Here is a 72089-nt window from a genome sequence, read left to right as displayed (position 1 = left end):
CTAATCTGGTGGTCATTCCGAAACCAAAACCGGGAAAATTTCCCTTGCCCGAAAAACGGGGACGATTTCACCTTTTTGATTTTCTTAATAGAGTCAAGAGACTAAACTATCCTTGAACCAAATAGAAGGAAAACTATCACTGACTTAGTTTGAAGAAATCAACGCTTTTTTCCTAACCAAAATTAGGCACAGCCGTTGATCTAATCATTTGAGAAAATCAACACTTTTTTCAAAACCGAAGTCAGGCACAGCCATTGATCTACTCATTTGAGAAATTCTTCAGGTTTTTATTTAACTACTCGAATTCTAAGCGTATTCTTATTATTTCAATTTAATTATTAAAACTCCACTGATTCCAGCCTAACCCCATCCGGCCCATGGGTTAGCCACCACCCAACCACTGGAATCAGTAGAACCAGACAATTACTCACCCACCTATAATTGAATGCCTTTCTTAACTTTTGCTTTCAAATACAGATACGCACACACTCCTCTTTAAAACTTTAACATATAAAATAATCCATTGACAAACAGTTATTGGTTACAGATGTCATAACTCAAAAATTCCTTCTAGTCCCTTGTTTCTCAAAAAATAGTATCACTTTGGACTCTCCGACCAACTGGTCAGAACGAGATCCAGTAAACAGATTACAATAATCATTTCGTCCATCATACATATCTTCCACGACATACGCCGCGAGCCCGTGCATCTCCTGGTCAGAACCCTCCAGAATCCTTCTTAGGCGTCTTGGCACTTCACTCAGGGGGACCGCTTCGTCAGCCCTCGCCCCATCGTACCGGAAGCACACCATTTTTCAACCATACCGAGGCTGGTCAAGACCTGGGGCAGGCTTTGCTGCATGAGCCGTCCTTTGAACAGTCCTCGCCAGCTATTGCAACCAAACTTTCCCTAGAAAAACATATACCAAATGCTCCCTCCAGCATTCTGGCATAAGACAGTCCTTTAAGAAAACAGGGTTTCTATGTAAGTTTTTAGTTTGATTTTCTTTTGAATACAAGGAGTATTTCTTGAATCAGTATCCCCAAAACTTCTTGATCGGAATTCTAAATTTCATACCAGAATTCCTCGAATTCTATAACCTTGATCCACATATCAATTCGAAGGGTCTCAAACTTAGTTTCAGATTTGGCGAGAGTTTTGAGTGTATTTTTCTAAACTGGTCACACCTTCTTTCCTCGAAACTGACGAAGGAGTTTGGTCTTGGTCATAGTCTGATTCAAGGTTCGAGTTGTACTATCTTTCTCGAAAAGGTTTGATAATTCAGTTACTATTTTACTGAATTTCTTTCTTTGAATATTCACTTAATTGATTTCTAAAATTAGTTACGAATTCCAATGAGGAATAAATTAATCAGTTATCTGAATATTTCGATCTCGATAGATTTCCTTAATTTTCTTTTTACAATCCGTGTGAATATAAAACGATAGAAATTTCTCTCTTAGAGTATTTAATTATTCATTTATCAAATACTCATAGAATTTAAACATAGAATTTAAGATAATTCTAATTTTGATATAAAAATTCTTTATGCATCTATCTATGCATAAAAATCAACTTCAATGGGAATAACACTTTTATTTAAAAAACTCCTTTTATGTATCTATTTATGCATAAAATCAAATTTAATAGGAATAACACTTTTAAAATAAAAAGAATTTCTTTATGCATCTATTTATGCATAAAAAATAAATTTTATAAGAATAACGCTTTTATAATTAAAAAAATTCATTTATGCATCTTTCTATGCATAAAAATCAAATTTAATAAGAATAACACTTTTGTAATTTAAAAAAATCCTTTATGCATCTTTCTATGCATAGAAATCAAATTTAATAAGAATAACACTTTTATAATAAAAAATTTTTCTTTATGCATCTTTCTATGCATAGAAATCAAATTTAATAAGAATAACACTTTTATAATAACAAAACTTCTTTATGCATCTTTCTATGCATAGAAATCAAATTTAATAAGAATAACACTTTTGTAATTAAAAAATTTTCCTTTATGCATCTTTCTATGCATAGAAATCAAATTTAATAATTAATATCAGTGATATCCATGCATATTCATAGGTGAATATATACATGGAGTAATTAGAATATTTCTTTTAGATACAAAAATGGTGGGAATTACTCTTTTGGAATAACATAAAAATAAACTTTCTTTTTCACTAAATTCTGGAAAATTTTACCATAACCTCCTTTTTGTATGGCTGACCATTTCTCATTTTTATCTATTTTCACTTAACTTAATTAACCCAATTTAGAATTATAGAACTCTAATCTACATAATTTTCTAAATTCAAGAGAGTAAACAATAAGAAGAGTTTAATTAATGCCTTAGTTAATCTTTCTAAGATTAAGAAAGGCTAGAATGTAAAGAAGAAAAGGGGATGGCCTTTTCATCAAAGGCATAGCATTTGAATTTAATTCAATCAATTGCAAAACGTAAAAATCAAGAAAACCATAGATTTTTCATTAAAATTTGTAATCAAAGTAAGAAAATTAGCTTACATGGAGCTTGTAAGCTCTCCTTTGGCTTGAGGGATTGAGGGTTCTACTCTTGTTTGAAGCAAGAGTGGCCACCAATTCACTTTGGAGAGGATTAGGCCAAAAACAATTGAATTATTAAAAAATTCAATGTAGATGGCTCAGGACAGGAGTAGAGTAACAGTGCATAAACACCATTAAGCTTTTACAAAGGGAGAGGCTTCTATTTATAGGAAAAAGTGAGCCTCTAACCGAGCAAACCGATTCTAGAATTTTCCAGATCAGTTTGGTCAATTTTTTACCATTTTCGAGTTAGTTCAGCTTACTTTTTGGATCTAGTTTTGAAATAGGAGACAGGAGAGATGAAAATATCTCATTTTATTGATTAAAATTTGGGAGTAATGATGAGAAAAAGGCGCCTACTTCATGAGGGGAGATCCCCACTCTAAGGTGTCAAAATTTAGTTTTTTAATTCTTTTCTTTGGTCCTTAGTCCACTCTTCATCTTATGTGAGCATTTACTCATTTTTGGGGGGTTTTTCTTTTATTCTTTAATTTATCTCCTCCCTACATTTGGATTAATCTTATTGGTCCATAGGAACCTTAATTGAACAATATTCTAAAATTTTGAGAAAATCTTGACCCTTAGGCTAAGGTCTTTTGTGCACATTATAATTTATTTCTAATGCACCTTAGGAATTTCTTTTTAAACTTCTATTTTGGGGGAATTTATTTTAATAAGAAGGGATATTTTTCCATCCAAAGATATCTAAAAACTGAATTATCTCTCTCTAGAATATTTTCTCTCTCTAGAAACAAGATCTTTTATTATTCTCAAAAGGGGATTGATTACAGGGGAAGAAACTGGACATCTTGTGGGGCTGGGGAGAAATCTTACAGTTTGAGAGAAGAATAGAGCACTATCTTCACTTGAGAGCACACAAGAGTGCATACAAAAATGAGGATTTAGAGTTACAGTTTGACCCTTAAAATTGGCTCATAGTGTTCACACTTGGCCGGCCAATGTTAAAAATGAGGTCCTAGTACATCCAAGACTAGTGCAAACACCTTGTCCTAGCTAGTAACTCTAGCCTTATTATCCCATGGCACGCCTTTCATATACAAGCAGCCGATCGCACATGTAAAATAATCCAGTACATGAATTCTCTAGTGCCTAGGCTAGTTAAAATATGTGGTGGGCTGACCGCGGTACCATAGAAGTCTTCGACGGCACTTAACATTATTAATCCCATTTTGGATTAACAAGTATGCTCCTCCATTTGAGGACATTAATAAGTGTCATGCAAAGGTACTATAAAAGTTGTACATTATGAGATATTAGCCACCCAAGGCCTTAGTTAAGTAGGTTTTGGGCACCCAAGTGTGAATAAGGGACAATTGTATATAAGGCATTTTCTCATAATGAATGGACACAATCCCCCTTTGTGCTATTGAGAGCTCTTGTTTATGTCACTCTTGTTTATGTCTTGCGAGAGAGATTGAGAGAGAGCATTCTAGCACTTGTGCCTCTTCTATGCTTGTATGTTGCATGCTTATGTCTTGCGAGAGAGATTGAGAGAGAGCATTCTAGCACTTGTGCCTCTTCTATGCTTGTGTTGAAGAGTGAGAGAGAGTGATTGCCTTGTGTGATGGTGCGAGTGACTCTTCGGTGAAAGTGTGGAGGTGGAGCTTGGAGGATTGGAACTTCTCAAGTGAGCTTAGAGGCCTCAAGGGACAATTGTGTTCTATTGCTCTTCCCTTGGGTGAATGCATTGAGTTCCCTCTTGGAGGTGTGGTAGCCCATAACATATTTGGATATTTGACGCCGCTACACCGGGGGAACGCATTTGTTTCTTCCATCCTCTTTGAGTTTCAGCTCTCCCATTACATAAGATTCATGATTGCCTTTGCATTTTGGTAGTGCATTGTGTAGGAAATGAATGGATAAGATTTGAGTGGAAGTGAAAAATCGTGAGAAATTGGTTGTGTTTGTTGTATATTTGTGTGGTGGAGTAGTCTTGGAAGAGAGCTTCACTATTTTTTCTAGTTAATTTTAATGTTTGCTTCACTATTTTTTCTAGTTAATTTTAATGTTTGCATCACTAGAATCGACAACGTGAACGAGCAGGGTGGTGTTCTATTTTTCTTTCTTTTCAAAAAATTACAAAAATCATAAAAACAAGGAGCCATTGATTGTGCCTTGAGCTTGTATTACATTCTTTAGGCGTGGCACAATCATCATGGAAGCAGTTAAATAAGGAATTTGCACCCGAAATCACCTTAGTCGACATGGGAAGTTTCCACATGAAACTGCAGGAAAATCGTTCACGACGTGAACCGTTTTCTGCAACTTCACGCTGTGAAACGCTCCTAGCATCAACGCCACAATTAACGTCGCAATTCACGAGATTACCTTGCCAAAAATAGGTAGCCTTATCCTGACAGCTCTGACACCAGGGGGTCTGACAAAATTAAGAATCATGAACATATAGAAAATCATTCACGACGTGAACTATTTTAGAGCACTTCACGGCATGAACCATTTTAGAACCTGTCAAAGCGTGAACCATTTTCACTTCACGCCGTGAACCCTTTTCTCTTCACGGCGTGAACTTTTTCTACAAATTCACACCTTAATCAGATCCAACTCACGGACCTGGTATTTTCAAATTAAGGCTACGAAAGTCTTAAGAACATTGAAATCATAACAAGGTAACATGGAATTCTAAGTCCCAAGTAAAAATTTTAAACACGTGAAAGTGCAAAAAATCGTTCACGACGTGAACTTTTTTCTAACACTTCACACCGTGAACTGTTCTCTGTAATCTCACGGCCTCAAAAAAAATTGACAGAATCTGACTAAAATTTAATTAGGGCAGCAAAATAGCTTATCAAATCATATTCACATGCACTTGAGGTCTAGAAAACTCATCGGAGATGACATCATTCCTGACGATAGTGCATCAAATCACCCAGGATCTTCCTATCAAAAGAGTTTGGGTTCAAGCCACTCAGTAAGCACTCAATTGAGTGTCTTAAGGAATCTGACCACCGTCAAAACTAGTAGTGAAGAATCCATGGAATAAGGGCTACGATATTCTGGGTTTGGGAAAGAGGAGAAACCACCCTCCCCTACCAAATCCAGCGGTATCATTGTATAACCCAGGGATTTTTTGGTCTCCAAACTAGCAATGATGAAGAAGCGCAATCTGCAAGCATGGGTCTGTCAACCAACACTGGACTTGGTCCAAGGCAAGAAGCATCTATTCAAACTTCAAATTCAAGGCTATCAAACACTGGCACTTCCCGAATGAGAAGAGACATGGAAAGTGCAGCCTAGGACTAGTCAAGTATTCTTCCCAACCTCAGAGGAAGTATACCCAGCTTTACCCCCCCTAGGGACTTGGTGTGGTGCTCTATGTGCAGATTGAATCATACTACCATGGAATGTCCACACTTAAGAGCAAGGCCACTACTCTATTATGCAGACTGTGTAAAATTAGGGAATCATGACACCTCCATGTGTAGATATCCAAGGTTCCAAACAATTATACAGCTGCTGTCGGTACTACCTAGAGCTCCATTAGCCTTACTAGCACCACCTGTGCAAATCACTGCAGCTGTGCAGGACAACTAAACCCTTCTTATTTACCTAGGGGGATGTTTTGGTTACAGGACACTTCACCTCTTCCGCCACTTGTTTTACCACCACAGGCTAAAATCAACTAAGTATTGATTAAAGAGCCACACAAGATATGGATATAGTGCATGAAGTAGAACTCAGTGGAGAGTACTATGAGGAAGCTGCGGAGATTGCACCAGAATTCTATTTCCTACAAAATAATACGCTAGTATCTGTGTTTCAAACCACGGTACAGTGGAAGGGTAAGGACATAAACTCAAACATGAGGAGAGGACTTCTATAATGTTTTGGTTACGGTGGACTGCATCGAATCACTAAGTGTCCAAACAAGAATGTGGTTCATACATACCAACCCCAACAATTGATTACTCCACCCAATGATATGCCAATACTTGTACTAAATGTGACATTGATCATTTGGTCAAGGATTGTCCATACCGTGCAAGTGGTTCGACTTCCAGTTCTAGCCAAGCCACCATCCGGACCATTAGTGTGCAGCCTAGAAATATCATGCCACTCAATGTCCTAACACGAGCCCAGGCCCAATTGGGGGACAAGGGGAAGAACCAAGCAGATGCAACCACTTCTAGAACTGGTTGGAGAAGGAGAGTGAAAAAAGTGGGTTAGGGTGACACCAGGTCACAATCCAAGATGGATCCGAAGAAGATACGATCGACACCGGATCCTCCCAATCAAGAGAAGAAGGGGATCAAGCAGTCATTGGTGGGGGACAAGGGGAAGAACCGAGCAGATGCAACCACTTCTAGAACTGGCCAGAGAAGAAGAGTGAAAAAAGTGGATTAGGGTGACACCAGGTCACAATCCAAGATGGATTTGAAGAAGATACGATCGACACCGGATCCTCCCAATCAAGAGAAGAAGGGGATCAAGCGGTCAACCAAAGAGAGCCTGACCTAGAGATGCAAGGGAAAAAACCATCCACCCCTAAAGGAGTTGGTGAATACCCAAATGCCGAAGAGGAGATAAGGAAGCTCAAAGAAGCCAAGGCCTTAGTAGAAGAGTGTAACTACTGCATGAAGCCAAGTTAAGGGCTAACCGGGTCAGGGATACAATGTATCCAAGAAACAAACCAACAAGGGAAAGAGAATTGGACGTACCTTCTTCAATTCTAGAAGCGATCAAAGAGGGATCTCAAGGAAACACAATGTCAAGAATGTTTGAGGAAGATGTGCAGGATGAGTCTATCTATTCATTCCCTAGGGAGGGATACGAGACACACACATGGAAGGAACCCTCAATTTCCAAAGAACCCAAACACATAGGCAGCCTCACGACTGTACTATCCACTTCTGTGTGCAAATTCCATTGGGACAACTGCTATGCAGTTCACCAATATTATGGGAAAATATAAAGAAATGGGTAGAAGGTGGACTAAGGCTAGCTTACACTACAGAGGATGTTATGCGACCTTTGGCAGCAGAAAGAACCTTAAAACACACAAGGGAAAGAACAACCAGAGTCGTCAAGATACCAGTTAATCAATCGGGGCGTTATTACAAAAGTGACTAAACTAATGCTACAATCCCAATTCATCATAACGGGTACTAATAAGCACTGGCTATCCTGAATGGTGAGGTAGGAGTTAGCATCATCACAAAATGGTGTTGGGAAAACTGGGGAAAACCCGATCTAAAAAGAGTAGATCTTATCGTTAAAATGGCAGACGGAACATCTTCCAGGCCCATTGGGCTTTTAGAGAATGTGAGACTTAAACTCTTTATGTTTCGCTACCATCATACATTTGTAGTAATGGACTTTCTGCGACTCAAACTCTTTATGACATAATATTGGGGAGACCCTTCATGAGGGAATCCAAATTGGTGCACGATTGGGCATTAGATCATGTGTATGTGCGTAGGGATTCACAAATTTTAATGATATATCTGAGAACATGGAGAGCACACCCCATGGAAGGGCAACTGTCAGTAATGATTTGGTCACAAACTAAGCAGACCACATCTGTACAAATATGCCAGCCCACAGTGGAAAATTTCAAAGAGGAAGAGGAAACGGAAATGTATGCATCACTTCCTCGTCTGGATTTCAGTGAAACCTGGATGCATGTGCTAGGGTGACCATAGATGTGATGCAACCAAGAGGAACCCAATATGTGGAATCTGGAACTGTTCCCACTACCTATGTCTGTATGGTCAATTGGCAAACGATTGATGAGGAATCAGAAGAGGAGGTCTCTAGCATAGAAGGGACTGGATCACAAGGCCGTACCAACACCCAACGCCTTAAAAGATAGCGAAATCAGAAATGATATATTACTTAACGAAATCCCCTACTACTACGAAGAAAACCCACGGCTAGTGGCTGCGATACCTTGAAGCCACTAAGGTACACGATGAGTTTTCTAAGGATTGGGGTGAGGAATTGAGTAAGATATCACTTAAAGGGAAACATAAGGAGGAAGTCATCCTTCAAGAACTAGAAACGCCTAAGATTACGAAGGCTGGGAGCCGAAAACGAAACAAAACTTTGGCAGAAGTTGAGCGAGAGGCCATGAAAGTTATGGCTAAAATAAAAAGTGAGAATGAGGATAAACCAGACTTGCTTTCAGTACCCAACCATTTCAAAACCTACACAATTGATGAGAGAAAGGTGGTCTGACTGACGGAAAAAAGGGTTAAGAAAGATGGGTTGTCCACATCATATGATGGCCTAGCTGAAGTCAAGGAAGTTGATATTAAAAAATGAGCTCATTACTCTCCTTAAGGAGTTTAAGGATTGTTTCGCTTAGAACTATAAGGAGATGAAGGGTGTACCACCTGAGATGGTGCAACATATGATCCCAATCATGGAAGGATCAAGACCAACCAAGTAGAAACCATACCAGATTAATCCTAAATATGCAGCAATTGTAAAGGAGGAAATCGATTAACTCATTGCTGCGGATTTCATCTATGAGATAGAACATACGGATTGGTTGTCACCAATCATAATAGTGCCAATTATGATTGGTTGTCACCAATCATAATAGTGCCAAAATTGAATGGGAAACTTAGGGTATGTATCGATCTTAAAAAGGTCAACGTAGCTACTAGAAAAGACCATTATCCATTGCCCTCCTATACAGAACACGTTTTGGAGAGAGTGGCTAGTGAAGAAGCTTACAGCTTCTTGGATGGATTTTCAAGCTACAATCAAGTGTCTATAGCACGAGAAGACCAGCATAAGACAACCTTCAATACAATGTGGGGGACATTTTCTTACAAAGTTGTGCCTTTCAGTCTCACCAATGCCCTAGCAACATTCCAACGATTAATGTGCACGGCCTTCAAAGACTACTTTTGCAGAAGTGGTTGGATGTATTCATTGATGATCTGTGTGTACACTCTATCGCATATCCCTAAACCCTTTAAAATGCCAATTTTGGGTCAAACACGGTGTGATATTAGGACACATTATCTCTACGAACGCTATATCCATGGATGTGACAGCAAGGTCAAGTTGATCTTGGAACTGCCACCACCCACTAATTACAAAGGTGTGCAAAGATTTATGAGCCGCGTTGGGTATTACCCCCACTTCATAATCTTCTATGTTGAAATCACCAAGCCATTATAAGAGCTACTCATTGTCTTTGAAGGGACTGAGGAATGCCAGGAAATATATGATCGATTGAAGCAGGCATAGGCTAGCGCACCAATTCTAAGACATATATTTCATGTGCATATCGATGCATCAAACTTTGCTATTGGATGAGTACTAGCATAGCCTGGTGAGTTCAATTTGAACTATCTAGTCTGCTTCGCTAGTCGCGTTAATTGAATGATGTAGAGGCAAAATACACTACCAAAGAGCAAGAAGGGTTGGCCATGGTTTATGCAGTCAAGAAGTATCGACATTACCTATTGGCCAAAAAATTCATGTTCTTCGTGGACCATCAGGCCTTATTATATTTGGTGAACAAGCCTTGCACCACAGGAAGAATCACACGCTGGTTGCTATTACTATTGGAATTTGACTTTACAGTTGCGGTGAGAAAGGGGACACAGCATGTGTTGGCCGATCATATGTCGAGAATTCCAAATGGGAAACCAGCAACTAGTGTTGATGATGACCTCCTTGATGCTTGTTACCACCAGCAACTGGTGTTGATGATGACCTCCTTGTTTGTTCAAACTGTACATGGTGTCCAAATGGAGCAAGGAGATATCCGACTATCTAGCTTATGGTTTTCTGCAAGAAAGACCCTTAAACAAAGATAAAATGTGGTGGTTTATCAAGCTTGCTACACCTTATCAATTAATTGTGGGAGAACTATATAAGCTAGGTAAGGACAATGTCGTAAGAAGATGCATGAGAGAAGATGAGCTCATCATGATATTGGATGAAGCTCATTCAGGGATAGCTAGAGGACATTTTTCTGGAGAGATTATGGCTTGCAAGGTGCTTCAAGCAGGACTATGGTGGCCTAGGTTGTTTGGAGATGCCATAGAGTTTGTCAAAAGGTGTGAGGAATGTCAGCAATTAGCTATCCCTTAACAAAGGGATAGGATGCCGCTCACCCCTGTTATTGTAAGACAACCTTTCGAGAAATGGGTCCATGGGAAGTGATTGACGTCCAATTTTGTCATGCCTGGGCCTATAACCAAGCTAACTGATTCTAGAATTTTCTAGATCAGTTTGGTCAATTTTTAATCATTTTTTGGTTAGTTTAGCTTACTTTTTGAATCTAGTTGAAACAGGAGAGAGGAGAGATGAAAATATCTCATTATTTTTTAGTTTAAAACTCCTCAACACATGTGAAATAGGTGCCTCCTTCATGCCACACCGAGGTGTCAAAAATGTATCATTTCTTCTAAATATCTCTTCTTTTTAAACTAATAAACCTTGTCCTTAGTCAACTCTTCATCTTATGTGAGCATTTACTCATTTTTAGGGGATTTTCTTTTATTCTTAAATTTATCTCCTCCCTACATTTCGGATTAATCTTATTGGTCCATATGGGAACCTTAATTGGAGCATAATTCAAAAATTTTTGAAAATCTGGACCTTTAGGCTAAGGTCCTTTATATCTATTTTTAATTAATTCCAATTGCACATTGGAAAGTTCTTTTTGAATTTCTATTTTAGGAGAAACCATTTTAGACACTAGGAGGATTTTTATATCCAAAAATATCTCAATTTTGAATTACTTTCCTCTAGACATTTTCTCTCTCTGGGCCAAAACAAGGTAAAACAAGATCTTTCTTTTATTTCAGAGAGGGGAATAATTATAAGACCAGAAGGGGAGGTTCTTACACCTACACACCTCAAAAGCTGGAGGGAGGAATCTTACAGTCCTTGTGCTTTAAAAAAGCCATGGGCATTTCTGAGTTTGGTAAGGAACCTGTTCCCGAACATGACCAAGAAAATGAAGAGGGCTCCATCAACCTTTGGGATGCAGCAAAGTTGGAGAAGGATGAGAACCAGAAGGTAAATTATTACTTCTGTTACCTGAATTAATTATTTCTTTAGTTTGTCTGGTTTAATTCTTATTGCTTCAATCTGTTTGAATTATTTCTTCCTTTAGTTTGTTCCCTCCTGGTTCTTTGTCAATGCAAATATAGAGCTTGATGACGCCGATGGATTTCTTTGACGAGGTGGTGCTGGTCGTGCAAGAGTTGGGCAAGATGCCGCTCTTGCATACTACGTCTCTTCTATCGACAAAAATATATTTATTATATATCATAGCAAGTACTCTAGGAATGCAGAGATTCCACTCCTTACACTAAAAGCCCTATCTAGGTATACAGGTTATGCATTTATACCTTATAATATACATAAATTCATGCTTATAAAGAAGTGTGCTACCATCCGTATCTTTGGATACTGCCCTGGTTTTTGGCCTTCTCAAGCAAGTTATTTTCTATGTTATTCAAGCTGTGTCCTAGGTGCAGGAGTGGAGGATGTAAAGTCACTCAAGGGCTATTGTAAGAGATTTTTGCATTATAGAGGGAAAATGCCTACCGAAGAGGGGGAGCAAGAAGAGAAGAGACTCAAGAGCAATTAGCTCTTTTCGTTGTAAATATTTTCACTGTAAATCTTCAGTATAATGGAATGGTGGAATTATTTTTTATTTTCAAGTCAAAAAGCTTTACAACTTTCTTCTAAATGTTTACTTCCTAAGTAAAAAATGTTTACAACTTTATTCCAAATACTTTCAATTTCAAAGTGCTGTTTCTACTTCCAAATTCTTCCTATTCGTCTTCGTGAAGATCTCCATGCTGCATGACGTGCTGGTCCTGTGCTAGCTTTCCACTTTAGTGATCTTCTCTGTTTGGCATTATTTCGTGCTGCTGCCCTTGCTAGATTACTCATACGTGCTCTTTCCACCATGGATAATTTTCGCCAAAAGTGTATCTGTAAAACCAGTTGAACATCTCCTTGAGGTAATTTGTACGAGTCTTCCCTCTCCTACATGCCACATGTTTTTAAAATATACTCCTCTAGCCTAATAGTGAGATTTCTCCATTCCTTGTGTGCTCCACATGTCCAGAGAACCATACTCATTCATGAAGTATACACCATGAGCATAAAGAATGTGCTGCAAAAAAATTAAGAGAGTTAGTAGTTATTCATACTCGTTTCTTAATATCCAGTAGGAAGGAGCAAATGTGTTTACCATGTAGTGCGTAATGTTGGTTTCACCCCATGTATCAACCATGGACTTCTTAAAATTAGAAAGCTCGTCTTTAAATTTTTGTTGCTCCTTTGTGGTCGTCCTGATTTTGGTCGAAAGTTTCACCATCTTATTGAAGTCTCCTTCTCACACAGAATTACAAGGCTTAAATTGGTGCAGTCAAATGTTATACATTTGCATAAATCCTTCCACAAGTTCCAAGGCTTGGTTGAGTCTTTGGCATTTTCTGGCTTCTCCAAAAAACATCTTGCTTTATTTCCACTCATGTGCAACCTCATGATTCATGCAGAGGTTTTTTTGTTAACAGTAATCTGCACATTGCCACCATGGCACCCAATTGAGTTGAGTAGTTGCTCTACTTTATGAAGAGCTTCTTCTTGTCATTCTTTGCCTTGCATTGTAAATGCATAATCTGTGTGACACTTGAGCAAACAGTCAAACACACGCATGAATGCATGCAGTGTATAGAAGTGGACATTCTTCAGGTCAAATGGAATCATAGGATTCCATTCTAGGTCTCTCAAATGCCTGTTTGGCACAGCTAGCATGTTGGCAAACAAGACACCTCCACAACCTAGTTGCCAGCAACATCATCCATGGGGTCATGCTCAATATCTAAATTCTCAAGCATCCTCTTCTTTCTTGACTTTTGTTTGTTTTCCCTCACCATTCTCATGCCGGACAAGGATTTGGGGTGTTGGCACCTTCTGGAAACCCAATCAAGCACTTTATATTGTCTTCAAGTCACCCCCCAATTGTATAAGTGCCCCTGCAATCTACTTCAAGTTTTTTTCCCTGAATCTGTGCTTTGATGACAGTGGTAATCTAAGGTATCCTATCAAACATCCAAGCGAGAACTTCATGCGTCTCTTTTGGTACTTCAAATGCCCCAAGCCACCATATCTCTTTCTCAGATTATTGGACACTATATGAGAGAAGATCTAGCTTGAAAATCCTCTCCCTATCAAGAGTTTGGTTGATCTCAGTATTTCCCTCAAATGTGTCTTCACTGAGAAAAGATGATAACTCTGAACTTTTTGCATATGCCATAGCCTCATTCATGAGTGTGATACACTCATGAATGAGGCTATGAGTGTATCACACTCATGAATGAGGCTATGGCATATGCAAAAAGTTCAGAGCTATCATCTTTTCTCAGTGTGATACTCATTCGCTCTATCCTCTTTCCTTTCACAATGTGACACTCATCCATTTTCAACACAAAGCTAACTTTGTCACCTTGCATGACAAACAAAATTAAATAAGCTTTGATTTTTCATAGAATTTTTCAACTACTTTGCAAGAGATAAAAGTTACTTACAATTATTAGGTAATCCATAGAATAAGATCATAACTTTCTGAACACGTTGTAGATTAACAAATATATTGTTGAACTCGTTTGTAAGGAACCACAATATTACCATTGTTGCCTCACTTTTTTTCCCAAGATCTGATGGTCAGCACATCATTGATGCAGTGGTACTCTCCAATCTTACGTTGCACATCTTCATTGCATGTCCTCTTTGCTAATCTTAATATTCTTGGCGTAGGAAAAATATTTCGTGTGATGCCTTGTTTGCGAAGTGTATCTTGCAGTAATTGATGGAGAGCCTGGTATCCTTTGATGGAGAGCCTGGTATCCTTTTGTGCTTATGCCCACTTCATCGCATGCATTATAAACTTCCTCAATGCCTAAAATGTTAGTTATATCTTTCATTATCTCATTTGTAAGTATCTGTCGTACCTTCTTGTAGCGTCGTGGATCTCGAACTATGGAAAGAATGTCATGTTTTCTCACGCAACTACGTAATATATCTCCAATATCTTGAGGACCATTATCACCACACACATCTTTAAGAAAGGTCCTATAATGAACTATCAAAGATTACTTATAGAAGTAATATTATATAATGAATTAACAGTTAATGAAAAAAATCAAACAATAGATACACTCTAATAAGAATAACTTATAACCAAAAATCAAACAAACCTTGCTGCATGAATTCTTCGCTTGAGAGCACCACCACCAATTGCAAGTGTCAAAATGTTGTTCATTGTCCTCTCTCGCTCTCTGGCTCCCATGGGTGTGCTCTTCATATGCGAGATTGTATCCTATAACTTGAGGATGTGGTCCTCTTTCTCTTTGCCCTCTCTCTCTGTAGAGTTGTAAAATATTATTATGTGTAATTTCGAGAGCTTGTTGCACACTACTCAAAGTGACTTGCAAGCTATGAATTTGTGAGTTTAGAAATTGAACCTTTCATGGATCACATATACTTAAGCGTTTACAATATCCAAGGAACCCTCACCCTCTCCAAAAAAATGAATGAATGAGGATAGGTCTGTGAAAGGTGGAGAGAAATTTGAAGAAGGATCATTAGGATACCAAAGATCCACATTACAATGACCGTGCTATCTTCTTTCTTGCTTCTCCTGTGTGTTTAGACGTTCTTTTCTCATAGGTGCATATTCATTCAAGATGCGAATATGCAAGTCTACCTTCCTCACTCGTGATGAATTTGAGGTGTTTGTTATTTCTGTGAGTGCCATAGTAGACACAATGTAAGATGGTAAATAGCTTGGATCCCAAAGAGAAGCTTGAAAGAGAGACCTACTGCAATGAGAGAAGGGCTTGGGAGGAAGAGAGAGAGAGAGAGAGAGAGAGAGAGAGAGAGAGAGAGAGAGAGAGAGAGAGAGAGAATCTTTTAGTTATTGAGTCGGACAGAGAGGAGATGTGATAGTAATCAATGAAGAAAACGGTTTTTAGGTGGGTTCGCTATAAAATATAAATTTTAAATTTCTAGCATATTTGAAAATTTAAATTTAAATTTTTATTTTTATTTTTTATGCATTTAAAAGTGAAAAAATAAAAAAACGTAAGTTTTCCTAATGACTTGATTTAGAATTTGTGGGAACTTTAAAAACGCAATGAAAGTGTATTAAATGAGATTGTCTTTTAAGACTGTTGATATGAAATTTAGAGGAAACTTCAGAAACGCAATGAAAGTGCATTAAATGTGATTGAAAGTTATTTTGAGACAATTATTTTGAATTGTAATATTTTTGGGGCCCCTATATGGACGAGATTGATGATGTTTCGAGAGTTTTAGTGGCTAGAAAGAGAATCCTAGAGTGAAAATCCTAGAGAGGCAAAACTAGAGAGATCCCCTACTTTTAGGGCCAAAAGTAGGCATCATTATGAGGTTTGTCTCCTCTCAAGAAGAGGCTAAGGCAAGGGAGGCCAAAGCCAAACAATACTCTAGAAGAGAATGTTGCACGTGAACATGGCTTCACTAACTCTCTTAGATGAAGAGAAACTAAACATTGAGCCAGCAGCACGACTCAAGGGGGTGGGACTCTCTACGACTAAATGTCATGCAACGAGCATTGCATTGATAGATACGGGATCAAGTCATAACCTGATCTCATATGAGACATTGGTAGCCTTAGATAAACCGCATCTTGAAACCACCAACGCACAAGTACGCAGTGTGCACTTGACAATTACGAAAGCTGAGGGATTTTTAAGTGTTAATGTTTCCATCAGAAATAATTCCTTGGTTGGGAAGGTACATGCCTACAAGTTCCATGGAAGAGGAAATGATCCTAGGACAATCCTGGATTTGCGCCAGCAAACTGTAATATTCAATGGGAGAAGAGGAAAGCACTGCTGAACGAGGTCAATAATGTCATTTTTGTACCCTTATGGAGCTTGATAAACAGTGGGAAGTAGGACATGATTGAGGAGATAGAAACACCAAGCACGATGGCATCAGCTCATGAAGCAAAAAAGGCAGCAATTTTGCAATCCCTATGCAAAAAGCATCCCAAGTCATAAGGTACACAACATTGGGTGCCTAAGGGTCAACTTGGAAACCAGCTCTACAAGGATGAGAAGGGGGTCAATAAGGAATCAACAAGAAGTGTTCAAAAGGGAAACAAGGGATAGAAATGGTCTTCACGGGTAAGTTGGTGGTACTCAAAAAAACAACACTCCACAAAGCATTCATAAGCAATGGGTCCGAAAGGACTTGCTAATGGCACAAGGTTACTACCAATGCAATACGACAGTATGGGTGCCCAAACTCCACCTAGTGGCCACCGTTTTGCAAACACCTCCAAATATAAAGGAAAGGTAGTAAAGGCATTCAGAACCAACTCCCAACTAAAACCAATGCTAAGAGTGCACAAACACTGGTGTGGAGGAAGAAGCCAACTCAACAATATGGGTTAAATAGAACCAAACCAATACCTGTAGCCACCTCGATCAAAGAGTTGGACAAGGACCTTAAAAGGAGAAAAAAGAAGGTTTAACAAATGGACACTGATACAAGCCCCAATTCGCAGGACTCAGTAGAAACATTGTTCAGCTGGGTGGAGCAAAGAATCGAGCACTTTCACACAGAGTTAAAACGCCTGTAATAACACCTAGCCAAAAGTGCCAAAGTACCACCTTGGTTTCCATGGCAATAAAAAGACAAAGGTATCCATTAGTCACAAAATGGATACAAGGTAAAACTGGGTATCATTCATTCCTTTAAATGCATGTTTGAATGTCTGAGCATGAAGAGAAATATAGGGTATCAATCTTGCACACACATGGTCCAAAAAGGTTCACGCCGTGAACTGATCCAAAAAGGTTCACACCATGAATTGATCCAAAATGCTTCATGCCAACTGATCTTAAAAGGTTCACACCATAAACTAGTCCAAAATTCTTCACGTCGTGAAACGGTTACTTTTTTGAACCAATTGTAGGAAGACACATGGCATTCTTCATTAAGACAGCCGCCCAGTTGGACGGCTACGCCATAAATTCAAAATTCTTTCCTTTTTCTATCATTTTGTAATCGTCAATCATCGTGTGCACAAATGCAATCGAGCCTTCCTTGCATCACTTTCCTCCTCACTTATTCGAGTTCAATCGACACCTGTGTGTTGAGGTGGGACTTGGGCCCTTCTTTGTTTTTTCTTTTCTTTCATGTATTTAAACATTGATCATAATCAACTGAATGACTTGGGCAAACAATGTCTTTGCATTTCGATCAAAGTTCTTGCATTTTGAACAAATGTCTTTGATTGTCAATCAATGACACCATCATTAATTGCCTCATGATCATCCTTACACAAAACTCCACTTTACGGTTTGATCCAATAATACATTAATCGAATTTACAAAAAACAAAACATAAATACTTCACGGCCAAAACCTGCAAACTCACGGCTATGGCCAAAAACCTGCAACCTCACAAAATTCCATCTCCACGGATCTCCATCTCAAGGAAATCCATCTCACGGATTTCCACCTTACGAAACTCACTCTCATAGATTTCTATCTCACAGAAATCCATCTCACGGATTTCCACCTCACAAAACTAACTCTCACGGATTTCCATCTCCCATCTCATGGATTTCCACCTCACAAAACTAACTCTCACGGACATCCATCTCATGGATTTCCATCTTGCAGAAATGCCACGGATTTCCACCTCATGAAACTAACTCTTACGGATTTCCATCTCACGGAAATCCATCTCATGGATTTCCATCTCATGGATTTCCATCTCATGGAAATCCATCTCACAGAACTAACTCTCATGGATTTATCCCATTTCACAGGATTACCCCTCACAACTTGCACTTTCACGGCTTTAACACCTACACTTTCATGGTACTTAATTTGACCTTGTCATATCTCAGAGCTAACATACCTCGTTTATTGCTCACACCACTAACACCCTTCCCATCACAATTAACCTTCTTACCATTTTTTTTAAAGGCAAAAGAGAAAAAAAAAAGAACAACAAGGAGTGGCACATGCCCCACCAGTCTATGGACTGATCTTTTTTCCATGTACAAATGTCGACCACCACAGACCCAAAAGCTGTAAAGACCCCCGTGGTGAACAGGCCAATGCGACGGGATCCCCGATGAGCCAAAAGAAAAGACCAACACGGGGCCCGAAGATGAACTATCTGGGCCCATACTCCTAGGCTTTCCATGGTGCCATCATCAGCAAGAGATCCACACGGCACATGGAATGATGGCGTTGCAGTATCATAGCCTGGAGTGCCTCCGGATTCTGCAAGAGGTAGAAGTTAAAGACAAGCTAGAGAAGGTGGGTTTCAAGAGGATGGCACAACTTCTCCCCCAGAACATAGACACAGAACTTTGTGCAGAATATATAAAGATGTATGACAAAGCCACCAAGAGGGGGACAATAACAAAAGCAAATGACACCACGGAGAAATTACTGATCAAAAGAGTTAATACGTGAGGCTCTGCAGCTCCCACCACCAGTCAAGATATATACACATGCCTTTGACAAGATGCCCCTAGATGCCATGTTAAAGAACAACTCCTACAACTCTAATGGAGCTGAATACGAGAACATCAGGGATGAAGTCACAGAAAAAGCATGCATGGCTATGTCACTAATCATGCAAGTGAAGTCAGTGAATAGGTACAAGAGGGTGCCACTAAACCAAATCACAAAGATGCATGAAGAAAAGGAGGAGGACTGGGCCTATTATATCCACAGGGCGATAGAGAATTACCTTAAGGCCCATCAATCAAATATTTACAACTCGTACCTGATGACATAGGTACTAAACCATGTGGCTTGGAGGCCTCTCCCAGAACCAAAACCCGAAGAGAGAATTCAATTGGCACTCCTAATAGAGCAACTAGCGCTGAGACTGCTACGGAAATGTAAGAAGGGGCAAGCTGTACTCATGGAGACTAAAGAAATAATGAAGAAGATCATGAGAGAGGAAAAATAAGACTAGAAGAAAGATGAGAGGTGTCATACCAGATGTGGCTGACGAAACACAAAGAATTGAGACTGAACTTGCATAGGAAATCAAATCATACCAAGGAAGTACTCGAGCAGCAAGAAGCCAGTGTCAGCGAGGCCACACAAGAAGAGAGGATAGAAGCACAGCAAATGAATCCTCCTCAAATCCCAGCTTAATTAATCTTTAAGAACCTATCTCCCCTGAAGAATTCAACTATGTAAGACACACCTGTGGGGTTGCAGCTAGAGCTTGAAGCAGAAGCAGTGCCAATGGAAGAACCCCAAGAACTTGAAGAAGCTACGTCGCTCCCAGTGCAAGTCACAGTTGTGCCATTGGATACAGGTAAAAGGACAAGGAATGAAGATACACCCAGTCCAAGCACAAGGAGGCGTCTAGAGGACGAGGAGGTGATACCAGAGACTTCATTCTTACACAATCTGGATTATGAAAAAATCTTTTAGGATATTGTGGAAGGACTGGATGAGCTATTGAATCTGCCACATGCAAGACTGGAAGGGGCAGTAGCGGCCACAAGTGCTTCACTGTGGAAGCAAGAACAACGGGTATGGTGGTTCCATCTCCTCATGACACATATGTTTCATGATCGCAATGCCACACTGTAGAAGCAAGTTCAAGAGGCAAACAACCAAGTGCAGACCTTGCAGGAACACCAAACAACGGAGAGGCCCCACCCATAGGGATGTGATCCTGAAGAGTTTAAAGGCAACGGAGGAGCAAGAGGCCAGGTACCAAGCGCTGAAAAATAATAATTTGGTTCTCAGCCAAACTATTGCACAAAGAATTAAAGAGAAGGTGGATTTGAAAGCGCAAGTGGAGCAAGCTAAAGAACAACTTCAGAAGGAACTTGTCGCACCAACAAAGTGACCTTATGTATTGTACCCTCTCCAAGCATCTTGCCTGGAATTAGAAGAACTGCTACCTTTGGCTGGAGAGGGCACCTTATGGTCTAACATGGCACGACACACCAAGTTAGCAAATCCACAATTGGCTAACCTATTGGAAATCAGAATGGTGACATTTATGATCAGTTATTGCTTTCACTCGCAAGGTGGAGGAAGGCTCACCCAGTCCACACAAGAGGGGGGTATACAACAATTATCACAGATGATGCACACCCCAAGCTGGAAGATTTCGGCATACAGCCAGACTAGAGAAAGGAGTTCCTCACAATCCCAGAATACAGCCATGAATATATGTGTGTGCCACCAACTTAACGAGTTGATCCCTTGTACATGCCACTAAAGAGATGCCACTAAAGAGAAGATGGACCCCTTTGGAGTTTCAAGAGGCCAAGCAGCGGGGATTCACATGTCTGTTTGTTATAACTTTCCCATCTTCATGCTAGCCACATTTACAGACATAAGAGAACAAAGAAAGAAGATGCTAAATTGGATACATGCATGGCACCGTATTTTGGACACGGCAATAGTTGCTAGCGTTTAATTCTTAAATGCACACAATCCCCCTTTGTGCTAATGAGAGCTTTTGTTTGTGTCATGAGAGAGATTGAGAGACAGCATTCTAGCACTTGTGCCTCTTCTATGCTTGTATGTTGCATGCCTGTGTTGAAGAGTGAGAGAGAGTGATTTCCTTATGTGATGGTGCGAGCGACTCTACGGTGACAGTGTGGAGGTGGGATTATGTCTCTCACCTTAAGCACTTGAACTTTTGGTGTAAGCTTTGAGAGAGGGTCACTGATGAGATCAGTTATTACTGTGCTTCCGTCGATGGGAGTACAAGACCCTAGAATACATGACTATCTACTCTTATCTAAACCAACCACATTGGATGCTGGCCATAGAATTTGAAGAAATATTAGAATCATTCCACAACTTGAGAACAAGACTCATCTTCAACTGCACCTTCTCGAGTATCCAGTTGTTTTGACTCACACACCAGGGATAGGTAGGTAAAAAAATGACTCTTGATAAAATCACATTGATAATTCTAGCAAAGGTCAAGCTTAAAGATGCAAGGGAACCTCCTAGAAATGCTCACCTTTATCCTAGAAGGGAGTTAGTTTGATGTTCAATATGTAGACAAAAATATACAAGCAGTGAATGCCCACATCTATGACCCAAACCATTGCTACATTGTGCACATTGCAGATAACTTAGAAATCATGAGACATTAATGTGCAAATATGGTGCTCAACTGCTAGCACAAGTGCCGGAAGCTAGACCAACTCTAGCTCTACTAGCACCATCAACCCCCCAACATGGTAATGTGGGGCTTACACCTTTGCAAGGATAAGGGTATACAAAACACGAGGAATTTATAGGGCACCCAATTTACCACCACCACCTGTCATACTGTTGCAACCACCTCCACCAAAGATTACCCTGATCAATCAAGTTTTAATGCAAAAAGTGAGTCTGAACTCAGATTTTGTGCTCGATTTCTATGTTATGCAAGGGGCAATGCTTGTATCCATGTTTCAAAACTCTATCCAATGGAAGGGGAGAGACATGAACACAACAGCTAGGAGGCCTCCAATATAATGCTTTCATTCTTAGGGACCTCATAGGGTGGCAGAGTGCCCACACAAAAAGGGTACTTCTGCTTAGCAGGCAAGCTTCGCAACAATAAGCTATCATAGCTCTAGAGTTTACAAGTACAAAGTGTGGAGTGGACCACCTAATTAAGGACTATCCATACAAGACAATCGGGGAAGCGCTAACTTCCACCAATCATTTAACAAGCCTCCGCTTGGTTAGTGTATGACGAAGATGCATTGTAGCACCATTAAATGTGTTAACATGTACCCAAACTCACCACATGAACAAAGACAAGGTTGATGTTCACTAGCCATCGGTGCCTACCTTTAAAAAAACCAGGAGGAGATGAACAATGGTCCCGATCTAGGATGGTTTGGATGATGGGACAATAGAAATAGGTTCAACTGGGTCAAGTCAAGAAAGTGTCCCCATACAAATGTAACATATCCATTGTAATTATAGCACATTAAGCACAATGTGACATATCCATTGGAATATAGTTTAGGAAATTTATTATTGTTACATTTAGTTGTTATTTTTCCCCTAGGAAGTTGCTATTTTGAGGCGATTACAAAAGCACCTTTTACTTAGGAAATGAGAAAACTAAATTCAGAATTAAAATATTAAGCATAGCTTTAACCTAGTAGGGATTTTTTCAGAATTGAAACAAGTATCTGAAGTGGCCTAAATTGAGTTGCTGGAGAATCTTAGGTTCAGACCAAAATTAGCAACATTTTGGACATCCAAATGACAGACAAAAAGCATCCACAAGACTGCGACATAGCCCCGAACAATTTTGCTACAACAATCACGACAACCAGATGGAGACGCCCCCGAGCGCCCATGTTTGTTATGGGCTACCACACCTCCAAGAGGGAACTCAATGCATTAAGGGAAGAGCAATAGAACACAACTGTCATAGGGCACTTACCAATGCTTATGCTTTTATTAATTGTTGTTTTAGAGCTATGCCATTGGGCTCCACTTGTCACATTGCTTCTAGAAAAGCTTGGCACAAAAACATTAAGCAAAGCTTCAAGCTTAAGCGTCCTATACCATTGGTGTGCCTTCCTAATGTTAGGGAAAAATAAATGGATCTTTGTAATCTCTTCAATTTTTTTGCATGTTTCACAAATGGACTCAATGATTTCTACATGTTAGATGGGGTACCCATATCCATTAAATCTTTCCATTATTTTAGCTATATGATATAGCTTCGTGGGATATGTCTTGGGGCATGAGTGTGAGATATTCCCAACCTAGCCACCCCCTATATATCTCAATTGTAATCCTTAACATGTTAGATGTGGTAGCTATAGCTAAGGTTAGGACAAGCTCTAAGCTGGTTCAATAAATTGTACATTTCCTCTCCCTCTTCCCCTCCCCCTTCCTATGTGGATCTCTCTGTGATGCTCCTCTCTGCCTAAGTTTGTGGGGAAGGATGGAATTTCAACATTCAGTTCTTCCCCCTTTGGGCAAATCTATCTTGCACTTGCAAAAGTATTGTCTGAATGTAAGCAAATCTTGGTTAGACGTTTCTTCCTCGGAATATGACTCTAAGGATGATGCTTTCTTCCCTTTACTCCTCTCAGTTTTCTTTTTCTTCTTTTTCAGGACCACTTGCTCAAACATCATAGTGTCCATATCAATTTGTTACTACTATAGGTTGGAGGGTTGACCATAGCCCCCTAACAAACCATTGACTTTGTGTGGTTGACGGTGGTCTATTGGCTGAATCCAACCTCATTAGTAATTCTCTGAACTCTGTTGCATAATCTTCAGCGGTGGTAGCTTCTTTTGAGTCAAACTTTGTAGTTTATCCATTACTTGTGTGATTGTTTTATCTTTCCAAAATCTTTTTACGAAAACATCCTTTAGTACATCAAATGTTTGGAAGTGATCCAAACCATACTATGCATACCAACCTGTCACTTTGCCTCCCATTGTTACAAAAGAACTGTATTTTCTACGATGTAGGAGCCCTAGTTTACCAAAAAAGTGGCTTCGAAAGAGAACACGTGTGTTTGGATCCTCGTCACTCTTGCCTCTACTCCAAGGCTATGGCATATCTTCTAGCTCTTCTCAAAGGACCGATTTCAGCTCTCTCGTCTTTCTATTCTTCTCCACCATATTCCCGCTTAGGATTCTAATTTCCTTGATCTTGGGGTTGAGTTACCACTACAAAACCTCTTTCTGGTGATTCCTGTAGAGGCATTTGCTCTCCCAACACATTGTTTGGGTAAGGATGGTGTAACCCATCACCAACCTCAACTTGTTCTGATTGCTTATGCCAATAGCAAAGCTAGGGAATAGCCTGACCATGCCCATGGACACTTTTAAGTGTAATGTGAAAGAGACAACCATGTTTTTTTTTTTGCAACTGGCTTTTGGCCCAAGATCCTCCCATAGTTACCAATTTTCACTAGCCGTAAGCGACCACCCGTAGTCGCTTACTTATCCACCTGTAGGCCGAGGAAGCACCTCATTGGCGGGGCAACCATTTTTTTAAGTGAAGATGGGAAATCATCATGTAACTTATCACTAAATTTCATATACCATAGTATCAATCCTTGCTCTATAAAAGGCAGGCAGTGTGACTGCAAAACATTCAAACATCTTGTGTTCCTGTACAAAAGCAACAGGGGGTGCACTATCAGCTTGACCACGTCTGCATTCAATCTGCATAAAAAGAAAAAGAACCTTGAACTGTAAGACCTTTTCCTCAAAAAGGAAAATACAAGTGCTTTCAAACAGAAGACAAATGATACAAAACAGGAAGCAATTACAGTGGCCAAGTGTGCACAATAACACAATAATCATCCAGTAGCGTTTTGCTGCCATAAATTTATGATATCTGTGGCTTGATTCAAAAGAAGTATGGTCTGCTTCCTTGATATCCATTTTTTGCTTTCGAGCTTTGTTTTGATCTCTTCCCATGCATCTTTACGTGGCCAGAAGTAATAAGGACTAAGGGGAACGGTTCCATGGCCTGGAATAACATGATCAAGAGCAATCCCAATGTTCTTTTCCATCCACACAAATCGCAGCATGACTTGCTGCTTTTTTGGAGGTATCTTTGATTTCTGAAAAAAGAATGACACTCAAGGTCAAAACTCTCTCACCCCCCCCCCTCCCAAAAAAAAGGAATGTCAAAAATCTAGCGTTTGCTGCAGCATGGCTATGGCGGTTGATGCTAGGCTATGGAGGACAGAACATTCTGTAGGTGTCGCTGTAGAGAGAGAAGAGAGAGATGTGATGGAAGTACACAATGTTATGACTCAATGATAGCTTGATTAGATGTGATATGAAGTACATCAAGTACATACTTTTATAGGTTGCAAACCTTATCTTTTGACTCACAAATCACACTCACATATGCGGACATGACACATGGCACACACTTATCTTATCCAGATAAGAGGGTGTTCACACACATATAAGCACACATACAGTTATATGAAGTGTTTCACACCTAAATAGGTGTTCACACATATACAAACACGTAAAGATGGTTACACACATACTAACACGCATACGTGCTGGATATATAGGACATAAGAGACTTCGAAATACCCAACAAAGCCCCCTTCGGAGAGAGGGTGGAGTTATTAGGAATAGCCTTCATAGTAAAGTAATTTGGGCTCACTAGCACCACGTGATGCAAAATATCACAATGGCCATACTTGGCATGATACAACAGATCACCGCCAAGCTTGCAAATGGAGCTTGACCACAAATAAGATTCTTCAACCTCCAAAACTACCCTCCCTAAATCAAACAAGGGATAACAAGGAAATTACAGAGCCTTTTATAACACAAGGCGGTACAAACATTAGCCAGGAAAGCACATGGGAAAACGTCACACACACAAGATTATTTTTCAGATTTCGGGGGAGATCCTAGGCAGAGAACCAAACTCGCACACAACATGGAAATTACAAATCCCAGGGAAATGAGGGTGAATTTCCCCCTCGACACTGATGGTTGCCTTTTCCAGTGTCTTTTCCATGCTACTACACCCTCCATGGCACTATGAAGATCTCAATGCATCGAATGAGGGTTCCCCATCCTCCTCATAAGCCCTGATTGCTCCATCCTCTGTGGCCCAAGCTATAGTGTCTCAAGTGATGATCCGGCGGATCGATGCCATGTCCATAGCGAAGATATGGAGAATCCACTGCCAAATTTGCTAAGCCTTCGGGTAATTCCAAAGACAATGTCGCTAAGACTCCTGATGGTGGCCGCACCACGGACAAGCCGCTAAACGATCTCCCACTGCCAGCCAAGTACCGACCACCAAACTCTTGTGTGCCAACAACCAAAGAAAGAGAGTGATCTTTCTAGGCCGAAAGCTGTCTCAAAGCCTCTTCCAAAAATCCAAAAGGAAGCGCTCTGATAGGCCCGAAGACTGCCAATGCGCTGCTGCTGCCGATGTGCCATCTATCTCAGGCATCTGGATCCTGCGGCCTAGCTGCACTGTATATGCAAAGAAAGGGGCATCCAATCCACAGGATCATGCCGAGTCTACTCTCCCGAGTCCCACTACAGCCGCGTTAGTGGTCGGCACTCCCAAATCCATAGCTGCCATAGTCTCTCCCTGGCTAGATCTATGTACCATTCCTGTGTCCGAAAACCGATCACCCTCACCCTCTGCAAGGTGCAGCCTCTGAAATCCTCCGAGGGAAGCTTAGATCTCTCTAGTCTGGCCTGAGACCCATTAGAAAAAGTGAGCAGACCACTGTCTTCATCTGCTCCTGTTGGGTTTTACGCTGTGTATGCACCCAGAGGAGTGCTAGTGATCATCAGTAGATTACTGGGGCACTTTTTACTTCAGTTAGTGGAGGTTTTTTCCCCCAGTTTAGCCTAGTTTCACTTATATTCAGTTTATAGGTGTTTTGGTCCACCCGGCACATTTTATGGCCGGACATGTGAGCACTTATCTTTAGGGTCACTATTATGTGGCTATTGTACTTCACTTTTCATTAAGCATATACTGAAGTCGTGTTCTCTCTCTCTGTTGGTTTCCACGCCTGCTTGAAGCTTCTGTAAACCCTAACCCTAACACTTCATTGCCTTCATTTGGTATCAGAGCATTGAAGGCTTGTCTTGCCCTACCCGTACACTGCCAGTGCTGCTGCCCGTACACCTGTGCGCCGTACACTACTGTTGCTGCCCGTACATCTGTGCGCCGTACTGCAGCTTCAGTACCTGCTGCCCGTACACCTGTGCGCCGTACTGAAGCCTCCGTACCTGACAGCGCTACCGTACTGTAGCTTCTGTTCCTGTCAGCGCACGTGTACCAGCCCCGTATACCTATCAGCGCCTTCAGGTACTGTACCTGCCCAGACTGCGCCACCTTCAGGTACTGTACCTGCCCCGTACATCTATCAGTGCCGACTTCAGCATCTGCCGTGCAACATTCAGTGCTGCGTACTTACACTGTACTTGCTTCGACTGTACTTGCTGTGCCCAATACGACTTCCAGACCTGCAGAGTACCTGTTCGCATTGTTCAATACAGTGCTTCGTGAGAGTACATCCACTGTACTTCAACTGTACCTGCAGTCTGCTCAGTACAGTAAACTGTACCTACAAAGTACAACAATCATTCGCATTGAAGTCAACTTGTACCTGCCAACATCACACTGTGGTAAGCATTGCAAGTTTTGAATATTGGGCATTTTTATTTTCTCTGTGAAAATCTACAGGCAGATTTTCTAGCAAAGAACTATACAGGTTTTTTGCACAGTTTGGGTGCAGCAAATTTGGGCATTTTTGGGGCATTTTGGCATTGTGTACGCCATTTGCTGCTCTACTCAGTCATTGGTGCATTGAGCTGCACATTCAGAGGATTGAGAGTGCAGGCATTTTTGGGTGAACTGTATTCAGTGGAGTACAGTTATTTTCAGGGTTTCTGCTATTGGGTTTTTTGATAAACAGGTATAACATTGTGCGTAAGCATAATGGCAAATCAACAGCAAAGTGATGTATTCACATATTTGTCTAAGGAAGACAAATTGGATGGCACGAACTACTCCTTGTGGAGTTTTATGCTGAAAAATGTGCTTGTGGCAAAAGGTCTTTGGGATTTTGTTAGTGGTGATGAACCACGTCCAGGTCCATTGGCTCCAAAGACTCCTCCCCAAGGGGGTGCTCGTGGACGAGGACAACAGGTACAGGCTCCAGGACAGCCATTGCCTGTTCAAAGAACAAATGCTCAAAAGACATGGGATGCCAGGGATGCACAAGCTTTGTCACTCATTGCATTGTCAGTACAGAGGTCCATTATACCTCATATTCGTTCAGCTGGCTCTTCACAGAATGCATGGGTGACTTTGGAGCAGATGTATGCTGCTCGTAATGAGGCTAGGATCTCATTTTTGAAAAGCGAGCTGGAAAATCAGAAAATGAATGAAGGAGATGATATGTCTAGCCACTTAAACAAGCTGCAGGATTTGAGAGAGCAACTCATCAATGTGGATGAGATTATTCCTGAGACACAGCTTGTGTCCACCATCTTGCACTCTTTGCCAAGATCTTACTTGGCTTTTCATACCTCTTTGAACCTCAGCATGAGGAATGCTATTGAACCCCTCAAGTATCAGGAACTTGTTGCTCTCTTACTACAAGAGGAGCAAATGAGGAAGAATATGAATATGAACACAAATGCTGAACAAGCATTTACTACAGGTCAAAAGGGGAAAGGAAAAACTCAGCCAAAGAGTTCAAATCAAAATTCAGGTGATGGTGGTTCTTCACAGGATACCAAGAAAGGTGATGGACAGCCCAAGAAGAAGGGCAAATGTCATTACTGTAAGAAGCCAGGTCACTACATCACGGAATGTAGGAAGAGGATTGCCAAAGAGAAGGCAAAAGAAGCTGGGATGTCTGTTAATGATGCTTCTAAAGCTCCTCCAGAGACTGCTTCTTTTGTTGAGGACAGGGATTACTGTTTTTATACATGCAGCTATGATGCCTCTTGGTCTTCACAGGCACTCAGTTTGACAGAGCATGCATGTACTTGGTATTTTGATAGTGGTGCCTCAAAACATATCACATCTCGCAGGGATTTGTTTAGTCATGTTGACCCTGCCCCTGTTGGCAAAACTGTTCAGTGTGCCAACAATGCTTCATATCCAGTTCGTGGCACTGGGGAGATTCAGCTCACAGCCATTGATGGCTCCATTCTCCGCCTTACAGATGCCTTATATGTACCAGGGATAAAGAAGAATTTGTTGTCCATTTCTTCTTTAGCACATTGTGGTATGCAAGTCCACTTTGATGATGATAAATGCATGGTCAGAGACAAAGCTAATGCCTTGACCTTGATGCTTACTGGTACATTATGTCATGGACTTTATCAGTTGGATGCATTTCAGCCAGTGGATCAGTCTGCTTATCATGCATTCACTCTTACTCCGGCTATGGTTGATGCGGAGTTATGGCATGCTCGCATGGGGCATGTAAATTTTGGTAGTCTTATGCTTATGCAGCGACATAACATGTTTACAGATCTACCTCTCATGGAGAAGCCTCCAGATCACATTTGTGAAGGATGTATTTTGGGAAAAATGCACAGGTTTTCCTTCCCACGTGATCAGGCTCTAAGAGCAACTGCAAAGTTGCAACTTATACACAGTGATCTTTGTGGTCCCATGCAGACGAAGTCATTAGGTGGTTGCTTCTATTTTGCAACATTTATTGATGACTTCTCTCGTATATGCTGGGTCTATCCTTTGACACAGAAATCACAGGTATATGATGCATTTTTGGCCTTTGTAGCACTTGCTGAGACAGAGTCGGGATGCAAGGTCAAGACTCTCCGTTCTGACCGAGGGGGGGAATATATGTCACATATGCTGAATTTCTTTCTTGGGAGTAGAGGTATAAAACATCAGTATACTACTCCTTACACTCCACAGCAGAATGGGGTTGCAGAAAGGAAGAATCGGTCACTCATTGAGATGGCCAGATGTATGCTAAAGGCAAAAAGGCTACCACATATCTTTTGGGTGGAAGCAGTCATGTGTGCTTGTCATATTTTGAATCGATGTCCCACAAAGGCATTGGTTTCTATTACTCCTTTTGAGGCTTGGCATGGCCGCAAGCCTTCTGTATCGCATTTTCGTATCTTTGGGTGTCTTGCATATGCACACATACCCAAAGAGTTGAGGAGGAAGCTGGATGATAAAGCCACAAAATGCATTTTTGTTGGGTATAGCCGTGAGAGCAAGGGCTACAGGTTATATGACCCACTATTCAGGAAGATATTCACTAGTCGGGATGTAATTTTTGATGAAAAATCAGAAATATCCATGGCTGGTTATGAGGCAAATCAGGCTGAAAATGATGTGTTTGAAGGTCTACTACCCATGGAGTTTCATTCCACAGTTGGTGATCCAACTCATGAGGTACAGGACAGCCAGCAAATGATGTAGGTGGTGCAGAAATTCAGCAGCAAAATGAGCCAGAAGTTGAACCAAATATGGGGCAGCAGGCACCACAGGTCAGACACATACCTAGATGGTATTTGAGGACATTACAGGACAGCCATTTAGAGGGTCCTCTTGCTGGTCGTACTCGTAGGGAAACAAGGACCAATGAGCATGCACACATCATGGATTTGAATCTGGTTATGGCAGCCAGTTTACAGGATGATGATGAGCCTGATTCATTTGTGGATGCACGAGATAATGTGCATTGGAACAAAGCCATGCAGGATGAGCTTGATTCTATTAAAAGGAATCAAACATGGGATTTGGTTGATCTGCCCAAAGGCAAGAAAGCAATTGGTACTAAATGGGTCTATAAGTTGAAAAGACATGCAGATGGATCCATTGACAGGTACAAAGCCCGTCTAGTTGCAAAGGGCTATGCACAGAAGAAGGGCATTGATTATGAGGAGACATTTGCTCCTACATCCCGTATGTCGACACTTAGGTGTGTCATTGCATTGGCTGCACATCGTGGTTGGGTTGTTCACAAGTTGGACATAAAGACTGCATTCCTACATGGAGACCTCGAGGAGGAAGTTTATGTATTTCAGCCCATGGGTTTTGCAGAACATGGTCATGAGGGGAAAGTATGCAGGCTGAAAAAAGGCCTTGTATGGTTTGAAACAAGCTCCACGAGCTTGGTATGCAAAAATAGATGCTTTTCTACTCACTCAGGGATTTGTGAACAGTCCATCAGAAGCCACTCTGTATGTAAAGAAAGAAGAGACAGATCTGCTGGTCATCAGTCTTTATGTGGATGATCTCTTGCTCATGGGATCAAATGATGACAAAATTGCAGCTTTTAAGGAGATACTGCAACAGACATTTGACATGTCTGACTTGGGGCTTGTACATTACTATTTGGGCATACAGTTTGTGCAGGATAACAGAGGCATTGGGTTGTTGCAATCACGTTATGTTGCTAAACTTCTGGAGAAGTTTAAATTTCAGGATTGCAAGCCTATTAGTACTCCTATGGAGCCTGGGATGAAACTGTCACTACAAGATGACAATGTTTCCTTTGATGCCACTACATATGCTCAGGCTGTTGGGTGCCTCATTTACTTGTGTAATACAAGGCCAGATATTCAGTATGCAGTCTCTCAGTTGAGCAGATTCATGCACAGCCCGCGGTTGTCACATTGGCAAGCTGTGAAGCGTGTATTCCGTTATTTGCAGGGTACCTTGTCTCTTGGATTGCTTTATCCTGAGGGGGGTGACATGCAGTTATACGCTTACAGTGCTTCAGATTGGGCTGGTGATTTTGATACCAGACATTCCACTAGTGGAAATTGTTTCTTTCTTGGCTCTTCATGCATTTCTTGGCTAAGCAAGAAACAGACCACAGTGGCCACTTCGTCTTGTGAGGCAGAGTACAGAGCAGCCTACACTACTACTGTTGAGTGTGTTTGGCTGCGTCGTCTCATGATTGATATGGATATTTCAGTGGAGGAGCCTACACCTATCTATACTGATAGTCAGAGTGCCATTGCTGTGGCCAGGAATCCTGTGTTTCATGCTCGCACGAAACACATTGAGATTCACTATCATTTTGTTCGGGAGAGACTCCAGGCAGGAGATATCAGTCTGATCTACTGTCCTACAGATCAGAATGTGGCAGACATCTTCACCAAGGCATTACCACGTCCGAAATTTGAAGCATTCCGCAGTGCTTTGAATTTGTTTCCTTTTGGTGGATGATGTACAGTGATCACATATCACTCCAGGGGGGTTTGTTGGGTTTTACGCTGTGTATGCACCCAAAGGAGTGCTAGTGATCATCAGTAGATTACTGGGGCACTTTTTACTTCAGTTAGTGGAGGTTTTTTCCCCCAGTTTAGCCTAGTTTCACTTATATTCAGTTTATAGGTGTTTTGGTCCACCCGGCACATTTTATGGCCGGACATGTGAACACTTATCTTTAGGGTCACTATTATGTGGCTATTGTACTTCACTTTTCATTAAGCATATACTGAAGTCGTGTTCTCTCTCTCTGTTGGTTTCCACGCCTGCTTGAAGCTTCTGTAAACCCTAACCCTAACACTTCATTGCCTTCAGCTCCGTGGACCGCCACGAGGATATCGTGTTTGGTAAACACTAGGGGGGCCGGGTTTGGAACAGGCATCAGCCACTCCTGAGGGATAGTTGAGTCAATGTCGATGTTGACCCTATCTCGACTCCAGATCCCTATCTGGCCTCACTCCTGCTCCTCCAAGGGTAGTGTGCAATCCAATCTCCAAGAGACTTGGCTCGTCCCGTACTCAAGGCTCCCCAAGATACATGTGGTCGGGCCCCTAACATGTGGCCACTCGGTAAACGAATCATGGGGTACCAGACCAAAGGCTGCCGGAGCCACTCCTCTGAGGCAACTGGAACTGTCTGTCTGAGGGCTAGCCTAAGATGATCCCAAGCCCGAAGTAAATTGGTTGCAAATCTGTTCTATAAAGCTGGGCTAAAACCATGGCCTCGCATCTCTGTGAAAATCCACGGGCCCCCGGCTAATAAGAAATCCTTCCAAGGCTCACCACCAAGAAGGAGTTCTCTGACAATCAACTTGCCCAACAGGGCACAACTCTAAATAACAAGATCAATGAGGCCAAGCCCCCCTCTGCTACGTGGCTAAATGATCACTCGCCATGCCACCTTGGCCCTGGCTGGCCTCCCATCACTTCCGGCCCATAAGAAGTTCCGAATGAATCGCTGTACTTGGCCAATGCATTCTCGAGAAAAGGCCCAACACCAAGTGATGTACCACATGGTGGCCAGAAGTACCTGGTTCGCCACCACCACCACTCTACCTACTATAGGGAGACCCTCTCCGAGCTCCAATATAAAAGCTTCTTCCGAATACTCAAAAGAAGCGGAGTAAGTTGCTGCTCGGAAGAGAGATCAATGCCAACCTGGCAATTGAGATAGCAAACTGGAGTGCACTCGAAAGCCTCAACTGGTCGCCAAGTCAAGGCGGGTGCTGAACCTACCCACAAACCACAGGACTTGTGCCAGTCCTGCGTACGGAGGGGAAGACGCAATCCATGGAGCCCAGTCTCCTAGGCACAGAGAAAATTGCTCATGGCCTTAGCGACGAAAAGGAAGAGGTAAGGTGCCAATGGACATCCCTGCCGAACTGAGCGGGAAAAGGGAAATTTGTCACCTCGGGCTCCCTGAACGAGGACCTGGCTATGCGAGGCTAAGTAGAGTCCTGAAACTTCATGAATCCACTCCACGGGGAATACCATCCGGCTCACTGTGCCCTCCAAAAAGCTCCAATCCACCCTATCATATGCTTTCTCGAAATCTAGGAGAAGCACAATGAGGTCTTGCTGCCGCATCCTAGCCGAAGCTGTCGCCTCCCAGAAGGTAAATATGTTGTCCAGGATGCTCCTATCTTGAACAAAGCCAGTTTGAGTGTCATGGATCAAGTCTGGGAGAAAAGGTTAATGTCTCCTGTTGATGGCCTTGGCCAATATCTTATAGGCTGTCCCAGAGAGAGTGATGGGTCTCCACTACCAGATCTCCAATCTGTCCCCACCCTCCTTAGGTAATCTTTTCTTGTTGACTAACACTCACCCTGTATGGTGGCCTATTAGGTGGAGAGCTACCGGGAATTAGCTCTATGCAATGATCTTCCGGCCTCTCTGGTGGCAACCTTGCTGGCAAAGCATTCGCAAAACAATCTTTGAACTCATTCAAAAAGTTAAGCTTGTCTTGATCTAATGTACTAACATCAACACTAGAATGTTCAATGGTATCACGTACAAAAACCAAGTAAGAACAAGCTGATTTCTTTATTGCCTTATTAATTTGTACATGGCTTACAAGAGGTATGGTACTTCCAGTAGTACCAGCATCTATAGAGTGCTGACGACCTCTATGTACAAAGCTGATTTTCTTCTCTTTGTAAGCCTTAATAGGCTCTAAACGGTGATGCCAGGGCATCCCCAACAAAACATCACAACCTGTAAGAGGAGCCGCTAGAAAGCTCTCATGGTCGAGGTAGTCCTGTATTTGTACACGGAGCTTACCAATGACCGGAGTTACATCAACCTGTTTGCCCTCAAAGGCGGCATCTGCATTCATTTGCATTCCCATGTCTTCCACATTGAGACCTATGGCGGCAGCCATCTGTACGGATATAAAGTTATTTGTGGAAGCATCATCAAAAAGAAACAAAGCGGGCTGATCCTTCAATTTGCCCCAAGCCTTGCATATGACTCTACTCTTGGGCTCATGCCCTGTATTACCCTACACATCGGGTACAACATTCACAAGAGGCTTTTCCACATTAGGCTCAGCATTCTTAGGATTTTGTGGGCATTTAGAATATATATGATCTTTACTGCCACACTTGAAGCATTTTCCAGCCTTCCTGTACTCTTCCAATTGCTGTTTTGAGAGCCCAAAATTGTGGCGTTTACCCCCCGGCTTCTTTTCGGAGTCATCCTTTGCATCTCGGCCATCTTTGGGAGCATTCTTAGGTGGCTGTCCACTCTTTTTCTGGTCATAACCAGCCCTGAATTTGCTCTTGTTTTGACCTGCAAATGGCTTATTTGTGGGTGCTTTTATGTGCAAGTTCTCCGCAATCATGGCTGAGTGTATAAGCTCTTGTATGGTCTTATTTGGGTACACTCCCAAGCTTTGTTGAATGATGTGATGGAGCCCCGATTCAAACTTTCTCTTCTTCTCGTCCTCTCCAATATTCATGAAGGGAGTAACCTTGAGAAGGACTTTCCAAAACTTTGCTATGTATGAAGCAACGGACTCTCCCTCATCTTGGACAGCCAATCCCACTCCTTGCGTACATCCTTTGCAAAGTTTGGTGGTAAGAATTGATCATAAAACTGAATTTTGAAAGAAGACCGAGTTGGGGCAGCACTTCCATCAAGTATTTTTGCAAGCCACCAATCACTTGCCGTATCCTTGAGATGCATTCCCACATGCCTGAGCATAGACTTTTCCGAAAAGTCTTCATTGCAAAAAGCTATCTCAAACTGTCTAATGAAAGCAAGTGCTTTGGTAGAGTCCATCCGTCCCTGAAAGTTTTCAAACTTTACATCCTTGTCACCGGACTTGAACTCTCGAGGCTTCTTCCTTCTATATGCATCCCTATGTACATCCTGTTCATCTGCATGATGATGATGCCGCGATGAAGATTCACGATCCCTCTTCGTTCTCTCTTGAGCCACACTCTCCAAATGAGTGGAAAGCTCAACACGAGAACAGATATGTCTTCTTGGAGCAAAGCGGGAATGAGTAGAGGATCCCTCATCCTTACTCTTCTCTTGACCTGCATCAAGCCTAGCACCAGGGACTCTTGTCCTTTCAGCATTTGGCACTTGCTGTGCTCTTTCTGCTTGTTGTGCATCATGTGCATCACCACGGGCAGCCATGAGAGGTGGCTTCTTGAAAGCCAAACTACCATCAGCTTCGGTGTATACATCACCCTTAACCATTAGGTATGCAAGTGCAAGCTCTCGGGGTTTCTCAACATCCATTTCCTTTGCAATTGCTTCAAAAGTGACTTCATGGACCGAAGCCTTTGCCTTCGCAGCCAACACCCTTTGTACATCCGGGTCATTTTTCAATGACCTAAGCTCTTCGGTTTCAGCCCTGTAGCGTCGCACTTGACGCCTCAAAGATTCCAAATCAGAATGCATAGTGTCATGAGTACCTGCATCTCCATAGACATCATTGCCTGCAGCATCTCTTGCATCCCTTGTACCATGAAATTCACGGTCCTGTGTGTTCTCCACACTGTCAAAAATGTGGCTGTCCATGACACTCAAATCAGGTCACCACTTATGATTCCAAGCCTCAGACCGTTTTCCAATGAGGAGAAAAACTGAGCTCTGATACCAATGTAACGGGAGGCGGACGCGTGTATTGGAATCGTATAAATGTGAACAAGATTCTGAGCACTTAACACTTGAGCATTACAACCACAAAGCTGAAAATGACAGTACACCACATAAAGGGGCCGATGATAGGCTGACACCCCCCCCCCCCCTTTAGGTTATATTACCAAAAGAGTCTGCAAAGTACAAGATTACTGGTGCCTAGGGATTCACCACCAGCCTGCACCTGATTCTTCCAAATACATCATGAATGAATACATTTCAAACAAGAGAATCTGTAGGTACATCCGCCCTACACACAGGTACATTCGCCCTGCACAAGCCTCTTCACAGGTACATCCGCCCTGCACAAGAGTATCACAATCCTCACAGGTACTCCGCCCTGCACAAGATGTAAATGGATCTTTAGGCCCTGTTTCCACGCGAGAAACTGATCCAGAAACCTGTGTTCTTCGCGACGAGCAAGTGTCCCCAATGCTTGCCCTAAGCACCTGTTATACCAGGAATCCTTGAGACACATCCATGCTCACATATTCCATTGCTGTCCGGCCTGTTTTGTGCAATAACCAGTCCAAAACAGCAACTTTCTATCGCGAGAAATCCACCTGTAAGGGGTCCTACAGCCCTGTGGAGGTCCCTAGAGCTGTCCTGTACTGTCCAAGTTGACTTTGGACACCTGTAACCAGCCCAAAACTCGCAATAACCAGAAATTGCAGGTCTGAAATTTACCAACCAGCCCTTTAGAAGAGTGTGGGGATCGTTATCCAAGCTTGTGTGAGTCCGGGAAGCAAGCAACCAGCCCTGTAGCAACTCCCAAAGCTCCAACCAGCTCTCCAATGTGTTGAATAATGAATAAAACAGCCCAAAAGGCCTCTTGAGGGAGGCGCCTTTTTCCAGTGCCACCTAAGGGGCTTGGTGGGTACACATACTGGCTGACATGTGTCCCCATAAGGTGTCCAGGTAGGTGTCCAGCCCATAGTGCTCCATTTGTCCTGTTTGTATAAGTTTAGGTCCAACCAAATGGGAAATGGTCATAAGCTGTCCGGACTTCATTAATTTTGGTCCAACCAAATGCGAACGCATTATAAGTTGTCCGGCCACTTATTAACGAGTGTGGACCTACAAACCAATAAACCTTAGTAGTAAATGAAGTAAGCTGTAAATTGAGTGTGGATGCACTTACCACCTGCAAAACCCATAAGCCCACAGTTTTAGGCCCAAACAGGAGTGCACACACGTGTCCACAAGGTGCCCGGGCGTCCCCGGTCCCTCGGACTTCACAAGCCAAAATAACAAGCATTGTCCAGGCAGCAAGACAATGTCACACAAAGTAAAATAAAGTTATGGCATGCATCATTTATGCATTGTGCACATGTAAACTTGGAGAACCACCTATCATCATTCTTGTACTTGAAAATATTCCGCCTGCCATCATAACACACCATGTGTGCATGACCGGAATCCACACGGGCACCGCCCGAAAGTCCACAAATGTCCTGCCATGTCCTTGGACTCATATGCATCCACTCATATGATCCATACACATGCCCAGGTATAATACATACATGCATCCGCATGTTTCTAGGCCTGACACGCATCCGCATGTCCCTAGAATATAGGGGTTTGTGACACTCTCACCTGGGGGGGGGGGGATTGAAACAGCTCCATCTTGGCCTAAGACATAGTTGTTAGGTACGAAACGAAGGTACGAAAAACGATACCGGTACGGGACTTTTGAATTTTGAAAAATAAGTTCGATTGAGGTACGATCCACTTTAAAAAACACTTGAAAAAAAGATATTTGTACACATTTAGAGATGCAAAGTCTAGAGAAGTTGTAATTTGTCATATGACATAAACTTACAAAAACTCAAGAGTCAAGAACAATGAACACTGAACATGCCATAAATAAGAGTCGTGGCCCACGGCCTACAATAGGAAATACAAAAAAGTCATGCTTCCATCATCAGAGGCCAACCCAAAACTGCCCTCGATAAGGACATTGCCCTCGTCATCGTACTCGGGCTCTCTGATGCCTACGCTGGGAGCATCCTCTTCTTCAACAACTGCTAAAGTGCTCCTCGAAGTCGCAGGAGCCACGCCTCACATATGTAGCCACCAGGATCGAAGTAGGGCGCCGAACAGTGCATCCGCAACCTCCTACCTGTGTGCCACCTCTAGCTACGCAACCTCTACGAGTACGAGAAACTCGACGGTCAATCTTCTCTAGCTCCCTATAGAGATCGGCATATATGGCCTCCTCATCTGAATCTCGCTCCTTGTGGACACTCTTAAGCGTGTCCACTATCAACTTGAACTCATTGACATTCACCTAAAAGCAAAGTTCAAACATTTATAAATTATTAGACTGTAGTCATGCATTTACAAATCATTATTAATGAGTTGAACTTTGAACTCTGGATATCTCTACCTGTTTGGAGATCTCCATGTCATGCATCTTCTCCACCATGCGCATGTTAGCACGGCAATATACAAACCACTCTAACTGCATGGTGCTGAGACGGTTTCATATCTGTGTGTATGAGTGAGTAGGAACTCTCGTTCCTCTCACATGCCCCCAAAGAGCAATCCTATGAAAAATAAGAGTTAGAAATTAGAATGTAAGAACTAGTTAGTAGTTATGACTCTAGAGACTAGAGTATACACCATATATTCAATAGTCACCTGTGACAAGACTGTCAAAGCCACTTTTTGTACGTGAGCCATTTGATAACCAAATGACTCCCACCAAAAAAGTGACCGGACCATTGACTCCCTACTCGAGCAAAGTGGGTTCGTGAAAGCAGCTCCCCTCTGATCATTATACCGAATGAGCTCTTGGAGGAAGTCTCTTTGCTCGTGGATGGGAAGTATCCTTGGCAAGTACACATCCCGATCGGAAAGTAGCTCCTCATCAGAAAGTAGCTCCTCATCGGCGAAGTAGCTCCTCATCGGCGAAGAGCCTTGGTACTTTGTAAGTGGGATGCAACAAGGCCGCAAGACCATGGATAGGTCTATGCATCCATCGCCACCTCCTCTCCACAAGCGCCACAATCGAATCGTGTCGTGAAGTGAGTGGAGGCTCGATGGGATCCCTAGAATGCAAAAATTTCACTTTAAGGTTAAGTCTGTAAGGAACGGAAAGAGATTTAAAAACATGGGACATGGGTTTAACGAATCCCCTCCATAGGAGTGTCGGGGTCCTCCTCATCAAGCACGGTGGTCGCACGAATCTCCGCTAGAGCCTCTCGCATGAAGTGGGTGAGTAGCCCCAATGTGGAGCCCTCCGACCATGCGCAAAACCCTATACAAGGGAGTCACTGCAATGACAATGGCACGCACCTCACCCCAAAAGGACTCTCTCATGCATAGCCGTTGAAAGGCTCGGGCCTCGTCCGCACTAGTCACCAACTCCTCCCTTAGCCATGCGACGAAATCCCGAGAGACCACGGTCATGTGGAGCTTCGGTTGCACGTTGTATAGCCGCTCCAAGAGAAGCCACATGTAGGCAAACCGCGTGGTAGGTGATACCATGCCATTCACCATCATCAAGCGCAATGGTGCGCATCTCATGGTAGGTGATACCACGCCATTCACCATGGGATGGCCCCACCTCCGCAATGGCCTTCACCATTTTGTGCCATTGTGGAACCTTGAGCACATTGAAGAAGAGATTGCAATCTATCACCGTGCGTGCAATCTCCTCATTCGCGGCTTTCATCTTCGCCTAATGTTTGCACCGATGGCAGTTTGCCTCAAAACCGGAGAGCTCTCCTCCCTTGGCCTCTTTGATTGGAAGTTGGAACCGCCTAAGGCAGAGCTAGAGCCGGAGCCGGATGGGATGGGCGAAGGAGTCACAGATGCAGAGGTACCGGACATCGAAGCTCCCCCACGTCCACCTTTGCCTTGGTTGCGGATCAGCGAGTACTTCTTCACTATACCATCCACAATTTCTTGGGGAATCTCCTTAAACGGCACCAATTCCCCACCAAGCTTGGACACATGTGCAAGGAGCCTTGTGACGCTACTTGTGTAACCCTTCCCACAAAAGTTACACGTCCACTTCCATGACCCCAAATCACCGGTAGGTTTCTCACCGGTTGTGGTGTATAAGGCAACAGCCTCATGCTTTTCCTTTCCTCCAGACCTCATTGCCAAAGTGGCAAAGTCTAAAGAGAGAGAGAGAGAGAGAGAGAGCTTGAGAGAGAGAGAGAGATAGAGCCTAGAGGGAGAGGCTAGAGCCTAGCCTCTAGGTACTAGTAGGTAGTAGGCCCTAGAGGGCGGGACTCGGGAGAGAGAGAGAGAGAGAGAGAGAGAGAGAGAGCTTGAGCCTTGACTCTTGTCAGTTGAGCTTGAGCCTTGAAAGTTGAGGCTTGAGCCTTGAGAGAGAGAGAGAGAGAGATGAAATGAAATGAAATGAAATGAAATGATATATTAACGTCTCTAAGAGAGAGAGAGAGCTTGAGAGAGCTTAAGAGCTTGAGCTTGAGCCTTGAATGATGAGAGAGAGAGAGACCTTGAGAGCTCTTATACAAGGGCCAAGGCTCTAGCATGGAGGTGAAAGCCTAGGGCCTAAAGGGATGCAAAGGCCAAGGCCATGTGGCCCATGGCACATGTGACACACACGAAAAAACAGCTACAACAAACGGGAGACACGCGAAAAAACGGACGCAAAAAACGATAAAAAATGGGCCAAAAAAAGCGGTCAAAAACGGGCAATTTTTTTCAGGTCCGTTGTTTCGCTGACATCCCGTACGAAACGGTACGGCGGTACAACATTTAGTTCATTTCGCTGGACCGAAACGTCCGCCGGCGTGTAAAATGTTTCACATCAATTTCGCACTGCTCGTTTCGAACCGTCCCATACTTTACGTGGCTATGCTGCAGTATGTGTCCCGCAGACAACTATGTTGTACGAGCACACGCATATGCATGCTCCGGACTCCATCAATCACAGTAAAGGTATCTGTAAGAGGGGGGAATAGGTACCACAATAGAGGTATACATGAAAACAAAGAGCAACACCTCCAGACTGGAGACTACCATCTCTCCATCCTGGCCTTGATGGGCTGAGCCTCCAAGCTCCATCCTAGCTAGAGGCCAAAAATGGCTGAGGATGTCAATGATGCGGAGATCGTGGGAGAGCTGAACTGCCTAACCCTGAATGGCAGCTGCCACTAACTCAGGATCCCACTGTGTCCCGGGGGCTGCACTGAAGGGCAAAGATCATTGCGCCATTATCTGGCATAGAGGGCCTTGAGTGGAAACCACACATACCCGAACAGGAGCTACTATCTCCTCAAAAATGTAAGTCCCTCCCGTCGACAACAAACAGTAGTCCACAAACTGTACCGGAGAGGCAGATGGGGGAGGGAGGGGGGGCTCGGATCATAAAGGAGGGGTGGAGTGCGCTGCGGCCGGTATCGGTGACAAGACTAGGGGAGGAGGTGGGGGAGGCGGCGGCGAGAGAGGGCAGAGGGGCGGAGAGGCCGAGGAGGGGTGCTGCTGAGGGGGATCCATCGGAGAGGAAAGCTGGGGGGGGAGGGGGCCACCGGGGGGGCCGAGAGGCCGGCCGGCCTCTCAGAACATTGAGGGTCGGGGGGGTGGAATCTCAACGAGGGATCAGCCGCGCCGGAGGGGCCCGCTCTGGGACTGGAGAGGGCGCATCACCAACGGGAAAGTGCTGGGATAAATGCTCGTAACGGTTCTCTTACAGAACCGAATCCTCTGAGATCTACCAGCCTGGCACGCTTGACGGTGGCGCTCGGCTCTGGTGGTCATCTGGCAGCCGGGCGCGGTCCAACTGTCCGCTAGGTCACCCGGAGTCTGGGCTTGGTACTCTGCTCCCTGAGAGCCTACTCCTCTCTCTACCCCCTGGTGAGGGTCAATACGAGAACCAAGGGGAGGAACCACTGGAGGCGGTCTCCTCAACTGCCGCCGAGGGCAAGCTCTAACTAGGTGACCCATCTGTCTGCAAATGAAGCATTGGCCTGTGAGGCCAAATACTCCACGCGCTGTTGTATGGGGTCCCCACGGAGGCTAGGAATAGAAATACAATGAGGCCCCACAGATGCGAAGGGATGGAATCCTAGCTACCCTCGCAAGGGCCGAGGCAACGATTTGGGAGGAGGGGGAGGGGGACTCCATCACTCTCCCAATGGCACCACCAATCACCGGGAGAAGAGAAAGGTACTCCTTCCTAAGGCCTAAGAAGTAAACTGTCACTGGGAAGCCCAAAACGCTAGGCAATGGGTCAGACGCAGGATCGAAGCCATGTTTCCACCATGCAAAGAAGGCCTACGCCATACGCAGTGCAAGGGGACTCAACTACATGACTCGGTCTAACGCCGATGGCGAGTCGAACTCCACCTGGTAGTATCCGCACCCCAGAGGGTGAATATCAGTGATCTTTGTAGGTTCGCCGATGAGGCTGACCTGAAAGAGATCCCTGAGTTGTCCGTGCGCAAGGTGGCTACCAACAATTTTGCAAACCAGGGTGGAGGCCTCAAGTGAGGCAACAGTCGTGGCAAGAACCTGTAGATCCGCTTCGGAGAAGGAAATGCAAGCATCAACGGCTTCGTTCGTCGGGGATGACGGAGAGCTACCATGGAGTCCTCCTTAGGGTGAAGACCAGAATAAACAGAAGCTTGCCCAGTAAAATTGAAAAAGAAGCAACAACCTGCACGGGAGGGGAGCTACTTTATTCGAAATACCCCCAATTTTATGTGTACATGGGCTTTAACTTGCTATGAATGGCCCGAAATAAATTGAAAGAAGGAGAGTTTAATTAGAGGATTATCACCTTGATCTGAAAAAGGCCCAAATTTTGAAAACCCTAAAATTGCCGGTTTACAAATGATGTTGATGCCGCGGTATAAATAGAGTGGAGAAGGTTCAACTAGATGATTTTTCAGTATATAATAAAAAAGGCCCTTTTTTTAAATAAAAAAAATACCGTCTCCTCTGTTGAGCTTTGAGTGGTGCACACACGTCAAAGGAGAAGCTCAGTTGCAAGCTAGGCAAAAATGACGCATTTGTTGGATGGAGCTGACACAAGGGAGGTGGGCACTTAGGTGGGGCCACATGGCCTGAGGTGACTGGTATGATCAGCAGGGCGACCAGAGGCCAGCAAGTGGGCACAAGCAAGGGCTACAATTGGCGCATGGTGGCTGCAAACGGGGGAGATGCTAGTGCGTAGGTGTCACATGCACGCCCGTGCCATGGCTAACCCTGTGCAAGAACAGACTTAATCCCTGATTAGTGTAGCAGTTAGGACAGCATATAGTGTTAGAGCATCAGTAGTAGAAGTATTAATATTAGAAGAAGCATCATCAACTTCAGTAGCATTAGCAGCACATCATCAGCATGATCATCATCAGCAGCATAACCATCACCAACAGAAAGTATAAACGCAGCCTTTATGATATTGTTTGTCCAACAGAAGAAGTGGCCGACAACAAGGATCTCGCCGATTGCAAGCAGATCCATGCTATAGCCTCAGCAGAATATATACGCATTGCCATCATTTTCAGCATTACACAAGTCATTATTCAGTCATCATTACATCTAGCATCAAGTGGACACCTAATCTCTCTCTTCATCTCTCTCCTCTCTGTCTTAATCATATGATAATTACCATTAATGTTCTTAAGTATGCTTGGTGCTGTGGATCAGTACAACAAGGCTCCCGCGCATGCAACATTGGTATTAGGGCATTCAGACTCAGCCACTAAGCTATGTCCCAAGGAAGGTGCACAGTTCTAGCAGAAAGGATGCAGCAGGGTAGTAGATGGAGTGGTCTGCAAGAGGTGAAGCTAGAGGAAGCAGTTCCTGAGGGTAGGTACAGAGACCCAGTACCTCATTAAGCTCTCAAATCAGTTGCAAAGGCCTAGCAACATGCATGATCAGTTTCGGCAGGTGTCCCAACACTGTTTCAAGGTTAAGGGAAAGCAAGCATGGGGACAGCAATGAACAAATGCTCAGTTCTTCATCAAATAATTGGAGGTAGAGCTCAGGACTGAAGGTGTTCAGTCCAAAAACATCTTCAAAGTCAATAGAAGTCAAAGTCAGAAAGCAGTAGCTATTCAAAGTCAAGTCCAGGGAGGAAGGATGACAAGAGTGTCTACCCCGTCATCAAGTTTAGCAGAAGGGAGTGTCACGTACACGCCCGTGCCATGGCTAACTCTATGCAGGAACAAACTTAATCCATGATTAGTGTAGCCGTTAGGACAGCATATGGTGTCAGCATAAGTAGCATAAGTAGCAGAAGTATTAATATCAAAAGACGCATCATCATCTTCAGTAGCATTAGCAATACATCATCAACATGATCATCAGCATCAGCAAAATAGCATTGACATCATCAGCAGCCACTTAAGGAGGATATGGGGCCTGTCGGCTGGCAGCAAGGGTTCCATACAGCAGTCAGCTAAGGGGCCAGCCGACAGGTGTGGACAGGGCAAAAAGTATAAACGCAGCCTTTATGATATTGTTTGTCCGACAAAAGTGGCCGACAGCAGGAATATGGCCGACTGCAGTCTCAGCAGAATATATAAGCATTGCATCATTTTCAGCATTACACAAGTCGTTATTCAATCATCATTCCATCTAGCATCGAGTAGAAGATATGTAGAAGGGACGGGGTCAACCCCTTGGGGCTGACCAAAGTCCTGATTCATGTACAAGCATCAGTTACCTTTTTGTACCATATGAATAAAGAAAACCTGACACCTAATCTCTCTCTCCTCTGTCTTAATCATATGATAATTAGCATTAATGTTCTTCAGTATGCTTAGGGCTGTGGATCAGTACAGCAAGGCTTTTGCGCTTGCAAGAGTAGGCCGCGGGCTGGGGACAGCAGCGCATGCGGCACAGGCAGTCAGCTCACAAGTCGACGTTGACATGGCTGCTTCAAAAAAAGAACATTAAATAAGAATGCAACAAAGACATGGCGGGGGCTGAGTTCGAAGGCGACTGCGTGGATTTGGAGACAGCAAACAGCTGGTGAACAGCAGGTGGTGGGCGATGGAGAGGAGCTGCTGGAGGTGGTACTAGCAGCTTCAGTCAACAGGCAGAAGCTTTAGGGAAAAAGAAACGAAACCCTAAAACAAAGGTTGCTCTGATACCATGTCAAAGATTGAGGATTTGCTGCAGCATGGCTATGGTGGTTGATGCTAGGCTATGGAGGATAGAACTCCATCCTGTAGGTGTTGCTGTAGAGAGATAGAGAGAGAAGAGAGAGATGATGGAAGCACACAATATTGCACAACTCAATGATAGCTTGATTAGATGTGATATAAAGTACATCAAGTACATGCTTTTATAGGTTGCAATCCTTATCTTTTTACTCACACAAATCACTAACATATGGGGACATAACACATGGCACACACTTATCTTTCCAGATAAGAGGGTGTTCACACATGTAAGCACACTTACACTTATATGAGGTGTTTCACACCTAAATATGTGTGCACACCTATACAAACACATATAGATGATTACACACATACTGACAGGTATACATGGTGAACATTCAGGACACAAATACCCAACAAAAATCAGCGAGCATAGGCCTTTTCTGAAGGTGAAGCGGTTTCTAGAAAGACCACTACTCACTCACGGACGCTTGTTACCTCCTTTCCAAATGAAGAAGGTAACATGTCACCATTTAGCCGCCCATTTGGTCCATCTCCAATTCTAGTGCCATTTCTATGGGACTATCACTCCATAGAGCGGACAGATTTGTGCCATGTTCACATGAGGCCAGGCCGGTGTCTCATGTGAAAGGGCCAGTCACTTTGTGTCACATGGACGGGAGCCAATTTCATGCCATCCGTGTGTGACCAGGATCATGCCATATAGACGGGAGCCTGTATCGTGCCACCCGTGTATGGCCAGGACGGTTTCTTGTCCATGGGACTGTCACTCCATGGAAGGACCCATGTTTGTATCGCGTCTTGCCTATGGAACTGTTACCCTATAGGAAGGCCAGAGTTTTCACATTCTGTCGCACCAGTTTTGTGCCCGACTAGAATGTTTTGTACAAGTTTCATGAAAGGGAGATTTTGTCCATTACATGTGCACGTGCATTCATCTGTGCATGTCTAAAACTCTTTTCGCATGACTTGTATTTGTATATCTGCCTGCTATGATGTGCCACTTACTTAGCGGGGACGCCTGCCAGTGAGCCGTAAAGTTTGCCTTGTCTTTTGGCATGTTTTATTGCATGTGAACACGTGGTAAGTATTCTTTTTAACCCACTTTCTAAGGTTATATTTATAACTAATACTAACCTTTGTATTTATAAGGCTATGTATTCACATTCATTAAAGCTGTTAGCCATGGGCAATAATATGTGTGGGTGCCCAAAAATTCATTTGAAGAAAATCGTGTACTTGCCATGTAATTCTACTAGAAGGGGCCACGTAAGGGAAGGGCGTGGAGAGAAGAACCTTCGCCAACTTTTTCTCTCTCCTAGCAATCAAAGAAACTACTTTTCTGCACTTTTTCCTTCCCAACTCCATATCCAAGCTTGCTAAGGTGCTTCTCAAGCTTCCAAGAGTGTTTCCGGGTGCTAATCACTCTCCTACACACTCCCAATGAATGACATTCAGCAAAACAGCTCTCTTTCTTGCTGTAATTTCTGGTCTTTTTGTTGAAAACCCTAATTTCAGCCCTCCTTTCTCAAGTTGAATCATAGAGGACGCTTTCCCAAGGTTCCCTTCATCCTCTTGAAGACTTTTGTCACGAAGAAATGCGACAAATCGAAGATCTCATCACTCCAAGAACTTCCATCGCAAAGACTTCCGCTGTCATCGACTCTACTTGCAATTGGTGAGCTTTTATGCTTAAATATGGAAGCAAGTAGCACGAGGGAGGAACCGGATTACAAGATCACATTAGGAAACATGGACACTTGAGAGGGTAGTGTGAGTTGCAAGCATAGTCACAGGAGACGGGGGGGAAGAGTGCTTGGAACGGAGGGACCCCAAAACGGGAAGGACTGGCGACGGGGACGGCAGGGGACAGACGGACGTCCCCTAGGAAGTGTCACTCACATGGGACCGGGACGGGGACGTCTTCAGGAACGGGGACGCCGGTGGGGGACGGCAAGGAGCCATTGCGTAATTTTCTGCCTGTTTTTCTGCCGTTGCGTTCGCCGTTTCTAGCCATTTATGGCTATTGGCTTGGCCATTTATGGCTTGGTCTTGGCCCTTGAGCCTTGAGGCTTCGCCCTCTCTCTCTCTTGCCTATCTATATAAGAACAAGCCTCTACAAGGCTACAAGCACACACAACTTTCAAGCTTTCAAGCTTCTTTTAGCTTCCAACTTCCAAGTTCCAAGCCTCTCTCACAAGGCCCGCGGGCCGCCGCCCTACTATCTAGACTCTCTCTCTCTCTCTCTCTCCCTCAAGCCTCTTGAGTCTTCCAACTTCCAGGCTCTAGGCCTCTCTCTCTCTCTCTCTCTCTCTCTCTCTCTCTCTCTCATTCCTCAAGGCTCAAGAGTCGAGCCATCTTCAACCATGGCATCCTCCTCACATGCCGGGGCTTCCCGTAGAAGGACAACGGGATGGACATGGTGGGAGGAGGTTAACTACACCCCATCCGCTCATGGAGGCAGTTCTCGGCCATGGGTATGCAAGCTTTGCCCGTACCAGCGAACGGGTGGCGCCGACAAAGTGCGAGCCCACCTCTTGCATGAGAGTGGGCATGAGGTTTTGCACGAATGTCACGCCCGAGAAGAGACGGGAACTTCTTGACAAGCTTAGCGTCTACGAGGCGGTCGAAGCGACAAGGAGGACACCACGATGGCCGTGGATCCCACGACGATGGGGAGAGGAACTCAAGCCTCTACAATGGAGTCACCCTCCCCAAATATTTCATGATGTCCTTGGTAGGGTGGGCACCCATTATGGGCACCCACGACAAAATCTTATGTGTGGGGGTGGGTGCATGGCCACCTACCCACCCCTCACCTTGAGACTTTGGAACTGGCCGCCTCCATGCAACTGTGGTGGGCCGACCAGCTGTTTATCATGCACCCGCTTCCATCGCTTAGGAGTGAGCCTCCTCTTGCTTATATTCAGTTGCGCACAGCCGAATCAGCATCATCTCTCCGCCTGTCCTCTCCAACACTGCACGACTAGTCGACTGTACTGCTGGGCTGCGCCCAGACAGCAGGGGGCTACACCCATATACCTATTCCCTTGGAGGCGGCTGCGCCCACTCTACAGGCAGCTACACCCAGACAGCAGGCGGCTGCGCCCATAAACCACTCCACTCTGCAGACGGCTGCGCCGGACACCTCTCCACTTGCTGACGGCTACGCTCAGATCTCCAGGCGGCTGCGCACTCTTCTCTCTTGCCAGCAGGCTGCTGCGCCTTGGTGTCCTTCTCTAGCAGCTGCACTTAGGCGCCTCTAGTATTTGTCTTCCACTAGCGAGCTACAGGTAAGTGGATTGAGATTTAAGCAAAGGACTTTGATGTAAATCTGATAAGGGTTACTCTCTGCTGCTAACACCCGTTCAGTGCCGGGTAGTCCAAGCTTCTGGAGAACCACGGTCCATGGGTGCCGAGATCGGGAGAGCCAGGCGCTAGGACCGTAGAGACTAGACTACTAAAGTGGATTGCTCTCCTTCGAACGTCTACTTCGAGTCTCTTGTTTGGTAACTGTATAGATCTCAGTTGTACATGGACATCATCTGGTTCATTGAACCCATGGAGCATTGTATCTTTTAAATACTCCTAATAATATATCATATATTGAGGGGGGGGTCGGCCCGTTCCGGCCCCAATGCTGGTGTCCCTTGATCAACATTTCATTTCATTTCAGTTTTCAATTGTTATTAAGTTGTCCATTCAAATTGTGATATTTAAGTTGTGCTATTACGCGTGTGGGTGTCCAACGGTGTCTATTCCCACTTGACGGAATCGGTTTCATTGGTATCAGAGCACGGTTATTTCCCTCTTCTTAGTGGGGAAACGAACCTGTGTATTGGACACCCCGCTTCTAGCACACTTAACACAATGGACAGCCAAGGCAACCCTTTGGAAGTGCCTAATTCGAGGGGCCCATCTAGTGCCTCGCGTGGTTCTGATGCTTTACAGGGAAGGCACAAGCCCCTTGAGAGGGTAAATGATAGTGATTCAAGGGGACAACCGTCTCGTGGAAAGACAGTTATGCAAGAAGAGGAGCCTGATGCAATGAGGGTTGAATTAGAGCATATGAGAAAGCTTTCGCAGGCACAAGAGCAAGAGCTAAAATTTCTGCATGAAGATCCCCATGTGCAAAGTGCCATTGAAGCCAGGAAAGCCGATGCAATGGTAGACATGACTTTTGAGTCCATGGCACGAGAAGTGGGCAAGAAGCCAAGGGAGTTGGCACTTTCCTACCTCCTCCGCAAAGGTGACATCAAAGAGGGGCAAGATGGAGAGCTGAAATTCAGAAATCCACCTCGCTTGAAACATGGAGATCCCACATCTCGAAGGTTGAGGTCTTTTATGCAAAGGGAAGAGGTGACAGTCACCTCTCGTCATGCATCTTCTCCCCAAGGCACAAAGGGTGACAGGTATATGTATGCTAGTGCTCATACAGGGCATGATGATCACATGTATTCTAGGCATCTGATTCTCAAGTTCGTGGAGCACATGCCACCGTGCTTCATGAAACTTCCATGATGGCCCATGGAGCCCATGCAGATAGGGCTACCCCGTTGGATAAGGGGAAAAGAAAAAGAGAGGACCATGAGCCTCATGCCAGAAAGCTCAAGGAATTTAAAGCAGGTGACAAGTCCGTTAAGTTTGATGTTTTTCATGGAGAGCATGATGCTTCCAAAGTGTTAGCATTTGTGGCACAGTTTGACATTGCTTTTAGCGATGAGGACTTCACTGAGAAATCTAAAGTACGCCATGCTAGCATGTTCTTGAAGGGGACCGCTGCTCATTGGTGGATCACTGAAAAGATCCCCAAAGACCCCATTTGCACCTGGAAAGAGTTTAAGAACAGATTTTATGCTCAGTTCTTGCCACCTAATGCGGAGCAAACTCTCACCCAAAAGTGGAATAGACTTGAGCAAAGAGATAATGAAAGTGTGCAACAGTATGTCAATAAGTTTTGGAAAGTGTTGCTTGAGGTAACTCCTTTTATGCAAATCACTGAGGATGAAAGAAAGAGGAAGTTTCGCTCCGGATTGCAACGAGCTTATCGTTCGGGCATTGAATTGCACGCAAAACATACTTTGCAACAGCTTATAGCCTCTGCTCTTGCTACGGAGCAGTTGGTGCTCAAAATTAAGCAAGATCAAGGGGGTTCAAAGGGCAAAGATAAGGCTGTCCCAAATCTGCAAAAAGGTGGACAGCCACCTAAGAAGAGCTTCCGAGAGATCCAAAAGGGAGGTAGAGATGAAAATACCTCATTCATGGATAGTGTGCTCAAGAAGAACAGGTTTGGCTTGACGCCTGAGCAAAGGGAGCAATATACGAAAGAGGGGAAATGTTTTACATGTGGAAGCAAAGAGCATATGTTTCCGCAATGCCCCAAACGTAAGCAAGAGGCAAGAGGACAAGCAGTCTAAGCCTAATGTGCATGCAGTTCCCAATATGCAGGGTAGTGTTGATCATGCTGGCAAAGAGGAACATTCCATCCCTATTGTATCACATCCATATTAATAAAGCAATAAAGAAGAATTTGGTAGCAGATGCATTATCCAGGAGGCCTTATGTGGCTGCAGTTTCAGTGGCCTCTCATGGGGACTTATCTGCTATGCGAGATTTGTATCATTTGGATGCTGATTTTTGCCATATATGGACTGATTTGATGGCTGGTCACTCACATGCCTCTTATGTTATCAACGAGGGTTATCTTATGAAGGATAACTACCTATGTGTGGTGAAGGATTTGCGTCCAAAGGTTATGGAGGAATGTCACGCTCCACCTTAAGCTGGTCATAGAGATATCATGCCCACTACACGCATGATTGAGAGAGATTTCTTTTGGCCAAGCATGCGTAAAGACATTGAGGCATATGTACGTGCATGTATTACTTGCCAAAAGGTGAAATTTGACAAGCAAAAACCTCCAGGTTTGCTTCAGCCATTGCCTATTCCCTCGTCGCAACCTTGGGAAAGTATTACTATGGATTTTATTATGGACTTGCTTAGATCCCAGCATGGGAATGATGCTATTTCGACCATTGTGGACAGGTTTAGCAAGCAAGCTCATTTCTTGCCCGTCAAGAAAACCATTAAAGTTGATCATATGGTAAAGCTTTTTCTTGCTAATATTTTCAAACATCATGGTATGCCTAAATCCATTGTTGGGGATAGAGATCCCAGGACTACGAGCCTCTTTTGGAGGGCTTTATTTGATAACATGGGCACTAAACTTGAGTTTTCACCAGCTTATCATCCCCAAACGGATGGCCAAAGTGAAGCTGCAAATTCAGCCGTGTTGGATTTGTTGAAGTGTTATGTGACACATCAAAAGACTGCATGGGAGAAGTATCTTCCACTTGTTGAGTTTGCCTACAACAATACGATTCATGCCTCCATGGGAAAGGCCCCGTTTGAGATTATCTATGGCAGAGTAGATGAGATTTTTGCAGCTGATGAGTATGTACGTGACTTGGATGTAGCCTTTGCTCAGGTCCACACAGCCATTGCAAGGTCACAAGATAAGCATAAAATGGCTGCTAACAAGCATAGAAGGGACATGCAAGTCAAAGAAGGTGATTGGGTTTTGCTGAAATTTGAGAAAGCTAGGCTTCGGAAGAGGCCAGGACGAGAAGGATCATATCCTAAGCTTTCTCCTCACTATTATGGACCCTTCAAGGTGATTCAAAAGATCAATGAAGTCTCTTACAGGCTTGCTTTACCTAGTCATTGGAAGATTCACAATGCATTTCATGTGTCTTTTGCGGAAATATGTTGGGCCAGATCCTGACGAGCCTGTCACAGAAGATCCGCCAGAGATTGATGAGCTTGAGGAGATCCTCCAGCCAGAACAGATTGTCTTTCACAAGGAGAGGAAGCTACCTGCAGGAAAGCTATCCAGGAGATACCTTGTGAAGTTCAAGAATTATTTGCCCATTGATGCAAAGTGGGTAAACGAGGATTATTTTGTTGATTACCCACAACTGTTGCAAGCATATCTTGAGGCTTTTCACTTGAGGACAACTCTTTAGAAGCCCGGGGGGATGTCACCAATTGGCCGACCATTTGGTCCATCTCCAGATTTGTGTCTCGTTCACTTGAGGCCAGGCCGGTGTCTCATGTGAAGGGGCCAGTATTTTTGCATAACATGGACGGGAGCCAGACTGGTGCCACCCGTGTGTTAGCAGGATGGTGTCGTATGGACGAGAGCCAGACTGGTGCCACCCGTGTATGACCTGGACAATGTTCTATCCATGGGATTGTCACGCCATGGAAGAGCCAGTATTTGTGCCGTGTCTTGCCTATGGGATTGTCACTTCATAGGGAGGCTCATGCCTGGATCTGTGTCTTACCTATGGGACTGTCACTCCATAGGAAGACCGGGATTTATGTTTTCTGTCGTGCCATCATTGTGCCCGACATAAATGTTTAGTACTTGTTCCATGAACAGGAGATATGTCCATGTTACTGTTTGCACATGCATTCATGTTTTGCATGTTTGGAACTGTTTTTCGCATGACTTGTATTCTTGTGTTTGCCTGTTTGACGTGCCACTTACTGAGCAGGGACGCCTACCAATGAGTCGTGACGTTTGCTCTGTCTTCTGACGAGTTTTGTTGCGTGTGAACACGTGGTAAGTGTATTGCACTTGTTTATTTTATAGCATTCTTTTTTAACCTTTGTTTTTATAATGTTGCAGGTTCACACTCATTAATGAGTGGACACCCTCCCCAAATATTTCATGATGTCCTTGGTAGGGTGGGCACCCATTATGGGCACCCACGTATGGGTCAAGGTGGGGAGGGAAACCCCTCACTTAATCTTATGTGTGGGGGTGGGTGCATGGCCACCTACCCACCCCTCACCTTGAGACTTTGGAACTGGCCGCCTCCATGCAGCTGTGGGGGGCCGGCCAGTTGTTAGTCTGTTTATCATGCACCCCCTTCTATCGCTTAGGAGTGAACCTCCTCTTGCTTATATTCAGCTGCGCACAAGCGAATCCGCATCATCTCTCCGCCTGTCCTCTCCAACGCTGCACGATTGGTCGACTGTACTACTGGGATGCGCCCAGACAGCAGGCGGCTGCGCCCATAAACCACTCCACTCTGCAGACGGCTGCGCCGGACACCTCTCCACTTGCTGACGATTGCGCTCAGATCTCCAGGCGGTTGCGCACTCTTCTCTCTTGCCAGCAGGCTACTGCGCCCCTGGTGTCCTTCTCTAGCAGCTGCACTTAGGTGCCTCTGGTATTTGTCTTCCACTAGCGAGCTACAGGTAAGTGGATTGAGATTTAAGCAAAGGACTTAGATGTAAATCTTATAAAGGTTACTCTCTGCTGCTAACACCCGTTCGGTGCCGGGTAGTCCAAGCTTCTGGAGAACCACGGTCCATGGGTGCCAAGATCGGGAGAGCCAGGCGTTAGTACAGGAGCGCTTGTTTGTGCGTGGTCCCGGAACACTAGTGGGGCGCTCTCTGCGGATTCCAGTGAAGGCACAAGACCGTAGAGACTAGACTACTAAAGTGGATTGCTCTCCTTCAAACGTCTACTTCGAGTCTCTTGTTTGGTAACTGTATAGATCTCAGTTGTACATGGACATCATCTGGTTCATTGAACCCATGGAGCATTGTATCTTTTAAATACTCCCAATAATATATCATATATTGAGGGGGGATCGGCCCGTTCCGGCCCTAGTGCTGGTGTCCATTGATCAACATTTCAGTTTTCAGTTGTTATTAAGTTGTCCATTCAAATTGTGATATTTAAGTTGTGCTATTACGCGTGTGGGTGTCCAACGGAGTCTATTCCCACTTGACGAAATCGGTCTCTCTCTCTCTCTCTCTCTCTCTCTCTCTCTCTTCTATTTACGTTTTTGCATCAACATGTTCTAGATATTATTTAGGACTGAAAGAAGCATCTCAGAGCTTCCGCATGTAACATTGGTATCAGAGTATCAGGCTTAGCAAGGCTAAACCCTGATTCAGTCCCATATGAAGGTGTATAGGTCCAAGGTACAGGAAAGTGCACAGGTACGAGGCCCAAGGCAAGGAACACAAGACAAGGAAGAACTCCCAGGAGGTTGGTTGGTGGTGTTCCACAAGGAGATGGCAGTCCTGTGAGCCAAGGAAAGGTTTTCGAGCAACGGTTCCAAGGGAGGATGGTCCTCCTGTTAAGAAATGTATCTCACGTCGGATAAGCCCCTATTGATTATTAATGGGTCGGCCATCTCTACCTATGGGATATATAAACAACCCTATGCCCCCATTGTAAAAACCAACTATTCATTGCTAAAGTTAGCTGTTCGTCAACTTTTCTCTCTCTCTGCGCCAATTTCTCCCTCTACGTGTGTATGAGTGTGGCTTCCGCATGCACCAATCTGACATGGTATCAGAGCTTCTGGCTCAATAATCCTCAAGCGCAGGTAGGAGCAGTTGAGAACAAGAGCTGCGTTGGCTTGCATGCTGTATTGGCGGCGATCGTGAAAGGTGGTGTGTGCTGCTGGCTGTGCTTCTGCTTCGCTGTTTGCAGACAGCCGCTCGTGTGTGCTGTGCTTCAGCTTTGCTACAGACAAGGCGAGGAGGGGCTGGGGCAGCACTGTGAACACATTGGCGACGGCGTGGTCGACGGCGTCTGGTGGTGGAGGCTTGAGCCTGGCTTCGGGTGACACGTGGGTGCTTATGGTGGGCACTCGCTGGTCCGGATGAGTCTGAGGAGCAAAGCGGCCGTGCGAGCATATCTGGCGAGGGGCGAGGAGCACTACGTGTCTCACTAATCCCCCACTACAAGTGCAGTTGATCATTGTCATGCCTCTGCTAGTCCAATGCGGCCTTGCAGCCTGGCACACTTCTATTTAACAAGGCACAAAGGGAATTTGTAGGAGCAAGCGATCAAGTGCAGCGTTAAAAATTTTGACTGTTACAAGAGGAGGAACGAGAAGTGTGTCGGCTACGGAGAGGAGGTTTGGTTCGACCGAGATCTTGGACGGAGTTTATGAGATGGGTCTCCCGTGTTCAAGCAAGGACGACAAACTGAATGGCGACAACTATGCGCATTGGAATTTGATCATGAGGCTATGGTTTAGCAGAAAAGGCTTATGGGACATTGTTGATGGCTCAGAGGAACGTCCCCGAAGGGATAGCAATCGGTTCACACGTCTTCAGGAGGAGGAGTTTCTCAAATCTCTTGTGGATTGGGATGCTCACAATGCGAAGGCGATGTCGGCGATTGCAGAATCTCTCACCAAGGAAATTTCCCCTGCCATTCAGACTTTAAAGACTGCCAAGGAAATGTGGTCAAAGCTTGCAGGAATGTTTGATCGAGACTCAACAATGCGAGCAGTAACCCTTCTCGGCCAGTTGTTTTCCATCAAGTTTGAAACCGGGACCTCTATGCAGTCACTTCTAATGAAGGCAAAGGTTATCCATGATCAGTTATCGGCTATGAATAGTGCATTAACTAGTACCCAGTTAGCTGCCTTGGTTCTTACGAAGTTGCCTGAGGAGTACGAGATGGTCTCAAGGGCATTACGCTTACAAGTCACGAAGGAAAAGCTGGAATTTGATGATCTCAGCTCTTTTCTCATTGAGGAGGAAGCAGTGCTCATTTCCCAAGGCAAGATTCGAGTTCCGAAGGATGTAGAATCGGCACATGCTGCATCGGAATCCAATAAGAAGTCTAGGAGCCGTTGTTATAAGTGCGGAAAGCGAGGGCATTTGGCTCGGGATTGCAAATCCAAAGCTAAAGCTCAAGGCTCGACGAATGACAAAGGCAAAGGCAAAGCTGACAAGGATGATAGTGACAGTGATTCTACTAGAGATGCTACGGCGTCGGCCGGTGTGGCGAGGACTACACTGGCACATGCTCCAGCATTCTAGCTTGGTGGATGGATGCTACCACGTGCTTCAGCCAGAGAGAGGCATGTGAGTGGCAGAGAGGGGCAGTCTGTGCTCCCGTTTTGATGACTTGGACCCGTGTGTCGGAGTTCAATTTCTAGGTGTTTGGATTCGTGTGTCAGAATTCAAAGCACTAGGCATCTGGCAAGGAACCAACATGGCGTATAAAACACTATGGATATGCTGCAGTCATTCATTGTTGTTTTCGGGATTATGGACAGGGTGTGTACCAAAGTTCATTATCTTGTGGAGTTTTTTTTTGGACGTGATGTGTTCACTGTTCATGAATGGGGATTCTTGGACGTAGTGTGGTCTACAGTTCAATGTTCTTTGAGGCAATTGGTGCTCAAGATGGCATTTTTGGTGGTGACAAGCTGGTGGTTGCAAATCCGAGGTGTACCTAGTGGTTGGCCACTGCTGGGGTGTCCATGGTAGCTTCTTCATCGACTTGGTATTCCTACTTATGCCCACTATGAGCTACACAGAGGGTGTTAAGAAATGTATCTCATGTCGGATAAGCCCCTATTGATTATTAATGGGTCGGCCATCTCTACCTATGGGATATATAAACAACCCTATGCCCCCATTGTAAAAACCAACTATTCATTGCTAAAGTTAGCTGTTCGTCAACTTTTCTCTCTCTCTCTCTGCGCCAATTTCTCCCTCTACGTGTGTATGAGTGTGGCTTCCGCATGCACCAATCTGACACCTCCAAGGGGTGGAGTGAGAGTGCCAGACTCATTTCTCAGAAATGAAGACCAGGACGGTTTCAAAGACAGGGCAGGGGGCAGGAACGGAATGGGGACTGGATGGAACAGATGCATAGATCTTCTTGAGAGTTAGAGTGGATTTGGAAATCGGGCTGAGTATTCAGTGAAAAGGTTGCCAGAGTAGGAAGGATGACAGAGGGACTCCGGGAATAGAATGGGATGATGACAGTCATCCAAGAAGCGGATTGGAATCCCGTCATCAAGTTTAGCAGAGGGGATGTCATGTGCAAGACATGCACCGGCGGAGCTCAGAGGCTAAACCCTAAAAGGGCAACAAGATAAAGAAGAAAAGATTAGAACAAAACTAGATTTTTGGAGCATATACTGTGGAGTATCTTGTGGAAGGACACAAGGGCTGTCAGCCAAGACAATTACATGCTTCTAGACATATCTTGTGGAAGGACACAAGGGCTGTCGGCCAAGACAATTACATGCTTCTAGACATATGCTTGGAATCTGGTTGCAAACCAAACACTTAGGACACCTGACATCATTCCAGAGGGAGACTCACGGTACGGACTCGCACTCCTTCATGTGCGGGACAATGCACACCTAACTAAGACCATGTACACGACTTGTACACCTGACCTTGAACGCTTAGAGTGGAACCCTAGCGGACTTGTCCCGGACTAGGGCTCACATGGGATCAGTTTCCACCCCAGATCCTACACCTGTCCCTATGTAGCATCCAAGTGCGGGATGCACGTGACACTAGAGCAGCTTCCGCCCCAAGAAGATATCCTTCTTTCTCTCGCTCTTAGCCCATCGAAGCTTGGTTGTGGGCACGTGGTTAGCAAACACCAGCAGACTAGTACGTTGTTGCCACTATAGCAGCAACCTTGAGGAGAGCCAAAGACATTGCCTGTGGAATTTCCCTAAGGCAAAGCAAGTATGGCATTGCATCCTCCGCCTATTTACCTTCAATTCGAGCACCACCCACACCATCACATGAGGGGTTGTAGCTTGGGTTACAGAGGACTCGAGGAGGATGTGGCCTTATTTTAGAGGGCACGGCCTTATTTTATAAGGATGATGGACGAGGCCTTTGGATTGAGTCTCATCCACATGCACATCTCTGTGTGACAACTCCACAATCACATACTAGCTCGCAATGGGAGATCATCACTAGCATAGTAGCTAGGCACATTTGGCGAGCCGGATGCAACAAGACCATTGACACCCTGATTACCCCATAGCTGAGGTCATCCATTCCATATGGGAGGACCTCGTACACACCCTCCAATTTTGTTTTGAGTTGACAGGTGCGCGTGCAACAACGAAGTGAGGCCTTCTTCTAAGCCTGGACCCCCCAACCCTTGAGTTCTTGGCACCAAAGGCTCCCACTGTGGCTTTTTCCTCCACCTCCAATTGTAGCGTCCCTCCCATAGAGTGGCTAGCCGAGGAAGAGTCCCCCCTTCCTTATCTCATATGTATATTTGGACTTTCTTTTAGCAGTGTTGTATTCAGCCGTACGGCTGATAGAAGGATTTTTCTGTTGGGAAAAAAAAAATAAGATCCAGGTAAGGGCTTAGTGGGTTACCCGTTTACGAGAAGGAAAAGAGTCCGAGGTAGGAGAGGTTGCGAGGGAACCTTCGAGATTATCAGCTGCTGCTGCTAGTACAGTAGCGGACCTGCTTCTTCTGCTCTTCAAAGAACCTGCCTCATGTTGAAGAGAGAAGGGTTCCCGCACACACACAAGGGAGGTGGACTGCGAGAAGGTCGTCACAGGCAGACACACCAGAGAGGACGCCATAGCCACTTCACAAAGATGGAGACGTGTGCGTCGTATGCCGCCTGTTCAAACCTCCATTAAGGATGGATAAGCAGCCAACACAAAGTCTCTGATAAAAATTTATTTTTTTTGGACCAATATATATATATATATAATTCAAAAAGCATTACATCCTTTCAGCCTGGATGATTTCTCTCCCAAGAAATCTGATAACCAAATAGAATGCAGGCTTCCACCACAGCCTCAATGGTGCATCCCCTAGGAGCATGTTTCTCCAACACATCACCTCTTTTGAACCAAATTTTGACCGTTAGTCTGGTGCCAGCTAGGTTCTCAATAAAGGCAACAAAAGCGTAACTTGTTTGCTTCACCTTCTTGTACCATCTCTTAGTTTTAGGTCCACATTTGACTTGTACCATCTCTTAGTTTTAGGTCCACATTTGACTGGTTTGGCTTCCAACTTCAGCATTGCAAGGCCTTGAAAACAAGTACACCACACACAGTTAGGCAAAGCCCAGTATGAATGCAAGTCACACCCAAAGGAAAAGGATCAAGTGATGGCTGACTGCAGAACCTGAATCATCTGAACCAGCTCTACCCCATTCAACTTGTTAACCAAGCATATAGACCAACACATGCATATACACTTATGCATCAACCCAATTCCTGTGTCATAAGCTTTTTGAAAAACAATACAATTTCTGAAATTTCAAATCTCCCACAAATAGCAGAATCTGACTATATTAAAAATCAAATCAACATGTCCAACATTGGTTGCCCATCTTCCTAGTAACCAATCCCCCCATTGTCCTTGAACCCCTAAGTTACAATGGATCCATTTCCCAATCTTGAACCAGGCACCCCTAATGGCAGGGTAGTCCCAAAATGCATGCTTCCCATCTTCCAAAGCAGTCTTACATCTAGGACAGCATCCATTTGTAAAATTCCTCTGTACCAATTTAGAACCAATAGGCAAGGCTTCCATGCACACTCTCCACAGAAAACCTAAGATTTAGTAGGCATTGCAATCTCCCATATTGCCTTCCATTTCCTTCTCCAACAGCTAGAACTCTAGCTCACTCTCCATATTTTATTACAATAGATGGCATTATCCTCACACATTCTCAATGCATTGTACAGAGCCTTGGTTGTACCTATGTCCAACTTGGATCCATTAAACCAGGCCTAGTCCCTTACCCAGCAAGATTCATCCCACTGCTGTGGAGGTCCAACATTTATGCACCTCATCCAGTACATATCTAACAAGTTGCCCTTCCCTATGAGACAAAGCAAGTTCCATTTCCAACTGCTCAAGCTCCTTCCACCCAATCAATGTCCCATCCTAGCAATGTGAAAATCTCCTCATTCCTTTGTTGTTCAGGGTTTTGGCTATTCTAGGATCTTGTAAAGCTAAGGGAGTATTAAACTTGTGAGTCCACCAGATCCCTAGACATAGCAAAGAATTCCTTGAAGCCCTACCACATCCATCCCTAACCATAAAATCCATTTGGTGCAAAGCATCCTGTAGAAGGGAGACCCTATGATCTTAAGAGGAGCATGATAAAACAGTTTGTCTTTCCAACCTAGACCTTGCCAGACTCCATCAAAATGGATAGTTGAGCAATCCACTAGTTCTTTTAGCAACCTTGGCCAAATTTCCTTCTGTTGCAGACACTTGGGTAGAAGCAAAACCAACCTGGCAATTATATGAGAAGGAAGATAAAGAATACCCAAACCTCCTTCACTTTTAGGCAAGCTAAGTCTGTCCCAAGCAAACCAAGCCAATGCCTTTTTATTGGATCCAGCATTCCTCCATACAAAGTCTCTTACAAGTCTAACAATCTTTTGCCAATGTCCTTTTCCAAAGTCCAACACTGGGCATAAGAACATTATATAGGCATTCAAAACAATGTTGTATATAGCCACCCTATCATGGAAGGGGACTCTGATGCCTTCCCATTTCTTGAGTTTCAAAAAGAATCTGTCCAATGCCCAATTTGTTAACTGTTTGTTGGTCACCTCAACCCCAAAAGGAACCCCTAAGTATCTAACAATTTGTCCCCTCTTCACAACCTCACATCCCCATCTTTCTAAGTCAAAATCATTGTCCTTAGAGAGGTTGATTAGCTTAGCCTTGTGAATATTACATTTGGAGCCAGAGGCATCAGCAAACTCTTGTATAATGCTTAAGGCCAATCTAACATTGTCATTATCAGCCCCCCAGAAAGAGTAAAGAGTCATCAGCAAAACATTGAATGACCAATTGTTCTCCATCGCTCAACTTTAACCAAGTTACCCTCCCCTCAGTAGAGGCATGCTCTAAAGCCACAATCAAGGGGTGAGAAGCAATAGCAAATAATAAAGGAGCAAGAGGACAGCCATGTCTAACTAACATGTTCACCTTAAAGCCCCCAACCACCCTCCCATTCAACAATAATTTGGAGTTTTCTCCCAAGGTGAGGGTGTATATACAAGAGGCCATTATGAAACCAAACCCCATTTTTTCCATCACTCTAGTCACAAATGACCAACGAACCCTATCACATGCCTTCTCCAAATCAAACTGCAAGGGAATGCATTTCTACTTAGTCCTCACGGCCACATCTCTCCCTACATAGCAGCATAAATATTGTCATATATAGATCTTCCATTTATAAAACCATATTGTTTCTCAAATATGATCTCTTGAAGGGCAGGGGTAATTCTAATGGTAATGATTTTAGCCAAGATTTTGTATATAGCAGTCATCAATGTAATAGACCTCCAATGATTAAATATGTCACAGGCATTCTGTTTAGGAATAAGCTTCACCAACCCTTCCTTTAAATCCTTATCTAGATTACCCGTCTTGAAGGCATTTTTGCACATTCTCCATACAAAATCCTTTAATGAAGGCTAGAATGCAATGAAGAACAGACGATACATCCCATCCAGGTGATTTCTCTCTCCCCAACTTTAGAAGGGCATCCCAGCATTCCTCTAGCTCAATATCTCTCTCCAGCCATTTGGCCCTATCAGGGTCCAATCTCCTGTTGACTTGCTCTAGCAATTTAGTCTCAGCTTGGAACCTTGAGTAGTCTTCCTTGAGACTGAGGGTTAACCCCAGAAACTCCACCCATTTTTTGGCTATTAACCTCATCCCTTTTATCTCCTGACCATTCTCATCCAGGACCCTACCTTTCACCTCCTTACCCCTCAATCTCTAATTCAGCTTAAACAAATACCCATCTGGCTTCCTTTTGTTATTGAACGTTTTCCATTTATATCTAATTTCCTCCCTCCTGGTGCATTTCTCATCTTCACTCTTCAACCCAACTTGACACTTGAAGTACCAAGTTGTCTCCTCAACAGTTAGTTTCTGCACAAATTCTAAGAGATCCTCCCGCAACTAGACCTTGAAAGTGTAGTGAAGAGAAGATGTAAGGTGCTTAGGATTTATGATTGGGCTCGTTTTGGCCTTTCACCACCTTACTCTTGAATCTTATGTCCTTGGCATGTTTTGGCCTCTGGTGACTTGACCTTAGAGTGGGTTACATACATGCTTGGCTGATTGTGTTACTATTAGGTGAGCAATGACTTCTTTTAACCCTTCATTTGAAGTGATGTAGATAACAACAATATCTTCATGAATAAGGCTCCTGCCCATGTAAGAAATAAGGACTTGAGAGATCTTGAGTTGTCATGGGATAGGAGGGTTTCCTTGCTAGTAGGCTTTTGTGCTTCTTGGGTAGGCATGGGGGTTTCTGGGATTTTCTCGATGGAGACCTTAGGTCGATGGGAGTTCTTGGATTTGCTTTTGGAGTTGTTCCTTGTTCTCCTTTGTCCATGGCTCTTCTACCTTGGACTTGCCTTTGTCAATCTTTTTAGGTATCCATACCTGCTTTGGTGCGGCATGTTAGTGGATATTCTTTAAGCATGATGATGATTTTGAAACCATTCTTTTCTTCTTACCTGCTGAGTGCACCTTTTGGCTTGCTTCATTTTTGGTACCCAAATATGTCTTTGTCCTTGGCAGTATCCTTGGGTTATTAATGAGCTTTATGTGGTTATCCATCCTTATGGGGTTGGAATCCACACCAATTTGCCCTTTGGAGTCCGTTTGTAGATTTGGGATATTGGCCTTGGGAATCTAGACCTGCACCAGAAGTTGTGGGATTGGATCCTTTCTTGAGCTTCTTCTCCTTTCCTATTTGGGAATCTACACCAATTTGTCCATTGTAGATTTGGGATACTGGCCTTGGGAATCTAGACATGCGCTTGTTGAAGTTGGTTCTTGGGAAATGATGAAGTGGAGGTAGCAAGGGATTGGTGATTCTTGGGCCATTTTTCGGTTCCTCTTGTAGTTCCTCCTTTGGTTAGGCTTGGGCTTCTCTTTCTTAGGTTCGGCTTTTAGCTTGTTAGCCCATGTTTGTGGAAGAGTTGGGAAGGGTTGGGGTTGTTGTGCAATGAGGCTTGGAGTTTTTAAATGATTGAACTTACGGGCTCAGTCGGACTTGCTTGTAATAGAATTAGTATTTATGGATCTATTAGGGGATGCACATACACATTAACTCTATGGACATTAATATTCATAGTTAAAATCATTTAACCTTAGGGAATGGCACCCATTCATATTTGCCTCTTGCGAGCACAACCCTTTATCTCCCACACGATTGTAACTAACTCATCTCTAATGCAATGCAAGAAGCTATGGTGATCCTCTCAACAATCGTATGTGTATATGCATCTTCATATTGATAATTCTATGTGAACACTTGGCGATGAATCGTACGTTATCCTCATGGCTTGATAGTATTTCTAAGGCTCCGGCAAACGTGCTAGTGAAATGAAAGAAGGTGGCGCAAAGGCGAATCCGGACTTTCAAACTCCAAGTTTGGGAGTCGACTCAGACGGCTCAACTTCTTTGAGTACTTTTTGCAAACTGTTTGAGTACTTTTGTAGGTACTTTGAGTACTTTCCTGTGTACTTTGAGTATAACTACAAGTACTTTGAGTATAACTACAAGTACTTTGAGTATATCTACAAGTACTTTGAGTATATCTACAAGTACTTTGAAGATTGTTGTAAGTCTTTAAAGTACTTAAGCGAGTACTTTATGTTAAATTGCTTATGTAAGTACTTTAAGTATCGCCACAAGTACTTTGAATATTTTTGCAAGTACCTTAAATACTTTTACAAGTGCTTTGAGTACTTTTACAAGTGCTTTGAGTACCTTAAATACTTTTACAAGTGCTTTGAGTATAAAGCTGACGATGATGAATTTAAAACATTTATTATTCAGAAACAGCATGAGACACTCCTCGTTAAGGAGAAAGAAGCTTCACCTCATTGCTAGTTTGTTGATGATTTGGTATAGGAGATGAGATAAGGTGAGAACATCCCCATCCACTATACCTTTCCTAGGCAACTAGATTGGGTACGGTTTAGGGTTCGTAGGTAGCTGCAAAGGTCGTCGGAATGTACATGCTTTCATGTAGATGCAAGTACCACCCCATGTACTTTGCAATGACAAGTGCCAGGAGCGTGCACTATGTAAAACCTGGGTGCATAGTAGAAATTCCTAATATAGCAAGACAATGGCTATCTGGGCATACTCGTGTTGTGGCAAGTGAAGGAGGTATATTTCCTTGCATGCATTACTTGTATTATTAGTGTTAATAATCTATGTACAATAGATAGGTTTAGGGTTGACTCTTTGCTTTTAGTTATAGGTCCACCTGAAAGGGAGAGAACAAAGCATCACCAGTCTGAAGAACAACCCACTTGTTTGATGGTATCAAGTCTGAGCTAGCCATGGATATGGATAGTAGTCTTGTGGGGGTGCTGATCTAGATGTAGTTACCTTAGATGACTTTGATGTGGGGGTTGATACTAAGCTGGCTAGCACTATGTCCAAGAGTGTGGACACAGAGAAGTATGTAGAGAAAACCAAGGAGGTTGTAAAGATAGAGGCATAGATAGTAGCAAATATGGAGGATGCCTCAAAATAAGGTCTAACAGCAGTGTTCATGATATCTGATGTACCATAAACATGTTGGCTGTGAAACTTAGTAAAAAATGAGGTATGCTAATTCTTCAACCTATCAGATTGTTAGTTAGTTAGTTAGTGAACATGCGTGACACCATCTTAATTTTTTTAACATGTTACAATAGGTGGGCAACTTGCATTGCAAGGAGACAACCTGCCCAAAAAGCAAAAGAGTAAGACACCCACTGACCCGATGGGACCAGGATGTAACCCTCAAGCACCAATTGATCTAACCGGGAAGGAAAAGAGTGAGGCACCCTGTAACATGGTGGCACCAGGAGGCAACCTGTAGGAACCTAATGATCCGACAAGGAAGCAAAAGAGAGAGGCACCGACCATTGACCCGATATCACTAGGAGGCACCCCGAAATCACCTCTACCTACTGATTCGACTAGGAAGAAAAAGAGTATTGCACCTACTGACCCTACAGCACCCTATGCATACAAAAAACTATAGAGAAGCCAAACAGCAACTATTTTCTAGCCTCTCATGCATTGTACAATTTTCGCTTAATGAAAAATGTTCTTTTTTATCTCGTCTATTGTCTCATTATTCTTGCTTCATTCTCATGAAGTCTCTTTCATTGTCCCTATTTTTTGTTGTTTTGTAATTGGGGTAAGAAGTAAACAACTCTAAGGGGACCTGGGTGTGTAGGAACTAGGCCAAAGCGAGAACACCCCTCAATGGAGGTGGTGGTAGAATACACAGAGAGAGAATTACCTAAATTAGAGCCACGCAAGTAGTTTGTGCCTAGATGTATCCATGAGGATTATCCAATTCTCATTGTGTACATGGAAGTGATGCTAATGCACCCTTGGGACCCAGACTCAACGACCAGGCACCGGACATGAGTTTCAATAACATCTATGTAGTATAAGATGGGGGGGGGTAAAATGATAGGATGCAAAGGCTTTTCTCATCATGGCAAGCTTGCTTGCATCGGTATTGATTTGGAGTTATTGGCCATGATACACCATCACAAGCAATACATTGAAAATTACTTTCCAATAGCAAAGAAGTAGATTGCAGGTAGGTGTGGACGGAAGCTCTGCCGGGTGGCCACCTTCAAAAACCTCGGCAGGTTTCCAATATTTTTTGCGCACTTGGGTAGTTTTTTGGACAAAGTTCCAACTTCTAATGCATCTAATACGCTACTATTGGATGACACTCTATACAGATGCTCGAGTATCCTAGGCTTTACGTGATAATCCCAAGAATTAAAGACATGAATATCGAGTGGCAAATGTCTTTCTTACTACTTGAGCTTGGCATGTGGCTTTACCGGTGGGTGACAAGCACAAACCACCTTGATTTTGTAGCTATGGACCCCTTTGAAGCTAAGGGGAGTAAAGAGAACAAGGATCGGGAATACTACATCAATGACTAGTTGATGAATAGAGGGCGTATAGTGTCACACAAGAGTGGGTGGACAACAAGAAGCCATAGAAGATTGCCCATTCAAATCAATCCTCTTCTTTTTGTATTTACCATCCGAAAATTGTCGATAGTGATACATACAATCATGGTTATAAAAACATCATTCAAAAATCTTAATTTTGTAATAACGTTTTTGTAATTGTGTATACACAAACATCTTAGGAGCCAATGAAACTATACTTATTACTAGATACAAGGAAATACAATTGGATTTTGTCACACTTGTTAAGTACTTTTATGTTGATTTATTTCCATTAAAGGAGTTAGAATAATGTTATTCCAACTTGTAGTGCTTGTAAGGTAGTTCAAAGCTGAAGAAAGTACTTGTTAGGCAAGAAAAAGTACTTGCTAGGCAAGAAAAAGTACTTCCTACATTAGAAAAAGCACTTGTTAGAGGAACAAGTACGAAAAAGAATTTGGTATGCAAAAAAGTAGTACTTGCACAAGAAAAAGTACTTGTTATGTAAAAAAGTACTTCTTGATTAAAAAAACCACTTGTTAGAGAGAAAAAAGTACTTGTTCCATAAGAAAAAGAATTTGGTATGCAAAAGTGGTACTTGCATAAGAAAAAGTACTTGTTATGTAAAAAAAGTACTTTTTGCATTAGAAAAAGCACTTGTTATAGAGGAAAAAGTACTTATTCCACAAGAAAAAGAATTTGGTAAGCAAAAAAGTAAGCCAGTGATGCTAAAATAGCATGCAACGAAATAGAATGGGCACTTTGCCTTGAATTATGAGGTAGCTCCATCAAACCACACCCGATGCCATTTAAATTTAAGACCTTAATCTTTAAGCCACTTGTCATGCGAGAGCAAGCACTGTTGCATGAACAATGTGTCGTGCATCTTATCATTAGAGATATAGAAATGCATGCTTTTCTTAACATCACCTGAAGGCAGCCAAAAATATGATATATGCATTAAGATAGTCATCGAATTACAATACCAGTGCATGTACTGAATTTCGTTCTGCTATTTAAAAGAATAATTCTTGGCAATACTGAAACCACCAAATAACCTGGAAATTTTGAAACACACTTGTTATGCTCACCCAAACCCCTCCTTGAAACACATCCAATAAGAAGATTACTTGGTGAACCACAACTATGAGGATCTTTCCAATGGCCGAGCTCGTAACCCTTGAGGTCTCCAAGCTCTAAAACTCCTTGAGAAGTAATTCCACTATGCCTCCCCTCCCTGCGAGCGTTGTCACACCACCGCGTTGCACCACGTGTACTCATCCCTCCTCTCACCTCACTTCACTCACACACACTCACTAGCATGGATTATTAGAGAGAGAGATTAGCAAGAAGATTAGCACGAGAAAGACTCTATTGCACAATGGGAGAGTCCTTTGTATTATGAGAGATATTCACTTATATATATGGCCATAAGTATTCACACTCACTTAAACTATGGTCAACTGAGCACTTTAGGCTCATAAGAGGCCTAATGCTATTACAATGACTACTCTCAAAATATATCCATGAAGTACATCACTTGAGACTTCATCCTAACTTACTACCACACGCTCTTGAAAAGCGAGAATCGCCATAAGTATTCTATCGGACAATTACGAGCACCTGTCCAAGTTATAGATTTGGACACCATTGCTTCATATCTTAAATGTATGACCTTTTGGTATATCTACATTGCCTTCTTGATGTAAGATAATGGTGGCAGTTCTTGTTAACCCTAGGAATGGGTTAACATTTTTCCCTTCCTGATACCGATCCTCGTGATTGTGTTGAAGACCTTTGTGTGGGGAGAATTGGCAAGCTTTATTGATGGCTTTTGATGTTGAGTGACGTTCAATGGTCTTTGTTCCCCTCTGGAAGGAATAAGAAAGGCTAGTTAATAAATGAAAAGATTAGTTAGTGAATTAGCGGCTCTAGGAATTCCTAACGCGTCGGGGTGGTGGGGGTTTTTTGTGAGAGTGATTGCATTTTTATATTTTTGTGAGCATACTTTTATGTGGGTTAATTTTTTGCTCATTTTGTTTTTGGGAATCATCAGCAAATTTACATATAGGGGGAGAAGGGAAGGAAGGGTCCGAAGGAACGTAGAAAAAATCATCTCAGAACGAGATTGGTTTCTCAGTTTCTCATCTGATTCATTGAAGCAACATTCATTCCTTGAAGAATTTGGCCTTCAATCATGTACCTATTTGTGGCAGGATGCTTGTTAAATGTTGTTGATTTGGATTTGTTCCTGCATGCTTCTTCCCATGTGGTTTTTATACTTTTATGTATATTTAAGTACTCTATGAAGCATATAATCATGAAGTACATTAAATGAGTCAAATGGACTCTTTATTGAGTTTTTGTTTGTTGAAGTAGCTACTTGTTGGTGAGGCATGAAAATTATGCCGACTTGCAAGGATAATATAGACATCTTCACTAAGGATTAGAGACCAATGTGTCGTGAAGACTTAGCTTCACGACTTGCAAGGATAATATAGACATCTTCACTAAGGATTAGAGACCAATGTGTCGTGAAGACTTAGCTTCATTTGGAGACGTTTGTAATTCAAAGGAAAATTCCAAGTAATGGGTTGTACCATTGACCAAGCTTTCGCCCACCATGCCCCCCCATCCAAAGATGTACCTAGAAAGTTGTCAATGATGAGGCTTTGGTGCAATTGTTCTCCAATGCATGAGTATGGATATGTATTCATGGAGCAGCTGCTATATTAACTTAGTCAAAAGAATAGTAAGCTATATTAACTTAGTCAAAAGAATAATAAGCTATAAGCCTAACAAAAATGTATTGGCTATTGAAGATTGTTGGGAGTTTCTTGTGATCATCGACCATTTTTAGGTAGGCCATATGTGTGACTCCCTTGTTTTTTTCTCTCTTTTTTTGGTGATGGGAAGAGTGTTAGCAAAGTGATGGGAACAGTGTTAGTAAAGTGAGCAATAAACAACACTGGAGTGATGTGGAAAATTAGTAGAGTAATTAGTTTGTGATGTGAAGCAATAGATTATAGGTCATGACATGGAAGCTTAACACGTGAATTGTTAAGGCATGAAGTGTTAAGGCATGAAGGCTTAAAGTGTGAAGTGTCAAGGCGTGAAGGCTTAAAGTGTGAAGTCAAAGCGTGAAAGCTTAAAGCGTGAATTGTTAATTCATGAAGTGTTACGGTGTGATGTGTTAAGGCATGAAGTGTTAAAGTGTGAAGGCTTAAAGCATAAAGTGTTAAGGCGTGAAGTGTTAAAGCATGAAGGATTAAAGAATGAAGGCTTAAAGCATTTTTTGCATTAAAAATTACCACCTTGCAAGCAACAAGTTCTTGAGGCTACTCTCCTTTTTGAGAGAATAGGTTCTTATGTCTGCCGTGTAGCTTTTGCACTTATGCTTCTCATCCAGAGGGGTGAAAAGAGAATTGTGAGTTTGTCCTTGATGCACTCACAAGTCTCTACTGCAACAAACGTGGGGACTGATTCTTGAATTTGTGGTTCGCGTGAAGTGTTAAAGCATGAAGGATTAAAGAATGAAGGCTTAAAGCATTTTTTGCATTAAAAATTACCACCTTGCAAGCAACAAGTTCTTGAGGCTACTCTCCTTTTTGAGAGAATAGGTTCTTATGTCTGCCGTGTAGCTTTTGCACTTATGCTTCTCATCCAGAGGGGTGAAAAGAGAATTGTGAGTTTGTCCTTGATGCACTCACAAGTCTCTACTGCAACAAACGTGGGGACTGATTCTTGAATTTGTGGTTCAAGTGTTATCATGGCGGTAGGTACAGCTTCTGGGTGGTTTCCATTTGTGGGTGACTGAACATGCAAGCTCCTGTGTATGTGCTTTATGCACAATAGGGGTTGAGTGGGTTGCTTGGTGTTTCTTGGGCCTCCATTCTTATTGAACTTTAGGTGAAGATATCGGGGTTGACGTCTTGGGTTTCTTTTTTTATGCAGGCTGCTTGAGTGACTTCTTGATGCGCTTGGGAATCCAAGCATTGGTATTGCCTTGGTAGTATCCTTGTGTTTGCAATAATCTTTTTGGTACCCACACTTGTTGAGTTGCCGGAGATCTTTGAGGAACTCACATAGGCCTTTGTGGATGATGTTGTGGTGTACTTTTAGTCTTCCTTGGCCATTGAGTTTTACATTGAGGAAGAGGCTTTGATTGTCAAAAGACATCCAAATTTGATGCCTTACCTTCATAGTAGCCTTGAGCTACAAGTAGCTACTTTTCCACCCACATTTGGATACCATTAAGATATCTTGATCTTGGTTGTCTTGGTGGAGTTTTCTTTTTGGATGAAGTGGAAGATTTGGGGCACTCCTTCACATTGGTTGGCGTCGAGCTTGCGGGTTTGAGACTTATGGCCGTTATTGATGATGAGGCTAGAGTCTCTTGTGGAGTGGCATTGGTTGATGATGTTGAGGCTTTTGAGCATGTAGCCTTCTCCTTTGGTGAGGTTGGTCGATGAAGAGGTGTTGGCTCTGGAGCTTTTTTCTTGAGTTCCTTTTTAGAGATAGGTGGTTGCGCTCGGGGGACTACTTTAAGAATAGCCGTTGATTGCGAGGTTGCAGCAGTTGACTTGGTTGGTGAGGATGAAGGTGAATGGGTGGATGCATTGTCCGAGTTGGTCAGTGACGTAGATGGGAGATCTTCATGTAGAGGGGCTTCCGAGGAAGAGGCTTGTTGCTTTTTGCGTTCAGCATCATATAAATCCACTAGAGTTGGATCCTCTTGTGTGTAGTATGATATTGTCAACTTTGTATCATTGACCATCATGATGCCCCTATCGCTAGCAAAACACAGTGCAACAATAGTCCATTTATGCCCCACGATCAAATCTTCTTCCAACACATACTCAACCACAAAAAACTTGTAAGAGAGTTAGTTTCAATATACATTGTATGTTCAAAGTACTCCAAACATGGCATGTTTAAGTTTTTTGAGAATAGCATTCTATTAGGATGAGCTGTGAGTGTTGGTTGACCTAACAAATCCCATAACTTGAGAGTCACGAGATTGTGCTCTCGTTGTGGATAAAGCTATGCTTGGATTGTGGTGATTTTATTGGAAAGTTCTAATCTAACCATAATTCTTGGGATACTCTGAGTAAGATATGTTGGAAGTTCCAGATCCTCCAAGGTCTTTCCCTCATGTAATAGTAGTTTCACAATGCCTGTAGGAGTGTTCAAGGTGACTATTTGCATGGATACATCAATTTAATACAACGAATCACGTACCCAAGTTCCACCAAAGATGACATCATACTCAACGGAATCTGGGATAACATGGAATCTACATTTCCTTCGTTTGTTTGAGTAGCATAGTTAAAGAAACCTCGAACTTCAATGTTTTGTCCATTGGCACCTCTTGCAAGACCATCGTCTTTAGGAATGATTTTTGGTTTTCCCAATGACACCCAAGTGTCTATTACCATGATGTGACTAGCTCGAGGGCTAATCAATGCGCGTTTGCACTTAACATCATTGCCCGTAAGGAAATCTAACCATACCATGATAGAATCTTTAAGTGGAACCATGGATGTTTCAGTTTCAGATCTTGTTTCGGTTTCATATTCCCATTCACTTTCATCCTCTTTTTGGCTCACAGCTTTTTCAAGAGTGCCCAATGTGTACAATGGCACAT

General features: G+C 43.4%; 1 protein-coding gene across 2 annotated transcripts; it reads right to left on the bottom strand.

The window, feature by feature from the left end:
• Positions 1 to 24663: 24663 nt before the first annotated feature.
• Positions 24664 to 59134, bottom strand: LOC147616049 (small ribosomal subunit protein cS23z-like). Of its 2 annotated transcripts, XM_086778062.1 has the most exons (3): positions 58826 to 59134; positions 24914 to 25210; positions 24664 to 24806 (listed from the first exon to the last, which is right to left on the bottom strand). In XM_086778062.1, the coding sequence occupies exons 1-2, from the start codon at positions 59036 to 59038 to the stop codon at positions 24944 to 24946; spliced, it is 480 nt and encodes a 159-aa protein (XP_086634188.1). In that variant the 5' UTR covers positions 59039 to 59134; the 3' UTR covers positions 24664 to 24806; positions 24914 to 24943. The 2 variants fall into 2 exon arrangements, with proteins under 2 accessions (XP_086634188.1, XP_086634189.1); XM_086778063.1 differs by lacking the exon at positions 24914 to 25210 and having other exon boundaries at positions 58826 to 59133.
• Positions 59135 to 72089: the final 12955 nt, after the last annotated feature.

This window comes from Cibotium barometz, chromosome 39 (genome assembly GCF_041138505.1).
Source record: "Cibotium barometz isolate CiBa-2024 chromosome 39, ASM4113850v1, whole genome shotgun sequence".
NCBI lineage: Eukaryota > Viridiplantae > Streptophyta > Polypodiopsida > Cyatheales > Cibotiaceae > Cibotium > Cibotium barometz.
Note: the sequence above shows the minus strand (reverse complement) of the source record. Positions and strands in the feature narration are given on the sequence as shown.

What these genes read in the sequence shown, in the direction of transcription:
- LOC147616049 (XM_086778062.1), bottom strand. Translation starts at nt 59,038, where the DNA reads ATGGCGTCCTCTCTGGTGTGTCTGCCTGTGACGACCTTCTCGCAGTCC. An exon ending in CTTTTCCTTCTCGTAAACGG is followed by an intron (nt 25,211 to 58,825) that starts GTAACCCACTAA and finishes TTCTTTTTTCAG; the next exon opens with AAATCAAAGATACCTCCAAA.